This window comes from Narcine bancroftii, chromosome 1 (genome assembly GCF_036971445.1).
Source record: "Narcine bancroftii isolate sNarBan1 chromosome 1, sNarBan1.hap1, whole genome shotgun sequence".
NCBI lineage: Eukaryota > Metazoa > Chordata > Chondrichthyes > Torpediniformes > Narcinidae > Narcine > Narcine bancroftii.
Window position 1 is genome coordinate 281,989,301 of NC_091469.1, and position 70,796 is coordinate 282,060,096.

General features: G+C 43.1%; 3 protein-coding genes across 3 annotated transcripts; all 3 read left to right on the plus strand.

The window, feature by feature from the left end:
• Positions 1–17,224: 17,224 nt before the first annotated feature.
• On the plus strand, positions 17,225–21,077 carry LOC138745015 (zinc finger protein 235-like). Its single transcript, XM_069902036.1, has one exon. It carries the CDS (start codon positions 17,638–17,640, stop codon positions 19,054–19,056), a length of 1,419 nt encoding a protein of 472 aa, XP_069758137.1. The 5' UTR covers positions 17,225–17,637; the 3' UTR covers positions 19,057–21,077.
• An 8,311-nt stretch (positions 21,078–29,388) lies between these two features.
• On the plus strand, positions 29,389–31,340 carry LOC138745021 (zinc finger protein 235-like). The gene has a single exon (XM_069902049.1). The coding sequence runs from the start codon at positions 29,712–29,714 to the stop codon at positions 31,056–31,058; it is 1,347 nt and encodes a 448-aa protein (XP_069758150.1). The 5' UTR covers positions 29,389–29,711; the 3' UTR covers positions 31,059–31,340.
• Positions 31,341–53,343: 22,003 nt separating this feature from the next.
• Positions 53,344–54,198, plus strand: LOC138756070 (zinc finger protein 132-like). The gene has a single exon (XM_069922756.1). The coding sequence runs from the start codon at positions 53,344–53,346 to the stop codon at positions 54,196–54,198; it is 855 nt and encodes a 284-aa protein (XP_069778857.1).
• Positions 54,199–70,796: the final 16,598 nt, after the last annotated feature.

The following is a 70,796-nucleotide window of genomic DNA, read 5'->3' on the forward strand; positions in this document are numbered from 1 at the left end:
AGTTTTTGCTCTCAGAGTTGGACAGAGTGAGAGAGAGACACACAGTCATCGGTTCCAGAGGGACAAGCTGGCAAGGTTTGGAAGATGGCCTGGTTAAAGGAGAGGGCTAGCTCTATATCCTTGGAATAGGAGAAACAGAAAGGAAGTCTGTGGTGACCTGAAAGAAAGAGGTTATCATCTGGAGAACCCTAAAGGGGGAAAGTTTCATCAGGAAGACACCAGAGTGGCTGATTAAATAGGAATCAGTTGTGGATGTCCTGGAACAAGAAAAACTCTCTCTGAAAACTAACAAGAATCCTTCTGAGTGGTAACTAAATACCTGTTAAGCACCAAAGTCTGGTAAACTTTATTAATGTTAACTTCTGTGCACAGTACAAGAATTGCCTGCAACCCATGAGATTGGACTGTGAACCAAAGAACTTTGCTGAACTTACACACACATTACACACACGTGTGCATAGAATTAGAAGAGGGTTAAGTAGGCTAAGTGATTCAATAGTGATAAGTTAAAATCTGATTCTGTTTTCATGTTCAAAGATAATTAAAAGCAACTTTTGTTTAAGTTACCCTCTGTTGTGGTGCATATCTATTACTGCTGGGTTTTGGGGTCCTCTGGACTTGTAACATTTGATAGGGGCTCGTCCTTTCAGATTGAAATTTGGAGTTTTGTGACAGTTAATTGTTTTTTTCAAGCTAATTTAAAGCTTGTGTGTAGAAAAAACAGCAACAATGGAAGTTGATACATTCTTGACACAACCATCACCTGCAGAGCAGCAGAGCAAAAGAAAAGAGGAACTGATGGTTACTTCTAAGGCATTAAAACTGACTGAAGTCAAGCATTGGATGAGGAAAATACAAATACAGAGGATTATCATGAAATATATAAGTGAAGGGAAATTTGTGGAGAAAGACTTAGAATTTTTTTCCAGAGAATAGAGCTTTTGAATTGCATTTGGAATTGGAGAAATTGAGGGTGGAAGAAGAAAAAGAGAAACGGAAGGTGTTTGACACTGAGAAACAGAGGATATATAAGGCAGAGGAAGCTGAAAAATGGAAGAACTATGAGTTTGAGGTAGTTGAAAGACAGAACGAGGAAATTGAAAAGGACAGACAGTTTCAAATAGAGAAGTTAAAAATGAAGATGGAGAGAAGTAAGCAGATTGAGGCTATAACTCCTGGGGAGAGGTTTGTGACTAGTAGAGAGGTAAATCTAGTTCCTCCTTTTGATGAAGGAGATATAGGTACATATTTTCAGCTTTTTAAAAAGGTTTCTGAGAGCTCAAGATGGCCAAAGTGTATTGAAAGGAAAACCACAATTTGCATACTGTAGCTTGACTGAAGAGCAAGTGGCAAATTATGATACTGTTAAACAAGCAATATTGAAAGCTTATGAGTTGGTTCCAGAAGCATATAGACAAAAATTTAGTGAGTTTGGTGAAAAAAACATGGAATCAATCTTATATGGATTTTGCTCTGGGAAAATCTGTTTTGACCATTGGTGTGGCTCAAAAGGAATAATGATTCTGACAGATTGAGAGAATTGATATTAATTGAAAAAATTAAAAGATGTGTTCCAAATGAGATTAAATTATACCTGGATGAGAGAGACATGGGGATATGGTGGAAAACGGCTATATTAACGGATGAATTTGCTCTAATTCTCAAAAATACATTTCAGAATATTAAGCATTTTCAGAGAGTTGAACAGAAGGTTAATGTGGAGCAGACAAGTAAGCCTGAAATTAGGTCTGGAGAGAATGTTAAGAGAAAAGATGAAGGTAAGGTGGGAAAGGACAGAACTTCAGGATTTGTATGTCATTTTTGTAAAAAAAAACTTGTCATGGTATTGTGAATTGTCTAGTAGTGAAGGAGGTTTTACCAGAACCATGTATTCAGACAGTTGAATTTAAGGAGAGCAGAAAGATGTTCCAAACCTGATAAGAGTGTCATGGATATTTTCAAACCCTTTGTGTCAGAGGGCTTGGTTTCAGTAAAGGAGAGAGAATCACAGGTTCCAATTAAAATTCTTAGAGTTACTGGGGCTGCTCAGTCACTGTTGTTGAAAAGTGTTTTATCTCTTGATCAGAATACTGAAACAGGGGAGACAACTTTGATTGAAGATGAGGTGTTGGAGGTGAGGCAGAGTCAATATCTCTTCACAACATAGTGCTGAATTCAGAATTAGTTAAAGGTCCAGTTGTAGTAGGAATAATTTCAAAGTTACCCATGCAGGGCATCTCGTTTTTATTAGGGAATGATTTAGCAGAGGATAAAGTTGGGTAAGTTTTGAGATTAACAAATCAGTCTATGAGAAAGGAAAGGGTTAACAGCTAGTGATAGTGTAGCTAGGTTTTGCCACATTCTAGTAAGGCGGGCATGGCAATCAAAAGGACCAATTAGCATGATGACTAAATGTAACCTCACAAAGATAAGCGTATACAGAGCCGTTGTCATACCCACACTCCTGTTCGGCTCCGAATCATGGGTCCTCTACCGGCATCACCTACGGCTCCTAGAACGCTTCCACCAGCGTTGTCTCCGCTCCATCCTCAACATCCATTGGAGCGCTTTCATCCCTAACGTCGAAGTACTCGAGATGGCAGAGGTCGACAGCATCGAGTCCACGCTGCTGAAGATCCAGCTGCGCTGGGTGGGTCACGTCTCCAGAATGGAGGACCATCGCCTTCCCAAGATCGTGTTATATGGCGAGCTCTCCACTGGCCACCGTGACAGAGGTGCACCAAAGAAAAGGTACAAGGACTGCCTAAAGAAATCTCTTGGTGCCTGCCACATTGACCACTGCCAGTGGGCTGATATCGCCTCAAACCGTGCATCTTGGCACCTCACAGTTTGGCGGGCAGCAACCTCCTTTGAAGAAGACCGCAGAGCCCACCTCACTGACAAAAGGCAAAGGAGGAAAAACCCAACACCCAACCCCAACCAACCAATTTTCCCCTGCAGCCTCTGCAACCGTGTATGCCTGTCCCGCATCGGACTTGTCAGCCACAAACGAGCCTGCAGCTGACGTGGACTTTTTACCCCCTCCATAAATCTTCGTCCACGAAGCCAAGCCAAAGAAAGAAATGTAGGAATTTACTCTGAACCAATCAAACGAACAGGTCTGATAAGAGGCTGTCAATCATCTGTAGCAATGGAATTTGTACTTAGCAGGAATTGCATTGGGTAAGAATACATTGTGTGAACTTTCGATTGGGCCAAATGTAACTCCGCCCATGTTTGAACCAGACAAAGGGACAGCTTTGAAACACATGTTCAGTTTTCTCTGCCAGCTTTCACAGAGAGAGCATCTCTGTGAAGCTCTATGCAGATAACTCACAATTCTTCAGAATAAAGGAAGTCTGGCCAAGACATAAGTTTCGGTAACGGCATTTTGTAGAATCCACCAATAGAACTGGAATCCACATTTGGTGTGAGAAGTGGGGTTCCAAAGGCTCTGCAGATTCTTGACAGATGGAACGAAGTGGAGTGAGTTTGTACACACTAGCGATTTGGCCAGAGGAGCAGGTACATCTTTTATCTTCTCCGTTTTTCCTGCTCTGAAAGAACCATTTCTGTGTGATTCTGTGGCCAGGGACTGAGAGATTGGACTGAATTTAATGGTGGACAGCGCAAGCTCAGATGAGTTAAATGTTCAAGGAAGTCGGTGGTCCAGGACTGTGGTTGAAAAGGAGCTCTGGGAGCTCAGATAAGGTCAGGGACCTTATAGGTAATGATATGGATACAGTGAGTGAAGTGGGTTTTCCAATACAGACAATCTGTGAGAAATATCCAGAAGATGATAAAATTATATGTAAAGTTTCAGGGGATTTGAATCAGAGATTAGGTAAAATTGGGATAACAACAGTTGATTTGGAAGTGAATATTAAATGTGAAATCTAGGAATGTAATAGGGAAATGGTGCCTACTGCCACAAGAAAGAGAGAGAGATAAACTTGCAAGTTGGTAGACTAATGCCGTAAAATTGGGGATCCCATTGGCAGAAGTGGGGGACATTAAAACCTGTGGAAGTCCTCCAGAAAGAATGTGCACACAGAAAAGAACAGGAGATTCGAAGAATTGATCAGGAAAACTGCGGGTTGTGTTAGTAGTAATAAGGGGTGTGATTCCAATCAATTTTCCCCTGCAGCCGCTGCAACTGTGTCTGCCTGTCCCGCATCAGACTTGTCAGCCACAAACGAGCCTGCAGCTGACGTGGACTTTTACCCCCTCCATAAATCTTTGTCCGCGAAGCCAAGCCAAAGAAAAAAGAAAAGAATAATTATGTAATCTTTTAGTTCAATTTGTTTTCTTGAGTGTATAAAAGTTGATGCATCCATTTGTCTGGAGACTGCTTTCAAGGCTGAAAGCAGTAAGGGTTCTCTCAGGTTAACTTGGTGTCTAATAAATAGTTAACTGGACCAGTTCAATGTGCTGTGTTATTTGCATTGGGAAGTGGATGTTTCAATACATTTGGCAAACCAGCCAGGAGTCCAAGATTGAGGAATGCTTACTGATGGTGTCAGTGACTAGCATCTAAAGATTAAAGAATGAGCCCACAGGACAGTTTCCCTGTTTCACTCTTAAAGTGTTAGATCAATTCCTCCCTATAGCATAACTCTGACAAACTCCAGATGAACTATGTGTGTCACATCCCGAGCACACAGATGATAAGAGCTTGAGGATTTGCTTGGTGAAAAGATAAAAGTACTGTCCAACATAACATGTTGTCCTAGTTATGATGCCCTGCCTTGGACTGGTTGTTAAGAGGGGAAATCCCCACACAAAGGTCAGGAAAGGAAGTGGCACAGAAGAACAAAAGGACAACATGGGACAAGTGTGTGATAAACCAGGAGTAAACACTCCTATGGGTAAAATGCTGGAAATGAGTGACCCCGGGCCAGCCAATGTATTATTTATATCTGAAGAATGGTAAAAATTTAAATTGGACAGTGAGTTGCACAACTCAGAAAAAGGTAGGCATTAGCAGGAGGCCAGAGAAGGACTGGCCAGGTAAATTTATGGTAGAGTTAAAAAGATATATCAGAAAAGGGAACAGTCCCATTCATGTTCCAATTACATGGAGCAGGAAGAGAATTTATAATGGTAGTAATACAGGAGAGGCAAAGCAACTAATGTGGAGAAAAGTATAAGAGCTGGAGAGATAATGGGAGCCAAAGGGGAGGAATCGTTGGGGATCTCAATTACATATCTGGAATATTGCTTGTAATCAAAGTAAAGTTGATCATGATTGGCAGCTCCCGCCCTGTCTGTGCAGAATATTTATTTAAGGCTGAAATTAAACTTTTCTCCACGCAAGATGTGTGTGGAGGAAATTTTATGATTTGAAACTTCACAATTTGCTTTTATTACTTAGTCTCTTACAGCATTATAACTGACACACAAGAGTAGGGGTGTGCCAGAATCAAATTATGAACCATCCCTGCTGGACAATTTCTGTACCAAATGCAATTTATTTTACTTGAACTACTTAATTATATATATATATACAACAATGTAGATTGGCTAAGGATGAGTGGCACAGGAGGTGATCTAAGAAAGTAGGACATTCCAAAGGAAGGAATTATTATCTGCCTACAGCATGATCCTGGTAAAGAAATGGAATGCCTACCATTTTAGTGTATTTGGATTGATTTTATAGAATTAAGTTTTGATTTGCCTGGGTCCTTAAAGAACAAATTGACTAAGTTTTCAGCAGAACCTGGGTTGAATTGAATGAAGGAATTGGGGATTACAATGGTTCCACTACTCCCATTAACTCCAGCCAGCAGGAATAGTGGAATGTGCAAATGAAAAAAAATCTACTCTGGCCAAAATGACTGAGGAAACAGGGTAAAATTGGCTAAAAACTGCTACCCTTAGCATTGTTTTAAATGCAGATGACACCTCAGGCTAAGTCAGGGCTATCTGCTGTAGAGATGGTCCACGAACAGCCAATAAGGACATCTTGGGGAGCAAAGCCCACACCGCCAGTAGGGATGGATTTATTATCATTAGGTGAGGACTTAAGCAAATATTTGAGAATTCTAACTAAACTTTTTTAACAGATGCATTCACAGGTAAAACAAGCACACCTAAAGGAGGCTGATCAACAGATCAAAGTGGTGAACATCCTGATGTCAAACCTGAGAATTACGTTCTGGTAAAGAATTGGATTGGAAGAAATTGGGAACTTGCTGGAAAAGGCTGTTCCAGTTCCCGGTAATAACGCTGGCAGCACAAAAGCTTGAAGGACAGCCTCACTAGATAATCCAAACTGACTTCAGGAAAAAGGCCCAGCTCAGACATTAAACTTTTGTTATAATAGACTGAAAAAAAGAGACCCACATACAACATGAGAACTTTATTGTTATGCCTCTTGTAGCCCAGATATTTGAACTGAAGACTGGAGTCAAGACTGAAAATAGGAATTTTTGGTAACAGCATAATACCCTTTTAAATATGTCTTACTTATATGTTGATAAGATGAATGTTTATAGCGCCAATCAGAAGTTAGGGCTATTGATTAATGAATCAGCTAAGTGGTTCCAAGCAGTTAAAGGAAGGTGTATAGAAAGCCAGCCACACTTATTGATCAGATAAACAGTATGACAAGAGGAGGTTGCCAGGGTACTGGCTTTACAAAGCAATCACTTCTGAATTAACCCAGCCAGCATATTTCTTAAATAACAGTTACCCCCATGTGTTTTGATAGTCTGAGATGGGAATGTGGGATGGTAAAATTGACAGATGATTTGCCTTGTATAGAAGAACACTGCTGGGAACACGATTATGAGATTAAGGAAGGATACTTCTCATGCACTTGTTTAAGGAAGGAATGTTTGAATTTAATTCAAGGAACTCAAGTAGTTTGTGGGGATGCTGCTGGGAAAAAACAGTGGGAAAAAGAAAGTGAGGTTAGGAAAAATCACCCTCAAATTTGCTTAGAGAGTGAGAGATCCCAGACATTGATATAACAAATGTACCGAGACCCCACCACATGTTATCAGTTAAAGAAAGCCTATGTGTTACAGGAAACAGTCTCCCTGTCTTGTTTGCCATTGGGATGTTAGGACCTCTTGTCGTCCAATGCCCAGAAAATGTGAGAGTCAGAAGATGGATCATCGCCGAGGAGTGTCAAAGAACCATAACAATCCTGATACCCGAGGATCTGACATTGGATGGCGAGTCCTCAACTCCATATCCTTTGGAAGATCAGCTGGGGTGGTGGCTGCCAAGAATCGTAAGCATCTTATCTGCGGCTTAACAGCTTTGGGCAATGAGAAAGTGGCAGGATTGGAGGCTATTAATTGAGAATTGGTAGAATAGAGGCTTTTCTCACAATAAACCAGAAACGCAGTGGATTATCCGTTTGCTACGCAGGGTGGTAAGTATATTACAAAGGTTGCAGATGAATCTTTAGAGGTGACGCAAGATTAATTAGACAGTTTTAGACAGGGGCCGAGGGGTAGAGTGGATGGTTTGCTTGGTTAACCTGAACATTTGGAGGGCCATGAGGGGGCCATACATCTTGCATGCAATTGTGATGTTAGCTAATTAAAAATTATAAACCAAAAAACAAAAGTAAGAAAAGGAATGTAGTTTTAAAGTGAATTAAAATACAAAATGGAAGCCTGATGTCTAGATTGAGAAGAGGCTCCATGAATGATAAGGGCTGGTATCAACAGATGGCTTTGGAATGTAGGCAGTGCAGATAAGAAATAAATTACAAGTTCTTTGTTTAGATTCCCTGGGAGACCGTGGTTCAATTTAAAAGGGGGGTGATAAGGGAGAAGAAGAGAAGACAGAAAAAATGTACTGAAAGGATATTAATTAGTTTATATGTTGCAGGATTTGTTCTTTAACAGGATGGGAAGTCTTACTACCAATAATTGGAATTGCGAAGAATGCAGAATGGATTAATTATATTTATTATAACCAACAGAGATTTATCAGTTATTCCAATGATGTATTGAGTGTCCTGGGAGAACAGGTTGATGCAACCAGCAAAATGACGTGGCAGAATCAACAGGCTTTGAACTGTTAATGACTAAAGAAGGAGGTGTCTTAATTATGTTTGGCAAGCAACGTTGTATCTTTATTCCAAACAACACATCTCCAGGTGGTTCCTTTACTCAGGCTATGAATAAACTTAAGAATCTGCTGCAAGAATTAAAGGAGAATGCTATTTCTTTAATTAGTTACATGCGAACTTTGGGGGTTCATGGGTTACTGAGTTGTAATGATTGTAGTAGTTGTATTAGTAATTCTCCTCTTGACCGGATATTGCTTGTTGCCATTGATTATGAAATTTTTTTTGACTTGGGTAAGCCCATCCACCCCTATAATGCTGCAAAGGATGGAATCGATATGGGTTGAGACTGAGCAGTGGGAGGAGAAGGAGATACATGCTCAGATAGAATTGGAGCATTGGGAAGCTGAGTGTTGGAGACTGGGGAATATAGATGAGTTTAGGAAATAGACAGTGAAGAATTGGCCGATGGTGGGATAGGGACAAGTATGCAACATCCCCTTTGTTGGGATATGCTGCTTATAAACCACCATGACCGCTTAGGAAGTTGTGATAAAATCACAAAAGGGGAGAATAAAAAAGGAAAGTGTTAACAGCTAATGATAGTGTAGCTAGGTTTTGCAGCATTCTAGTAAGGCGGGCATGGCAATTCAAAAGGACCAATTAGCATGACGACCAACTGTAGAAATTTACTCTGAACCAATCAAATGAGCAGGTCTGGTAAGAGGCTGCCAATCATCTGTAGCAATGGAATTTGTACTTAGTAGGAATTGCATTGGGCAAGAATGTATTGTGTGAACTTTTGATTGGGCCAAATGTGACACCATGCATGTTTGAACCAGACAAAGGGAAAGCTTTGAAACACATGTTCAGTTTTCTCTGCCAGCTTTCACAGAGAGGGCATCTCTGTGAGGTTCTGTGCAGATAACTCAAAATTCTGTAGAGTCCACCAAAAGAACCGGAATCCACACTTAGGAGGGATGAGGTTGAAGAGGATTGTGAGATATATCCTGCATGTGCTGTTACAAGGTTTTTGGCTAAGAAAATGATGAGAGCTGGAGAAGATCCAGTTGATAGAGACTTGCCCAGTGCTTCTGAAATAGTTTTGAAAGAGCAGGTTAATTGTGAGAGTAAGGATTTCTTTTTGTCAAGGAAAGAGTTAATTCAACAACATAAAACAGATACAGATCTTTTTGACTTAAGGGACAAAGCAGAAAATGAACAGGAGATTAAAGAAATGGGTTGTGGATATTACTTGAAGGGTGAATTGTTGATGAGAAAATGGAGACCTCTTGATAGTCCTGCTAATGATGAGTGGGGGATGATTCATCAGGTAGTTGTTCCAAGAAATTACTGGAATGAAATTTTAAATTTAATCCATGGTACATCTTTGGATGGTCATCTTGGTGTAAAAAAAACATGAATAAGGTTTTGAGACAATTTTTCTGGACTGGTTTGAGGAAGGATGTTGTAAATTGGTGCCGGACATGTCACTTTTGTCAGGTTGTGGGGTAACTTACCCAGAGTCCTCCAGTAGCTCCATTGCCCCTATTCCTGTTGTTGGGGAACCTTTCACTAGGGTTATTGTGGATTGTGTAGGTCCCCTGTCTAAAACTAAGTCTGGGAATCAGTACTTATTAACAATATGTGTACAACTTCTAGATTTCCAGAGGCTATACCATTAAGAAATATTATAGCCAAAATGGTGGTAAAGGCTCTGGAAAGATTTTCCACAGTTTTTGGATTATATAAAGAGATCCAGAGTGATCAAGGATCTATATGTCTGGGCTGTTTCAGCAGTTGATTTGAGTTGGGAATAAAACAGATCACTTCATCGGCATACCATCCTGAAACTCGGAGCTTTAGAAAGATTTCATTCTACTCTTACAAATATGACGAGGATTTATTGTCTGGAGAATGGAAAAGATTGGGATGAATGTATTCATTTATTGTTATTTGCAGCAAGGGAGGCTGTGTGGGAGTCATTAGGTTTCAGTCCTTTTGAAATTGAGTTGGGACATCAGGTTAGAAGACTTTTAATGTTGATTAAAGAACAGGGGATTAATGAGGATATCCAATTGGACTTGTTGGATTATGTTTCTAAATTTAAAGATAGGTTAAAAAAGTGTGGACTTAGACTCAAGAGAACTTAGAAAGAACTCAGGGTAAAATTAAGAGTTTATTTGACAGTGAGGAATTTTAAGAAGGAGTAAAGTTTTGTTTCCAACACATGATCTTCTGGGCCGTACGTAGTTAAATCAAAACTGAATGATGTTAACACTCCATATTGAAGGAATAAAACTCAGGTTTGTCACATAAATATGTTGAAACCTTATTATGAGGATAAGGGTAGTGGCGAACAATCCGTATCAGAGGTGTTCATTGTTGATAGGGTTGGGGCAGTTATGGATCATAATATTATGGAAACAGAATCTCATGAGGGTAATCTTAAAGAAACCATGGTTCCTGTGCACCTGTCTAACTCAGCAATTTTGGGAAATTTGGAGGTAAGGTTAGGCTGTCTTAAGTCACAAGAACAGATGCCGTTGAAATAACTAATTTTGAAATATACAAATTTGTTCCCTGATGTGCCCAAAATGGACATCAGTGATTTATCATGACACAGATGTGGGAGAAGCAAGTCCCATAAAAAAACATCCATATAGAATAAACAATTAGAAGAGTAAAATCATGGATCAGGAGGTGGAATATATGTAGAGAAATGATATTATTAGACCTTCATACTCAGATTGGAGTTTTCCTTGTATACTGGTACCAAAACCAGATGGAACTGTTAGGTTCTGTACAGATTACAGGGACGTTAATTCAGTAAGTAAAACAGATGCTTATCCTATTCCGAGAATAGATGACTGTATTGATAAAATTGGCAAATCTAAATTTCTTACTAAGTTGAATTTGTTGAAGGGTTACTGGTGTGTGCCTCTAACTGAGAGAGGAAGGAATATTTTGGATTTTGTAATTCCATCCAGTTTATATGAGCATAATGTGTTACCTTTTGGCATGAAAAATGCCCCTGCAACACTCCAAAGATTGATTAATTCGGTAATCCAAGGGTTAACACATACAGATACTTATATTGATAACTTAGTCACAAAAAGTGACAAATGGGAAGAACATCTAAGGGAATTGGACAAATTGTTTACAAGATCATCCAAAGTGAACAACTGTTAGTTTAGCAAAACGTCAATTTGCAATGCCACTATAACATACTTGGGTCATGTCGTTGGTCATGGCAAAGTTGCACTTATTCAAGCTAAGGTGAATGCAATTTCTGAGTTTCCTATTCCCAATGGCAAGAAAGCAGTGAGAAGGTTTTAGGAATGGCAGGATATGATAGGAAATTTTGCAGGAACTTTGCTGAGGCTGTTCTTCCTTTAAACAACATTTTGAAGAAAGGGGAGAAATTTGTGTGGACTAAAGGTTGTCAGACAGCTTTAGAAAATCTAAAGGAGATACTATGCCATTGCCCAGTATTAAAAGCTCCTGATTTTGACAGACCATTTCTTTAGCAGTAGATGCCAGTGAGGGAGCATCAAGTGCAGTTTTATTGCCAAAACATAATGAAATTGACCATCCAGCTGCCTACTTTTCAAAAAAAAATTCTATGTTCATCAAAGAAACTATTCTACTATTGTAAAAGAACTGTTGTCTATAATATTTGCTCTGCAGAATTTTGATGTTTATCTCAGTACCTTTAGTGAAGCAATTGTGATATTTACTGACCACAATCCTCTGGTGTTTTTGAACAAAATGAAGAATCAAAACAGAAGATTGTTAAATTGGGACTTAATACTACAAGAATATAATCTGCAAATTAATCATATCAGAGGTACAAATAATGTGATAGCAGATTGTCAAGATGTTAAAATTGATCATGTATAGAAAATACTCTCAACATTGGGTTACTTTATTATAACATATTATATATGGTGTATTGTTATCTCTTTAGTGCAATGATTCTCAGCCTTCCCTTCCTACTCACATACCACCTTAAGCAATCACTTACTAATCACAGAACACTTATGGCATAGGGAATGCTTAAAGTGGTATGTGAGTTGAAAGAAAAAGGTTGGGAACCATTCCTTTAGTGATTTTAAAGACAGTTTAGTTATAACTCAATTTTAACTCGAGTTAAAATTTCTTTAATGGGGGAAAGTGTGACTGAGTATATAGAAATGTTTTTGGGAAATAAATTGGGAAACGTTAGAGTAGGTTACATTCAAACACTTTAAAATAGATCTTATTTGAAATACTGGAGCTCTGCTAATGCTAGACATAGCTGCTTCACAGATTTTGCAAGAGCTTTGAAGAGTATTCAAGAGACCTATCTAATGGATTGCTGTTTACAAAAGGCAACAAATGAAAGATCTTGTCGGAGCTGCCTTCTATCACCAACTGTTCAATTGCTAAAACAAACAATGCAGGAGAGAAAGGGCAACCTTGCCTAGCTGATCGTGTCATTGGTAAAGAAGGAGAAAGTTGTCCATTAGTAACTATTTTAGCCATATAAAAAGCTTTAATATTGGCACAAATTGAAATTTTGTTAAACCTTAAATAAATAATTCCATTCTAACCTATCAAAAACCTTTACTGCATCTAATGATAAAACTAATGCCGGGTCCAATTGTCTTTGAGAACTATGTATTAAACTAATTAATTTAGCTACATTATCAGCAGGGTATCTTTTCTTAATAAATCCAGATTGATCTAAATGGACCAACTCAGGTAGATATTCATTTACTCTATTAGCCAAAACTTTAGCATCAATTTTATAATCAACATTTAATAACGATATAGGTCTATAAGACTCAGGTTTTAATAAATCTTTATCTTTCTTAGGAATTATTGTTATTACAGCATTCGAAGAAGATTCAGGCAAAGAACAAGTTACAATTGCTTGTTTTAACACTTCCATTAATAAAGGCATCAATAAATCTTTCAATCTTTTATAAAATTCAGGCATAAATCCATCTTCTCCAGGAGATTTCCCATTTTGCATAGAATTTAAAACTTTAATAACTTCTTTCAACGTAAATGGGGAATCTAAATCTTTCCAAGCTTGGCAATTCAATGATGGTAATTGAAGCTTTTGTAAAATATCATTAATCTCTTTTTCATTATTCAATGATTGAGATGAATATAATTTGGTATAATATTCTCTAAAAGAATCATTTATATCCTGTGGTTTATAAGTAATTTTTGAATACTTTTTAACACCATGAATAACCCTTGATGCTTGCTCCATTTTCAGTGACCAAGCCTACACCTTATGTGCCTGTTCTCCCAACTCAGTATTTTTGTTTAGATCTTTCAATCAATCTTTCCATCCTATAAGTCTGAATGGAATTATAATCCATTTTTAATCAATTCTAACCTTTTTACCCAGATGGATTTTTTGTAAATTTTTCTCCAAAATCATTATTTCTTTCTCTAATTTATCTACTTCCTTAAGATAATTTTTCTTAATCTTAGCCAAATAACTTATTATTTGACCTCTCAAATAAGCTTTTAATGCATTCCATAAAATAAATTATCAACTGAATTGACATTAGTTTCTAAATATATCTGTATTTGATTTCTTATAAAATCATAAAACTCTACATTCCTTAATAATGATGAATTAAATCTCTATCAGAATTTAAACATGATATCCATAATGGTGAAAGATCTGATACAATTCTAGGTTTACATTGTGCATATTCAATCCTCCTTTGTAAATGAGACAAACTCTTCCATTAATATCAATAATCTTTTAACCATTTTCATTTTAACTCAAGATTTTTTAGATTTATCTAGAATTGGATCTAAATAACAATTAAAATCTCCACCAATTATTATATTTCCATCTACTTGTACCAAATTAAAAAAGGCATCTTGAACAAAATTTTCATTATCCATATTAGTTTAAATCTTAATAAAAATCCAAGATTCTGAATCAATTAAACAATTTACTAATACAAATCTATCAAAAGGATTAATAGTTCTTGATTGCAATTTAAATGGCAAATTTTTGTTAATTAAAATGGTTACTCCTTGCACTTTAAATTAAAGGACGAAGCTATAACCTGTCCAACCAATTTCCTCTTCGACTTTTGATGTTCTTTCTCTGTCAAATGAGTTTCCTGTAAAAAAGCAACATCTACTTTAAAATTTTTAATATGAGCTAAAACACTCTTCCTTTTAATTTGATTATTGAGCACATTTACATTTAATGTTACATAATTCAAACTTTGTATTGCCCTGTTTTAATTTTAGAAAATATAAAACTCTCCTCTCCACTCCAGGTCATCCAGCTCCACAGCCAATTTTCAAAACATGCCATCTCCGAGACACAAAGTAAGAAACCCGAAAATAATAAAAAAGAAAAAAAAACCCAAAAGTGCTGATTAGATCAGCGCTAACTCCTTTAATAATGAGAAGTGGCCCTCGACACTAGTGGCACAAGGACTCAGAAAAGGGAAGCATAAGAAAAGAGAAACCGCCTCCACCAGACAGAATTAAACTTCATTCAGTCGAGTATAATGACCTTCTTCAAGGTCTCTATTAACTTAATCATCATCAATTTCAGCTTGAGCCTCAGTCGACTGTCCTCCAGATGGAATCCCTCCTTCTGATTTTCCTTGATCCCCTTCATGTTGAGATACAGAATTCCTTTCTGCTTAATATTGGGCAACGAATTGGCAAATTCCAAAGCTTCAGACTCATTGGCAAAAAATTAACCTTGATATTGTTCATAAAAAAAACTTTAAGGACTGCTAGATAACAAAAAGCAAATTTATATCCCTTATTCCACAAAACTGATTTTGCTGGATTAAATTCTTTTCTTCTTTTAACAATTTCATTACTCAAGTCCGCATAAAAGAATACTCTATTGTTCTGAATCACTAAAGGACTTTGTTGTTCTCTCACTTTTTGAACTGCCATCGTAGAATCATTTCCCTATCTTGATAACGATAACACTTAATCAAGATCAAGTGTGGAGATTGTCCCAGAAATGTTTTTTTCCTTAGAGCTCTATGTGCTCTACTGAGCTCCAAACTATTTGGAAAATTCTCTGGTCCCAGAATTTCAGGCAGCCAATGTTGAAAAAAATTCTCTGGTTTAATCTTCAGGCAAACCAACAATTTTTACCTTATTTCTTCTACTTTGATTTTACAACATATCGACTTTCTGCAATATATCCTTCTTCTGAACTTGCCATGCTGTAAAAGAATCTTCTATCTTATTAACTGTATCTTTACATTCTTCCACCTCCATGACATTCCTGAAAATCTTCCTCAAATTTTTGAACTTTAATTTTAATTTTGTCAACAGATTTATTACAATTTGTCATATCTGTTTTCAATAGTCATTTCTTCTTTAATAACTCCCAACTGATTGATAAAATCAGCTTTCACTTCAGCAAAATTTGCATCTATTGTCTGACTAATTAAGTTCATGTTTTCAAAAATTTTATCAAAAATCTGTGGGTCAAGAGGTTTTGCGATAACATCATATGTACCCATTTTACCTTGAATATATTGATCTCCTCCCTCTACGTGACTGTTGTGAAAAATCTTTCTTCTTCTCTAATATCATCTTCTTCCTCTGTTGATGTTGCTAAGGGCTGAAAATGAACAAGCTTTTTGTTTAGCCCTTGTCTGACCCACGACCATTGTCAAAGTTGGATCCACAGGCTCCGATTCTGTCACTTCCGTCATGCGCACACGCGAAGTTCCGCGCATGTGCGTTGTCTCCACAGCGATCTCCATAGTTTTTTTTTCCGTGCTCCAGCACCATCTTCCCCAGCTCCCTGAGAAGGTGGCGCTGGAGCCTGGATTCTCACTTACAGGCCTTCATGGGTCGGGGCTGAAGAGGAATTAAAATCGCAGGCTGAGTCTTCAAGGTAGGTTCTGGTTCTTCCAGCAAAGTAACTTCAGTTGCTGCCAATTTTTTTGTAGTTTAGGTTCTGAATTTCTTTGTAGCCATCTTCTGAGACCTCTAAGAAGTTTTTAAATTTAAAAAGAATTTTTTAAAAGTTGGGTACTAATTAATCCTGCCAGGAGAGGTGTTTTACACCTCCGCCCTTTGTCATCACGCCACACCCCCTCTATCTTATTGATATCCTTCCTATAATTCAGGGACCAAAGCTGCACACAATACTCCAAATTTAGTCTCACCAATGTCTTGTACTGTATCACCATAACATCAAAATTTCTATACTCCAGTTCAACCACAGTACTTGATGTTGAGATTTCATACTTTGGAAGGGAACTGGATGTTGTCATTTACTGCAAGATGATTTGACCAAAGAAACAGAGACTTCATACTCGAATTAAACTAAACCCATTGGAGACCACACCTGGACCATTGGTTGGAGGTTTCATAAAAAAGGTTGTACTTGGAATTAGGGAACATTCAAATTCACTCCTGGGCTGGAAATGTTGTTCCCCAAATAACGCAGATAACCTCTGTTGCTCACGAGAGTAATAAAAATGTGCAATATCGTTGTCAGAAGTACAAATTCTCACACCTGAGTCTCTTTAAAGTTGGTGACACGACAAGCTTTATTTACAAGTCTGCAGAGTTGGACTCATCTGGCTTCTCGCCAAGTCAAGCCCCGATACATACAGTGCATTGATTTTTATACCTTTTTTGCTTGTCCTTCCCCTCCTCTTTAACACTGTTTTAATTGGTTAGTTTGTGCAAAGTCATTCTAAGTACACTTGCATTTGTAATTATCATGTTAGTTACGTACACTACAAACTCTGCACACACTAAATTCTGTTTTTCACTCTTTTATCAATCTTTGGCTCCTACATGTCTCTTTGTGACCATGAAAGATCTCTGTTTGTTATAACATTGTCCAGCTGAACTTTTATGGTAAGCTCCCTGTCTATTCTGGCTTCCCCTTTTATGATTAATCATCACATTTTAACTTAAGCCCTTTTTAACCTAAATTCTCTATATATAACAATTCTCATGGGGTTTGTTAAGTGGACACAATGTACGTTTCTCTGTTAACTTTGGCAGAGGGTGAGGAATTTTCAGGATTGAACCAAGAGGGTTATGTCTCTAAATATAATCAGAGGCAGAGAGGTGACCCCGGCCTGCCGGGCGAGGTCCCCGATTTCCTGGGCGGGGCGATGCTGTGGCCCCCGGGTACAAACGGGGAGAACGCGCTCCATCGTACGCATGCGCGGGGGAATGACGATTGTCTTCGTGGTACGCATGTGCAAGAACAGCTTGCGCGAGGACACGACCGCGATCTGCTGCTTTTAATTCGGACTGGTCTGTTGTCCGGGACTGAAGGCGATTGAGCACCGGGAGCCGGGACTCCGGAAATAGCGTGTAGCACCAGGTGCAGGAACTCCAGGAGCAGAGCGCAGTACCGGGTTCGGGAACGGGGGCTCCCGTCGATCGACGGCCTGCAACGCTCGGAGGGAAGACGCTTTTCCCCGGGCCCCGACCCCAGTCTCAGCCTCAGTTATGATTTAACGTGCGACTCAGCTCTTCCGGACTCTCCATCGGGCTGAGCCCGCACTGTGGCCCCGGGGAAAGACTGCATTAATTTATCCTCCTGGTCACACCCTCTGGGCCTCACAACGATGAACCGGTTTCAGTGCTCTGACTGCGGGAAGAACTTTAAACGGTCGAGTGAGTTAACGAGACACCGGCGGGTCCACACTGGGGAGAGGCCCTTCACCTGCTCCACTTGTGGCAAGGGCTTCATTAACAGGTCCAACCTTGAGATACACCAGTGGGTCCACACTGCGGAGAGACCCTTCACCTGCTCCACCTGTGGTAAGGGCTTCACCAACAGGTCCAACCTTGAGATACACCAGTGGGTCCACACTGGGGCGAAGCCCTTCACCTGCCCTGTGTGCGGCAAGGGCTTCAACCAGACCTCCCACCTGCTGATACACCAGCGGGTCCACACTGGTGAGAAGCCCTTCACCTGCTCCACCTGCACCAAGGGCTTCACCAACACCTCTGACTTGCGGAGGCACCAGTGGGTCCACACCGGGGAGAAGCCGTTCACCTGCCCTGAGTGTGGCAAGGGCTTTACCAACAAGTCCAACCTTGAGATACACCAGCGGGTCCATTCTGGGGAGAGACCCTTCACCTGTCCTGAGTGTGGCAAGGGCTTCATCCAGCCTTCTATGCTGTGGAGGCACCAGTTGGTTCACACTGGGGAGTGGCCATTTACCTGCCCTGTGTGTGGCAAGGGCTTCACCAACACCTCAAACCTGTGGAGGCACCAGCGGGTCCACACTGGGGAGAAGCCATTCACCTGCTCTGAGTGCAGCAAGGGCTTCACTAACAGGTCCAACCTTGAGATACACCAGCGGGTCCACTCCGGGGAGAAGCCCTTTACCTGCCCCGAGTGTGGCAAGGGTTTCACTAACACCTCCAACCTGCTGACCCACCAGCGGGTCCACACCGGGGAGAAGCCTTTCATCTGCCCCGAGTGCGGCAAGGGCTTCACCAACACCTCCAACCTGCTGACCCACCAGCGGGTACACACCGGGGAGAAACCCTTCACCTGCCCCGAGTGTGGCAAGGGTTTCACCAACAGGTCCAACCTTGAGATACACCAGCGGGTCCATACTGGGGAGAGACCCTTCACCTGCCCTGAATGCAGCAAGGGCTTCACCAATAGGTCCAATCTTGAGATACACCAGCGGATCCACACCGGGGAGAAGCCCTTCATCTGCCTGGAGTGCGGCAAAGGCTTCACCCAGTCCTCCAACCTGTGTAGGCACCAGTTGGTCCACACTGGGGAGAGGCCATTCACCTGCTCTGAGTGTGGTAAAGGCTTCAACCAGATGTCCCACCTGCTGACACACCAGCGGGTCCATATCAGGTCCGGCTGCGTTAGGGATTATGGGAAACGAAGTTGGCCATTCATCCCGCATTGTGCTGCTGTCATGACGCGCCGAAACACAGGAGGGAGGGCAGGCAGGTGTCAAGTGGCCAGAGGGGGAGGGAGGAAGCGAGGGGCAGGCAGGGGTGAACACGCGTAATGGGTCATTGATTGGAGGTGGGACCCCCTAAAATTACTGAGGTGGGCTAATTCCTTGGATTTTGGACCGTGGTGTGAAAGGCATGGGAGGTCCTGAATTCCCTGGAATTTCACCAGGACAAAGTAGGGTCACCACTCCCCTGAGATGTGAAAACGACTCGTGAAGATTGTTACAAATAGGGTCAGTTAATATCCTTTACTCGATTGAGGGATAAATATAGAATATCTAGAAATACACTTTTTAGCTATTTTATAAAAAAAAAAAAAAATTTTTTTTAGAGGTAAACTAGGATCACAGAGATTATTTCTCCCTTGGAGTGAAGTGGAGATGAGGGACTGCATGGAAATTTACTTCTGCAATGTATCTTGTTGCAGAGAGCAACTTTGAAACCCAGGCTTTATAAAATGGCAACATAAATGGGAACAGGATTTGAATATTATGATAGAGGAACCACACATGGATGGACTTGTGAAGAGATTGTATGTCCAATGCAATCAGTGTGCAATCTAGATTAATACAGAATACCTTTATGCATCAATTATATATCAGGTCGAATAAGTTGCATAAAATAAAATTTGATTTATCCAAGTGTTTTAGGTGTGGTATAGAAGATGGAACCTTTCCACACTCCACATGGACACGTCCAAAAGTAGGGACACGTGGGTGAAAGTAGGGGAGCTATTAGAACAAATCACTGGTATTTCATATGGTTACAAGTCCAGAGGACCCCAAAACCCAGCAGCAATAGAAATTCACCAAGACAATGATTTCTTAAAAAGTTGCTTTTAATTTTCTTTAAACATAATAACAAGATCAATCTTTAACTTATTACTATTAACCTAAATTCTAAATTCCAATTCTAAGCGCACGTGTATGTGATTATGTATATTTTGAAGAAATTTCTTTGTTTCACAGTCCAATCATTCACTTCTCACTTCTCCAAGTTCACTGGTAACAGGCAATTTTTATACTGTGTGCAGAATTTAACATTTATGAATCTTCACCAGGCTCTGGTGCATAAAGTCAAATGGTTACCACTCAGGAAGGTTCTTGTTAGTTTCAGAGAGAAATTTCTTACTTGTTGGATGCACATAAACTGATTTCCTCTAATCAGTCATTTCAGTGTCTTGCCAAAGAAACTTACCCCATCATAGGTTTTCCAGACGTTAACCTCTTCCAGGTCACCACAGAGTTCCTCTTGTTTCCCTTATTTCACTCTAGCCAGCCATTTCCTCAAGGGTTTTGAACAGGCTGAACTTAGAACTCACAACCCATCTTCAAAACGGGTTTCCAACAAGCCTGCCTGCTTGCCATGTTGCAACCTCAACTGCTGCTGTAGAACTGACTTCTCTCTCCAAAAGAGAATCACTTATTTGTTTTTATACTCTCTCTGCTTGTAAAAACCAAATGACCTCTCTCCACATGGACGTGTCTGAAATTGAGATCTTTCTGGGTGAAAATAGGGGAACTATTAGAACAAATCACTGCAATTTCATACTGTTTAATGCCCAGAGAACTCCAAATCCCAGCCCCTAATTTCTCTCTGAAACCACCAAGAACCTTCCTGAGTGGTAACCATTTACCTTTAAGCACCAGAGCTTGGTGAAAATTCATAGATGTTAAATTCTGTGCACAGTACAAGAATTGCTTGATGCTGGTGAACTTGGAGTAGTGAAAAGTGAATGATGACTGTGAAATGAAGAACTTTCCTGAACGTATACACATTACATACATATGCACTTAGAATTAGAAGGGGTTAAGTTGATAGTAATAAGTTAAAGTTTGATCCTGTTTTAATCTTTAAAGAAATTTTAAAGCAACTTTTGTTGAAGTAACCATTTGTCCAGTTGAATTTCATTTGCTGCTAGGTTTTAGGGTCCTCTGGTCCCGTAACACTATATAATCTGAAAATATGTAAGCACTGTTCGATGATATTGTTTTGGAGGGTTGGGGTTTGGGAGAGTTTGTTAAGGGGAGGGGACCTAATTTTTTATAGTCAGGATTAATCTGTACAATATGATGTATACAAATGTATGAAAACTTTAAATAAAAGTATTTTAAAAAAAAAAGGCCTATGGGATGCTGGGCTTCATTAATAGGTAGATTGAGTTCAGGAGCCAAAAGGTCATGTTGCAACTCGACAAATCTCTGGTGAGACCACACTTGAAAGTCCTGTTTTGTGCCTGTGTTGAGGGAGATAGGTCCATGGAGCTGAGAGAAAAGTGGAGGGTTATGCAGGAGAAAAATCCTAGGCAGTTGTTGGAGTTGGTTATTAGGTTGGCACAGAACTGTTGGCCAAGGGGCAACAGTTGTGTAGATTTCTGTATTCTTTGATCTAAGGGTTGGGGGGAACGGGCAAGTCAATAGTGCTGACTTCACAGCTGCAGCAGCCAAGATCTAGTGAATGGCCGAACAAGCCAATTCTTGCTCCGAGTCCTTGTGTGTTCTCAAAGAGAGGCAGAGATGAGGATTCCATCAGCTGATTAACTCAGTCAGGTGACGATACAGAGATGAGGCTTGGCAGTGCAGTGATGTAGATTTTAAAAAAAACTCTGCTTGTCCCAGGGAATGGAAATAGAGGCTGTACTGCATTAAAATACAGTGGCAGCATCTTCCCCAGATTTACGGATGGAAAATTTCTGCTCATCCATATGTTGGCTGAACACTGTGAGTGGCCTGACAGAGTGAAGTGATCCAGAGATGGTGGAACGGTCGAGGGGAAAGCAATCAATGGGCATGTGAAACCTGGCAATGTGTCTGCAAATGGGATCAATAAGGGTCAGCGTTTAGATCAGAAATGGAGAGGGGACCAAGAAAGGGGAGGGTCGGGTACAGGTGGGGTTTGAGAAAGTCTGGGTCAGAACTTGGCCTTTGAGATGTCCCATCCTCAGTTAATGACAGAAAATCAAACAGTATTTCCACTTTGGTGAATTCACTGCTTTACATTGTTAATGTTAAGTTGTAAGTTTTGAATTTCTGTGCTAGTCTGAAACTTGGACACAACAATCTAACCTGAAACAAAACTTATTTTTTATTTCTAATTTTAGATAACCAGCCTGGTAACAGTCCCTTCTGGCCCACCAGCCCGTACTGCCCAAATACACCAATTAACTGACAAATTCCATGAATTTTTCTTGTGCAGGTTTGGAGGTACTAATCCAGGTCATAGGGAGAATGTATAAGCTCCTTACAGACAGCGCCGGATTCGAACCCAGCTGCCTGGCACTGTAATAGGGCTGCACTAGTCACTCCGCTCTGCTGGAGGAACTCAGCAGGTCGAGCACCATCAGTGGAAGAAGAAAAGAATCCCCAACGTTGTGGGCCAGAGCCTCCCAAAGTCCTCTCTCCTCATGTTGATACAAAATATTGCCTGATATGTTCTGAGGAGGCACTGGGAAATAATCCTGGAATATTTATTTCTCAATCAGCATAAAAACAATGTTGTTGTCATCGTTGACGGGATCTTTCTGTGCATTTGCAGCATGGCAGATTGATTTGGGAGACACAGGCCCAAGAAAAGGTTTGTCTAAAGACGCACTCAACGCCTTTCATGGTTATGACCATTACCTAGAAATCTCTTTAGCCAAGAAAGTGCCCCATCAATGTGTGAAAGGGAAGATACAGGTTTGTGGGACGTGTCATCACGTGCACGTGTGCAGCACCAAAGCTCCTGATGCTTGTCGGGGATGCAGGGGCTCCAGGATCATAGTGCAGCACCAGGTGCAGGGACTCTGGGATCAGGGTGCAGGGCCTTTGGGATCAGAGCACAGCACTGGGTGCTGGGACTCCTGGATCGCAGTATGGGACTCCTGGATCAGAGTGCAGTATCAGGTGTAGGGACTACAGGAGCAGAGTGCAAAACTGGGTGCTGGGAGTCCTGGATCAGAGTGCAGCACTGGGTGCTGGGACTCCTGGATCGCAGTATGGGACTCCTGGATCAGAGTGCAGTATCAGGTGTAGGGACTACAGGAGCAGAGCGCAAAACTGGGTGCTGGGAGTCCTGGATCAGAGTGCAGCACCAGGTGCAGGGACTCAGGGAGTAGAGCGCAGAACTGGGTGCAGGTATTCCAGGAACAGAGCGCCACACCAGGTGCTGAGACTGGATTTAGAGCACAGCACCAGGTGCAGGTACTCTAGCATCAGAGCAAAGCACAGGGGGCAGGGACTCCAGGAGCTGAGCGCAGAATCAGGTGTTGGAGCTCCAGGAGCAGAGTGCAACACTAGGTGCCGGTACTCTGGAATCAGAGCGCAGCATCGGGACCTGCAACGGGGGTGCCTCCCGTGGTTCCAGATCTTCCAATGCCCAGCTAGAGGACGCTTCACCTCAGGTCCTGGCCCTAATCTCAGCCTCAGTGTTGATTTAACCTGTGGCCCAGCTCTCCTGGAGTCTCCATCTGGCTGTGCACCCTGAGACAGGACTGTATTGATTTATCCCCTTGTTAGACCCTCTTGCTCCCACTGGAGGAAGAACTTTAAATGGGTCGAGTCAGTTAATGAAACACTGGTGGGTCCACACCAGGGAAAGACCCATCACCTGGCCCGAGTGCAGCAAGGGCTTCAGCAAAAGATCAATTTGACTACCCAATAGAAGATTCACAGCAGAGACAGGCCGTTTGTCTCTCCCAAGTGTCAGAAGGAATTCACCGAGCTGACTGACCTGCTGAGATACCAGAGGGGCCACTCTGAGGGGAGAGGTAATTCATCTGACTCAAGTGCAGGAAGGGCTTCACCGAGTTCTCCCACCTTCTGTCCTACCAGTGAGTCCACACCGAGGAAAAGCCATTCATCTGACTCGAGTGCAGGAAGGGCTTCACCCAGTTCTCTCACCTGCTGTCCCACCAGTGGGTCCACACGGAGGAGAGACTATTCGTCTGGCCTGAGTGCAGAAAGGGGTTCATCCAATCCTCCACCCTGATGACCCATCAGCTGGTCCACACCGGGCAGAGGCCTTTCACTTACATTGAATGCGAAAAGGAATTCACCAATTTCTCCCACCTACTGACCCAACAGCAGGTCCACATCAGGGAGAGGCTGTTCACCTGCTCCGTGTAGGAAGCAGTTCACCCAGTCGAACAGCCTGATGAAACACCAGCGAGTTCAAACACAAAGTTTGCAGAGTGTGGAATATTTGAACCACTCAAACACCAGGATGGACTGGAGTCTTTTAGTTATTGAGGAAACAAATCAAAAATGGTCTTGGTATTGTCAATTTGCAATTTGTTTTCAAGTTCAATTTTATTGTCACGTACAAAGGTACAGGGAGAAAGTTTGTTTTGGAGCAGTCTAGCGAGACATCCCGTACACAAATCACAGTCCAGAAGTGCAGAGTTACAGGGACAGATCAGTTGGTACAAGGTAAAAGCATTGTTATTCTACAAGTACAATGATCATTCAAGAGTCTGACAACGGGGGAGAGGAACTGTCCGTGAATCTGGCGGGGTGTGAGCTCACACCGGTGAATCTCAGAGGGGGTAAAGGGAGTGTGCCTGGCAGGAGCATCCCTTGAGTTGGTGTCACCCAGTGCAGTAACTCATGGTGTCAACATCCACCCCCACCCCCACCATGAAACTCCTACCGTACCAGACCATACAGAATATTTAGTAATGATTTCTGTACTAATGTTACTCATAAATCGTAATTCCCGTTGATCTCTGAATGTAGTGACAATCTTTGGCTTGGCTTCGCGGACGAAGATTTATGGAGGGGTAATGTCCATGTCAGCTGCAGGCTCATTGGTGGCTGACAAGTCCGATGCGGGACAGGCAGACACGGTTGCAGCGGTTGCAGGGGAAAATTGGTGGGTTGGGGTTGGGTGTTGGTTTATTCCTCCTTTGTCTTTTGTCAGTGAGGTGGGCTCTGCGGTCTTCTTCAAAGGAGGTTGCTGCCCGCCGAACTGTGAGGCGCCAAGATGCACAGTTTGAGGCGATATCAGCCCACTGGCGGTGGTCAATGTGGCAGGCACCAAGAGATTTCTTTAGGCAGTCCTTGTACCTCTTCTTTGGTGCACCTCTGTCACGGTGGCCAGTGGAGAGCTCGCCATATAACACGATTTTGGGAAGGCGATGGTCCTCCATTCTGGAGACATGTCCTACCCAGCGCAGTTTGATCTTCAGCAGCGTGGATTCGATGCTGTCGGCCTCTGCCATCTCGAGTGCTTCGATGTTGGAATAGTAGTGAGATAACTGGCAAAATTAAAATTACACCTTTAAATTACAATATCATACGTCCAGCAACAATGAAAACAACAGTGCGTGCTTGTGGCACAAGCAGACGAAGCTTGGTGATTCAGAGTTGTCATTGGGGAATAACGACAGCTCTGACCAGAATACATGATAAGGTTCAAAGAGTAAATGAGCATTGAGTTTTAGCCTTGTAGGTTCATTGATACCTGTACGCTGTGTGTACGGAAAATCTTTTTGTTGTTATAACTAACCACAGGGAGAGATTTTTATAAAATACATTAAAATTCTACTGAAACACTGCACAAACATTTTATAGACACTCATTTTGTTGTCACCCCCTCTGATGGTGTCACCCGATGTGGTCCAAACCCTCCACACCCCTCTAGTGATGCCAGTGACCTCACCCTTTCCTCTCCCCTCCCCTCTGCCTCCTTCCCTCCATCCCCACACCCTCCCTCTCCCCTCCCCTCTGCCTCCATCCCCAACCCCTTCCTCTCCCCTCTGCTTCCTTCCCTCATCCCCAAACCCTTCCTCTCCCATCCCCTCTACCTCTATCTGCACCCTTCCCTCTCCTGAGAGTTGGCACCTCCATATCAGGCAGTGAGGCAATCAGCCAGAATACTCTCCAAGCTGTACCTGTGGAAGTTTACTAGAGTCTTTGGTGACAAACCAAATCTCCTCAAACACCTCACAAAGCGTAGCCACTGGCGAGTCTTCTTCGCGATTGCATCAAAATGGAGGATCCAGTACTGATTCTCAGAGATGTTGACTCACAGGAATTTGTAGTTCTTGACCCTCTCCACCACTGAGCCTCAATGAGGACTGGGTCATGTTCCCCTGAGGAAGACCTGCTCGACTAGGACTTCGGCCTTGTGTCTCTGTATGTGCTTACGCAGGAGCACTAGTCCTGGGGATGTGAGCCATGCTGGGAGGGACATTCCAGTCGCTAACTTCCTGGGGAATGAGAACAGACGTTCGTGAGGGGTCTCGTTGTTAGATGTGCACAGCAGCGACCGAATAGCATGGAGTGCCTTGGGCAGGGCGTCCTGCCAGTACTCAACGGCCCACCCTTTTGACCTGAGAGTGAGGAGGACTGCCTTCCAGACCATCCCATTTTCGCGTTCCACTTGCCCATTGCCTCTCGGGTTATAGCTCGTCATGCGACTGGTCAGGATGCCCTTCGCCGTCAGGTACTGGCGCAGCTCGTCACTCATGAAACTAGACTCCTGGTCACTGTAGATGAAGGTGGGGTAGTCAAACAAGGTGAAGATCTGCCCCAGGGCCCTGATGACAGTGGTCGTGGAGGTGTCCGAGCAAGGGATAATGAAAGGGAAGCATGAGTACTCGTCCACTATCGTGAGGAAGTAGATGTTTCAGTTCGTGGAATGCAGGGACCCTTTGAAGTCCATGCCAAGATGCTTGAAAGGCCGAGTAGCCTTTACAACATAGGCCTGGGGCGGGTGGAAGAAAAAAGGTTTACACTGCGCACAGATCCGACAGTCCTCGGTCATGTCCCTGATGTCCCTCTTGGTGTACGGCAGGTTCTGGGACTTAATGAAGTTATACAACCTGGTGACACCTGGACTCATGCAATGCCTGCAGCCTGTCGTCGTGCACTGATGTGCAGGTGCGAGAGAGGGCATCGGGGGAGTCGTTAAACTTCCTGGGGCAGTACTGGATGTCGTAGCTGTAGGTTGCCAGCTCAACTCTCCAGCGCAGGATCTTGTTCTTGATCTTGCTCTTGTGGGTAGAGTTAAACATGAATGCCACGGCCCGCTGGTCCATGAGGAGGGTGAATCTCCTGCTGGCCAGGTAGTGGCGCCATTGGGACCGCTTCCACAATCGCCTGGTCCTCCTTTTCAATGGCAGAATGCCCTAGCTCGGAGCCATGGAGGGTCCTGGAGAAGAAAGCTACGAGGCACCCCTCTTGTTTGAGGGTAGCAGCGAGGGCTACTTTGGAGGCATTGCTCTCCACCTGGAAGGGGGAGTCCTCATCCACAGCCTGCATCGTGGTGTCCACGATGTCTTGCCTGATGCAGATGAAGGCTGCCTGCGCCTCGGGTGGGAGGGGAAAACTTGTAGCTGGGGCCAGTGGGTGGACTTTATCTGAGAAGCGAGGGACCCACTGCGAGTAATAAAAGGTCAAGGCACCTGCAGAAGGCCTTTAGCGTGGGGGGGAGAGGTAACTCCATTAATGGGCGCATCCTTTCTGGATCTGGGCCGACGACTCCATGGGCCACAATGTACCCCATGATGGTGAGGCAGTAGGTGCTAAATACACACTTCTCCTTGTTGTAAGTGAGGTCCAGCTCCCTGGCCGTCTGGAGGAATTTCTCCGGGTTAGCATTGTGGTCCTGTTGGTCATGGCCGCAGATAGTGATGTTATCCAGATACGGGAACGTTGCCTTCAGCTTGTGCCAGTCTACCATGCGATCCATCTCCTGCTGGAAAACGGTGACCCCAAAGGGAACTCGGCGGAACTGGTACAGGCGCCTGTCCGCCTTAAAGGTGGTGTAGGGTTTGTCTTTCAGGTGGATGGGGATTTGGTGATATGCCGACCTCAGGTCAATCGTGGAGAAAACCTGGTAGCAGGCTATCTTGTTGACCATGTTGGCGATCCTCAGCAGGGGGGAGGCCTCAGTAGCCCTCAGATGAAGGCATTACGGATCAGCCTCTTAACCTCCTCTGCACCTACCCCTGGTTCAGCCAGACACCGTCGGGCCAACTCATGCAGTTGTCCCAGGTAAGACTCAGTCGTCTCCCCGGGTTGCTGGGCTTGGGTGTTGAGGAAGTACCTTGCACAGAACTCATTCATGGAGGGCTTGTACAAGTTCTTGAGAGTGTCCATTGTGCTCTTGTACATGGAGCAGCCTTTGGTTGCCTGGAAGGCATGGGGACCCGGGTTTGACTGGAGTAGGACTAACCTCTTCTGATCTGAGTCCAGGATGCTGCCTTTGTGTGCCTCAATGATTGCCTCAACCGTGTGCTGCCAGATCTCGAAGCGTGTCTGGGCTTCCGGGTGGTGTGGGTCGACCTCGAGGTTCCCCGCGCTTAGGAGTTTTTCCATGGCAGCCGTTGGAAAATTTTGTGGTACGCTGTTAGCCAGAATCAGACACACAAGGTAAAGACTGTCTTCTTCTCTTCTCTACAACAGGCTTTATTCCACAAAGAATTCCACAGAGCCAGACTGGCTGTAGCTGCAGTAACTCTGAGTGAGCTTCGGGAGGCCGGCGCAGGCTTATATCCCAGAGGGTGATTGACACCCAACTGGGTGGGGCTTGATCCCTTCAGGCCAACTGATTGACAGCCAGCCAGGTGTTGTCCTGTCCCCTTGCACTCCTGCAGTAGGCCGGTGGTGTACCACCACAGGGCAGTACACTTGTCCAATTTCTCCTGGTTGTGAATGGGCCAATGATTGAAGTAGTCTTTGCTCTGGGAATCCCACCCACTATCTTCACCACACTATTCAGCTGTATGTCACGGTGCCTTCTCCACCATACTGAGGCTGGAAATATTTTCCTGGAGATAAGATACCTTGAAGTTTAGAGGCTGAGAGAAAAATCTGAGATTGAACAACTGTCTAAATTTAAATTTTAAAAAAGTGATTCTTGGTTGAAGAGGCTGCACTGGCAGCTCGATAGAATGGTGGGGGGGGGGGGAAGGAGTGGTGTTGCTCATAAGGAAAAATATCACAACTGAGATTAGGCAGGGCAGACTAGAAGGCTCATCTACTGGGATTGTATTATAGACCGCCCAATAGTCAATTAGAATTGGAAGAGCAAATGTGTAGAGGTAGCAGACAGCTGCAGGAAACACAAGATTGTGATAGCCGGGTATTTTAATTTTCCACATATTGACCCAGACCCCATCCCTGTCCCCCTGGGCAGGGCAAGGCTCCAGTCCCACCAGGCCAGGCAGGGCGAGGCCCCAGTCCCCCTGCTGGGCAAAGAGAGGTCCCAGAGAGAACCCCAGTCCCGCCGGGCGGGGCTAGGCTGTGGCCCCGGATACAGACGGGGAGAACGAGCTAGAAATCCTCCAGCACCTCGCCGGTTCCCGCAATCTCCTCCTCCTCGCTCCATGATACGCATGCGCGGGGACAGCGCCTGCACTTGTGGTACGCATGCGCGAGAACGGAGCACGTATCCATGGTACGCATGCGCGAGAACGGAGCACGAATCCATGGTACGCATGCGCGAGGAGATGACCGGGCTCCGTTGCGTTCACTTCGGGTCGGTATGTTCTTGGGGACCGAAGGCGATTGAGCGCCGGTAGACCGGGAGCAGAGCGCAGATCCGGGGAGTGCATTCCCCGGCGGGAGGACGCTTCTCCCCGGGCCCCAGTCTCAATCTCCGTTATGATTTAACGTGCGGCCCAGCTCCCCCGGACTCTCCATCGGGCTGAGCCCGCACTGTTGCCCCGGGGCAAGACTGCATTGATTTATCCTCCTGGTCACACCCTCTGGGCCTCACAACGATGAACCGGTTTCAGTGTTCTGACTGCGGGAAGAACTTTAAACGGTCGAGTGAGTTAACGATACACCGGCGGGTCCACACTGGGGAGAGGCCCTTCACCTGCTCCACCTGCAGCAAGGGCTTCACCAACAAGTCCAACCTTGAGATACATCAATGGGTCCACACTGCGGAGAGACCCTTCACCTGCTCCACCTGTGGTAAGGGCTTCACCAACAGGTCCAACCTTGAGATACACCAGTGGGTCCACACCAGGGAGAAGCCCTTCTCCTGCCCTGTGTGCGGCAGGGGCTTCAACCAGACATCCCACCTGCTGATACACCAGCGGGTCCACACCGGAGAGAAGCCCTTCACCTGCTCCACCTGCAGCAAAGGCTTCACCAACACCTCTGACCTGCGGAGGCACCAGTGGGTCCACACCGGGGAGAGGCCGTTCACCTGCTCGGAGTGCGGCAAGGGCTTTACCAACAAGTCCAACCTTGAGATACACCAGCGGGACCACACTGGGGAGAGACCCTTCATCTGTCCTGAGTGTGGCAAGGGCTTCATCCAGCCTTCTATGCTGTGGAGGCACCAATTGGTCCACACTGGGGAGTGGCCATTCACCTGTCCTGTGTGTGGCAAGGGTTTCACCAACACTTCCAACCTGTGGAGGCACCAGCGGGTCCACACTGGGGAGAGGCCATTCACCTGCTCTGAGTGCGGCAAGGGCTTCCCCAACAGGTCCAACCTTGAGATACACCAGCGAGTCCACTCCGGGGAGAAGCCCTTTGCCTGCCCCGAGTGCGGCAAGGGCTTCACCAACACCTCCAACCTGCGGAGGCACCAGTGGGTCCACACCGGGGAGAGGCCATTCACTTGCCCCGAGTGCGGCAAGGGTTTCACCCAGTCCTCCAACCTGCTTACCCACCAGCGGGTCCACACTGGGGAGAGACCCTTCACCTGCCCTGAATGCAGCAAGGGCTTCACCAACAGATCCAACCTTGAGATACACCAGCGGATCCATACTGGGGAGAAGCCCTTCATCTGCCCGGAGTGCGGCAAGGGCTTCACCAACACCTCCAACCTGCGCAGGCACCAGTGGGTACACACTGGGGAGAAGCCATTCACTTGTTCTGAGTGCGGCAAAGGCTTCAACCAGACCTCTGACCTGCTGACGCACCAGCGTATCCACACCAGGTCTGGCTGCGTGAGGGATTATAGGAAACAAAGTCATTCATTCATCCCGCATAGTGCTGCCAACATGACGCGCCGAAACAAGGGCAGGGGTGCGGGAGCGAGGACGTGTGGTCAATGGGTGGCCAAAGGGGGAGGGAGGGAGCAAGGGACAGGCAGGGGTGAACATGTGTAATGGGTTATTGGATGGAGGTACGCCCCTCCTAAATTGCCAGGATGGGCAAATTCTCGGGAATTTGAACCGCGGTGTGAAAGGTCTGGAAGGTCCTGATTTCCCAGGAATTTAACTGGGACAAAATAGGGTCACCACTTCCCTGCGGTGTGAAAATGGCTCGTGAAGATTGTTATGAACAGAGTCAGTTAATATCCTTTACTCAATTAAGGGATAAATATGGAAATATCTACAAATGTACTTTTTTGCTTTTTTCAAATAAAAATATTTTTCGGAGATAAACAAGGATCAGAGAGATTATTTTCCCCTTGGAGTGAAGTGGAGACTCTCAGGAGATGAGGGACTGAACGGAAATTTACCCCTGCAATGTATCTTGTTGCAAAAAGCAACTTTGAAATCTGGGCTTTATAAATGGCAAGAAAAATGGGAACAGGATATGAATATTATGATAGAGGAACTTCACATGGACAGACTTGTGTAGAGATTGTATGTCCAATGCAATCAACATGCGATCTAGATTAATAAGAGTAAAACTTTATACATGAATTATATATCACGTCGTCTAAGTTGCATAAAATAAAATCGGATTTATCAAAGTGTTTTAGATGTGGTATAGAAGGTGGTACCTTTCTGCAGTCCATATGGAAAGTGAAACCTCTCTGGGTGAAAGTAGGGGAATTATTAGAACAAATCACTGGTATTTCATACTGTTACAAGTCCAGAGAACCTCAAAACCCAGCAGCAATAGAAATTCACAAAGTCAATGGTGACTTAAAGAAAAGAGCAGTAACCATTTACCTTTAAGTAAAAGAACCTGGTAAAAATTCATAAATGTTAAATTCTATCCACAGTATAAGTATTGCTTGATTCCAGTGAACTTGGGGAAGTGAAAAGTGGAAAATAAATGACTGGACTGTGAAATGAAGAACTTTCCTGAACACGTACAGATTACATACATGTGCACTGAGAATTAGAAGGGGGTTAAGTTAATAGTAATAACTTAAAGTTTGATCCTGTTTTTATGTTTAAAGAAAATTAAATCCAAATTTTGTTCAAATAACTATTTGTCTTGATGAATATCTTTTGCTGCTAGTTTTTAGGGTCCTCTGGCCCCGTAACGCTATATAATCTGAAAATATGTAAGCACTGTTTGTTGATTTTGTTTTGAAGGGTTGAGATTAGGGAAAGTTTGTTAAGGGGAGTGGATCTAATTCTTTTTTGTAGTCAGGATCAATTTGTACAATATGGTGTATACAAATGGTTATATACATGTATGAAAACTTTAAATAAAGTATTCAAAAAAAAAAAAGAAGGCCTATGGGATGTTGGGCTTCATTAATAGGGGGATTGAGTTCAGGAGCCAAGAGGTCACGTTGCAACTCTACAAATCTCTGGGGAGACCACACTTGAAAGTCCTGTTTGGTGGTTGTGGTGGGGGAGCTAGGTCCATGGAGCTGAGAAAAGTGGAGGGTTACGCAAGAGGGAAATTCTTGGCAGTTGTTGGAGTCAGTTATTAGGTTAGCACAGAACTGTGGGCTGAAGGGTCTGCACAGCACTGTGGGCTGAAGGGTCTGCACAGCACTGTGGGCTGAAGGGTCTGCACAGCACTGTGGGCTGAAGGGTCTGCACAGCACTGTGGGCTGAAGGGCCTGCACAGCACTGTGGGCTGAAGGGTCTGCACAGCACTGTGGGCTGAAGGGTCTGCACAGCACTGTGGGCTGAAGGGTCTGCACAGCACTGTGGGCTGAAGGGTCTGCACAGCACTGTGGGCTGAAGGGTCTGCACAGCACTGTGGGCTGAAGGGTCTGCACAGCACTGTGGGCTGAAGGGTCTGCACAGCACTGTGGGCTGAAGGGTCTGCACAGCACTGTGGGCTGAAGGGTCTGCACAGCACTGTGGGCTGAAGGGTCTGCAGGCAGCTGCTCCAGAAAGATCTGTTCTTCGAGCAGGCAAGGCTTGTGGCCCTTGGTTACAGTGAACATCTCGCTTGTTAGGGTGGACATGGCCCTGTCCCCCAATCCATCCATATGCAGCAATCTGGCAGCTCGCACCAGCAGGAGACCCCAAACATGAGGGTTAACAGCTCTTTGAGGGCTGCATATTTGCCTTGCTCTGGAGGCAGCCGTAGGAAATCTATGACCCTTGCCACTGTCTTGATGGAGGGCACTTGCAACATAGAAGTCGCGGGTGTTGGCGCTGGTGATGTGTCGAAGCTGGAGCTGAGCATCGGCCTGCTTGAACCACATGTGTGGCGGCAACACTCAAAATGTTAGGAGCCCGAGTGAGACTGTGTGGATGGTTGGTGGCTCTACCTAGTCCGTCATCTTCAGGTCCAACTGTCGGGGTCAAACATGAGTGTGGAGAAGAATAACACTCACACCAAAGCATTTGAAAATGAGATTGGTTTATCACACTGGCCAACATGATTGTAAGGGCCACAGGTGCTGATGTCAGGGCCCCACATCATCAGAGCACAGGTCTGGGATTGACTGGCATTCTTGCCAGAGTTCCCCATCTGCCCACCATGCAGGAGGTCATCTGGGACAATGACCAGTGTCACCGCCAGGTCCACACAGTCTCCGTGTTCATCGGCCATTTTGTTGGCCTGTCTGCTTCTCTGTACGTGGGGCACAACAGTAGCATAATTTTTTTCCAAAATAATTTTTTAATCAGAAACTCTTCCATATTTTTCCAATGTGGTCTGTGGTTTGGCGAAAGACTCGTCAGGGTCTGATAAATACAACAGCGCATCATCAATTTAAAGGGTAGATCCTGCCTGGCCAACCTATTAGAGTTTTTTGAAGAAATCGCAAGTAAGATGGACAAAGGAGAGGCTGAGGATGTTGTCTATTTAGATATTCAAAAGGCTTTCAGTAAAGTGCCACATATTAGGCTGCTAAATAACATGAGGGCCAATGGAATTACAGAAAGTTATTAAACTGGATAGAGAAGTGGCTGGTAGGCAGGAAGCAGGGTTGAAATTAAAAGTTCCCATTCTGGATGGCTGCCTGGAACTAGTGGTGTTCCACAGGGGTCAATATTGGGGCCGCTGTAGTTTACAATTTATATTAAAGATTTGGATTGTGGTATAAATGGTTTTGTGGACAAATTTGCAATGACACCAAGATAGGTGGCGGAGTAGGAAGTATAGTAGAAATCGTAACATTGCAGAAGGATATAGACCAATTAGGAGACTGGGCAAAATTACGGAAGATGCGCTTTACATAGAGAAATGTACAATTGTACACTTTGGTATTGGAAACAAACAGGCAGAATACTATTTGGATGGGGTGAAAATTCATGCCTTGGATGTGCAAAGGGACTTGGGTGTTCTCATGCAAGGAAACCTAAAAGTAAATGACCAGGTGAAATTGGTAGTGAAGAAACCGAATGGTCTGTTGGCATTCATTTCAAGAGGAGTAGGGTACAAGGGGCCCCCGATCTTAAAAAGGATGTGATGTTGTTGGACAGGGTGCAGAGGAGATTTACTAGGATGATGCACGAATGCAAGGGCTAACATTCGAGGAGCTTTTGGCAGTTCTTGGGTTGTATTCATTGGAGTATAGGAGAATGAGAGGAGATCTCATAGAGGCTTGTTGTATTTTGAAAGGTTTAGACAGTGTGGATGTGGGTAAGGTGATTCCCTTGGTGAGTGAATCAAGGATAAGGGGTCATTGAAAATTAGAGGCTATCCAGATAAAACAGATTAGGAAGAATTTCTTTAGCCAGAGGGTCGTGGATCTGTGGAACTCGCTGCCGTATACAGCAGTGGAAGCCAGATCAATGGGACTATTTAAACAAGAAATAGACAAGTATCTCATTAGTGAGGGCATCAAGGGATATGGGAAAAAGGCCGGAAATTGGAACTAGTGTAGAGTAATTTAGTGTCGTTTTATGGAACAGACTCGATGGGCCTAGTGGACTGTTTCTGCTCCTTTGTCTTGTGATCTGCAACAGATTCATTCTATGCTCTTCCTGGTCAACTCTGAATCCCTTCATGTCCAGATCCTTCCTTATAACCTCTGTTAATGGTTCAATCACCAAAACAAAGAGACCTGTAGACAGGGGGTTCCCCACCTGCTGGATCTACTCAAAGGAAACATCGACCACATCTGATCATTAGTTGGAATTTTGGCCCATGGCTTATGATAAAGGGTTTAATCCAATTATTAAATATTTAGCTCATTCCAAACTTTTCTGATATTTTAAATAGAAACAGCCACTCAAACCAATCAAATGCCTATTCATCATCTAAAGATAGTTATACTCAGGTTAACTTTAGACTTAGACTATTATACTGAATAGTCTGCCCAAATTATCCACAGAGTGTCTTTTTTAAAATTAAGTCTACCTGATTCAAAATCTCATAATCCACGGTTAACAAGGAAATAGGTGGATAAGAGGATGGTTTAAACAGATCTCTTTTCTTTTTTCAGTAGCACTGCAATAATAGCTGTTGAGAAGGATTCTAGGAGGGTCTGAGTCTCCACCAACTAGTTTAGCACATCCATGATAAGAGGCATCAAAAGATCTTTAAATTGTCTGTAAAACACAGACAAAAAACCATCTTCTGGTGATTTATTTGCCTGTAATATATCCAAGGCTTTTTCAATCTTTTCTCCAGTAAAGGGGCATCTAATTTCACCTGGTCTTTATTGAGACAAATCCATCTATCACTCTAGAGTTCCCTAGCAATTCTGATTTATGCAGTTTTGTATAATATTGTTTAAAAGTGTCATTAATTTCTTTCTGATTAAATTTTATTTTATTAGGCTCTGTTTGGATTGCATTAATCATCCTTGATGTCTCCTCTGCTTTTAATAGCCATGTCAGAACTTTATGTGCTCTGTCTCCCAATTCATAATATTTCTGTTTTGATTTTAAGTTTTTCTTTCTATTTTATATGTATTTATCCTTTAAGCCTGTTTTCTGGTACTTTTATTCAAACTGTCATTTCTTTCTCTTGACCATTAACCTCTGCCATATTGTGACAGATTATAGATATGTTTTGGGAGGTAAATTGGGGCATTTATTTTAGTGTAGGTCACATACAAACACTTTAAAACAGATCTTATTTAAAATCCTGGAGCTCTGCTCATGCTAGACAGGCCAGCAACTAGAGTCTTTGCAAAAGCTTTGGAGAGTGCCCAAAAGACTTCACTAATGGATTGTTGTTCACAAAAAGGTAACAGATGAAAGAACTAGTCGGAGCCATAGACTGGAGAGGAACTTGCTGTTCTAAAAGGGCCATGTTGTTTTGCAAGCAGAGAGAGAAAAACAGGCTTTTTCTCAGAGAGCGAGAGAGATCAGTTCTGATCAGTCAGCAGCAACAGCTGGGACTGGAACAGGACAAGCTGGCAAGCTTGTGGAAAGCCATTTTATAAGATGGCCTGGTCAAAGCCCTTGTGGTTCATGAAGAGGAGAGGACGGGCTGCCTAATGTTTCACTTGAAATAAGAGAAACAAAAAGGAACTCTGTGGTGACCTGAAAGAAAGAGGTTATCATCTGGAGAACCCTGAGGGGCACGTTTCTTTGGTAAGACACTGAAGTGGCTGGTTAGAAGGAATCAGTTGTGGGTGTCCAGCGAACAATAAATTTCTCTCTGAAAATTGACAAGAACCTTCCTGAGCATATTTACCTTATAAGCACCAATGCCTGGTGAATCTATAAAATGTTAAATTATGTGCACAGTATAAGAATTGCATGCAACCAGTGAACTTGAGATTGGATTGTGAATCAAATAACTTTTCTGAACTTACACACACATTACAGACAGGTGCTCTTAGAATAAGAAGGGGTTAAGTTAGGTTCTTCTCTTCTTTGGCTTGGCTTCGCGGACGAAGATTTATGGAGGGGGTAAATGTCCACGTCAGCTGCAGGCTCGTTTGTGGCTGACAAGTCCAATGCGGTACAGGCAGACACGGTTGCAGCGGTTGCAGGGGAAAATTGGTTGGTTGGGGTTGGGTGTTGGGTTTTTCCTCTGCCTTTTGTCAGTAAGGTGGGCTCTGCGGTCTTCTTCAAAGGAGGTTGCTGCCCGCCGAACTGTGAGGCGCCATGATGCACGGTTTGAGGCGATATCAGCCCACTGGCAGTGGTCAATGTGGCAGGAACCAAGAGATTTCTTTAGGCAGTCCTTGTACCTCTTCTTTGGTGCACCTCTGTCACGGTGGCCAGTGGAGAGCTCGCCATATAACATGATCTTGAGAAGGCGATGGTCCTCCATTCTGGAGACATGACCCACCCAGTGCAGCTGGATCTTCAGCAGCGTGGACTCGATGCTGTCGACCTCTGCCATCTCGAGTACTTCGACGTTAGGGATGAAAGCGCTCCAATGAATGTTGAGGATGGAGCGGAGACAACGCTGGTGGAAGTGTTCTAGGAGCTGTAGGTGATGCCGGTAGAGGACCCATGATTCGGAGCCGAACAGGAGTGTGGGTATGACAACGGCTCTGTATATGCTTATCTTTGTGAGGTTTTTCAGTTGGTTGTTTTTCCAGACTCTTTTGTGTAGTCTTCTAAAGGCGCTATTTGCCTTGGCGAGTCTGTTGTCTATCTCGTTGTCGATCCTTGCATCTGATGAAATGGTGCAGCCGAGATAGGTAAACTGGTTGACCGTTTTGAGTTTTGTGTGCCCGATGGAGATGTGGGGGGGCTGGTAGTCATGGTGGGGAGCTGGCTGATGGAGGACCTCAGTTTTCTTCAGGCTGACTTCCAGGCCAAACATTTTGGCAGTTTCCGCAAAACAGGACGTCAAGCGCTGAAGAGCTGGCTCTGAATGGGCAACTAAAGCGGCATCGTCTGCAAAGAGTAGTTCGCGGACAAGTTTTTCTTGAGTCTTGGTGTGAGCTTGCAGGCGCCTCAGATTGAAGAGACTGCCATCCGTGCGGTACCGGATGTAAACAGCGTCTTCATTGTTGAGGTCTTTCATGGCTTGGTTCAGCATCATGCTGACCAACAAAGTCGGGTCAGATACAGCAATGAGCTCTCTGAACCCTTCTCCATTAACAATGGCGTGAAGCAAGGCTGTGTTCTTGCATCAACCCTTAAGTTAGGTTAGTTAAGTTAATAATGTTAAGTTAAAGTGTGATCCTGTTTTCACATTTAAAGATAATTAAAAACAACTTTTGTTTAAGTAACCATTTGTCTTGGTGAATATCTGTTGCTGCTGGGTTTAGCGGTCCTCTGGGCTCATAACATTTTGTTCTTTTTGTTTGGAATATGAAATTATCTGCCCCTTAGATAAGGTTCAAGAGTGTCCCATATTTAAACTATCTTTAGTAGAGGGGCAGTTCATTTCAAACAATTCTATTTGTCCCCTTAATAAATTTACAGAGATCTGTTGTTCTCAATGGCACAGAATTAATACACCATCTATAAACACTTGTAGTGTTCGTGCTATGCTGGCATGGAGAAGAACAATGTGCACACAAAAGCCTTGAAGTTGAGATTGATTTACTGCACTGCATTTATATGGGACCTCAGTGCTTTTGTCAGGGCATCTCATCATCAGAGTGGGATTGGCTGGCATTCCTGACACAGTTCACTGTCTTCCTACCATGCTGGAGCTCACCTGGGATGACAGCTAGTGTTACCCCCAGATCCGCGCAGTCACTGTGTTCGACGGCCATTTTGTGAGGTAGTCTGCTTCTCCATGCGCAGGCCACTACACTCTCTTGTTTTTTTGGCATCATTATTTTTCAAAACAGCAGTGCATGATCAAACAACAATGTTGTTATATACTCGTTGTTGTTCAATTGTGCAGACATTTAAAAAAAATCAATTCTTGTATAAGAGTCATGAACCTTTGAGTAGAATGAATAATCTCTCTCCCTGGGGAGTGACTGTCTCTACACATCTATCAGATTTAAATCCTTTATAAAAGATAAAGTGACTTTTTCAGCTCTTGCTTTTGTTACGATCTTCACTGATTTATCAAGGATGGAATCCAGACCAAAATTAAAGTCTCCCCAACCAAGACACTTTGACTTTCTTCCACTGTTTTTAAGAAGACATTCTGCATAAAGGATTTTGAAGCCGTCATTAAAGATGAAATAGTGAAACTTTTGGAACTTAAGGGTTCAATCAGGCATACGCAGCATGGTTTTAGAAAGGGAAGATCTTGTTTGACAAACTTGTTAGGATTCTTTGAGGATATAATGGGTGCGGTGGATAGAGTGGAACAGGTTGATGTTGTATATTTGGATTTCCAGAAAGCATTTGATAAGGTGCCGCACAAGAGACTTATCAGTAAGTTACAGGAAAGTGGAGTCCAGGGGAAGTATATTGGCCTGGATTGAAAATTGGTTGTCTGACAGGAGGCAGAGAGTCGGGATAAATGGGAGTTTTTCAGGTTGGCAGAGAGTGGTAAGTGCGGTGCCGCAGGGGTCAGTGTTAGGCCCACAACTATTCATCATTTACATTGATGACTTGGAGGAGGGGACAAAATGTGGTGTAGCCAAGTTTGCAGATGACACCAAATTGAGTGGAATAGCAAATTGTAATGAGGATGTGGAGAGTCTGCAGAGGGATATAGTTAAGCTGTATGAGTGGGCAAAGGTCTGGGAGATGGAGTACAATGTTAGTAAGTGTGAGGTTATCCACTTTGGCAAGAAAAATAAAAGAGCTGAATATTATTTAAAGGGTGAAAAACTACAGCATGCTGTTGTGCAGAGAGACTTGGGAGTGCTTGTGCATGAATCACAAAAAGTTAGATTGCAGATGCAGCAGGTTATTGAGAAGGCAAATGGAATGTTGGCCTTCATCGCTAGAGGAATTGAATTCAGGAGTAGGGAGGTAATGTTGCAACTGTATAAGGTACTGGTGAGACCGCACCTGGATTACTGTGTCCAGTTCTGGTCTCCATATTTGAGGAAGGATATATTGGCTTTGGAGACGGTCCAGAGGAGGTTTACTAGGTTGATCCCTGGGATGAAGGGGTTGACTTATGATGAAAGATTAAATCATCTAGGATTGTATTCACTCGAGTTCAGAAGAATGAGTGGAGATCTTAAAGAAACATATAGGATTATGAAGGGTATGGATAGGATAGATGTAGGAAGGTTTTTTGAGCTGGCCGGGGAAACTAAAATGAGAGGACACAGTCTCAAGATTTGGGGGAGTAGATTTAGGACAGAGATGAGGAAAAATAGTTTTTCCCAGAGAGTAGTGAATGTTTGGAATTCTCTAACCAGGGAAGTGGTTGAGGCTGCCTCATTAAACATATTTACATTTTGGTTAGATAAATTTTTACATGATAGAGGAATTAGGGGATATGGGGAGAAGGCAGGTAGGTGGAGTTAGGTCATAAATTAGATCAGCCATGATCGTACTGAATGGCGGAGCAGGCTCGATGGGCCATTTTTGGCCTACTCCTGTTCCTACTTCCTATGTTCCTATGATTCATCATCAAAATTCAGAGCATAAATATTCAGAAGTGTCCACGATCTTGCGTCCATCTGACAATGTGCAATTATAAACCTTTCCATTGAATTAATGGATGCACCTTCAACCAACAGTGGTATTAAATTCCCTCCCACCCTCGCAGCTTTGTAGTTGAAAGAAGAGGAAATGACTTGTCCCACCCAGTTCCTTTTTTATTTATTATGGTCTCATTTTTTAAGGTGTGTTTCCTTTAGGAACACTATGTCCACCTTTAATTTTTTTGTGTACCAAGACTCTTTTCCTCTTTATGTGTCCGTTTATACTGTTAACATTATAACTAATCAATTTTAATGTTTTACTCGTATTCATATTTAAACATATCCAGCTCTATCATATGACCATTCTGCTTATTCATAGAGTACAATGATTTTTCTCCTTTAAAAAACAAAATGTGATTCCCCTGCATTGATGGTGACATAAACAAGAAACCCCAGGAGCCTGCAAAAAAAGATCGCGGTACTTTCTGTGAAAACGCCCTTCCCACCGACTTCAGCACCACTTTGCAAATCCTCTCCTTCCCTGGCACCATTAACCCCCTTAAATCAGGGCACCTGCCCTGCTACTATTTGGCTAAGTATTCATCCTCTCTCAAGCTATCCTTATACATTTCAATAATACTTTAATTAACCAATAAAAGACAATTCAAACTATAACTCTCCTTTTACCTTTATCCAGAGCCTGCAGGAAGAAGCTATTTCTCAGCTAGACAGCCCTGATTTTGATGCTCTGATATCTTCTACCTGATGGAAGTGGATGGAGAAACTCAGTGGTTCAGGCATCATCTGTGGGCGATAAATAACTGTGAGCATTTCAGGCAAGAATCCGTCATCGAGGCTCGATAAAGTCGTTTGGGTCAAAGCATCAATCATTTAGGTGGTGTTTAGCTCCAGACTCCAGCATTCTCTGGTAGTTCGGCTTTTTTTCATGTCATCAAATTTGTTGTCTGATTGAACAAGGACAATCTGACGAAACAGTGTTCTCTGGTCCTCGGTGCAAAACATGCAGGCACACAACCAGACATAACACACACACACAGACAAACAATACATATGCAGGACAAGTATTCATACTGTTTGTGCAGATGAAAGTCTCAGGTGGTTAATGAGAGCAGATTTTTTTTGTCATTCAGCATTCTTACTCTCTGTGGGGGGAAAAGCTGAACCTCAGCCTGGTGGTGTTGGCTCCGATACTCCTGTATGTCTTACCCGAGCAGCTGAAAGATCCTGAGTGCTGGGTAGAAGGGGTCTTCAATTATTTTGTGCATTCTCTTCTCTTCAGGAGAACAATCCTGCTAGATCATGTCAATTAGGGAAGGGAGACTCTGTCACTCTTATCGCCCTGCAGATTGATCTCTGACCAATTTCTTCACAGCAACTGTACCACACTGTGATGCAGCCGGCCAGCATGCTCTACTACTTTGTATCATCAACCTTGCTGCAATGCACTGTATGCTTGTTTTCATGGTGCAGGCACTGGCAGAGCAGTTTCAGCTGTGTGGGGGATTATGGGTAATGAAGACGGCCATGGAACCACTGTGACCAACACTTTCTTTTCCTGTGGCTCAGCAGACAGAGTCCAGGAAGGCAGGTGGGCTAATTGTGGCCATTTGGATCTGGAGACCTTGCCGGGACCCAAACCCTGGTAGGTAACGGCTACAGTTGGAACTGACACAAAGTACAAATAAGGAGTATATAATAAAAGTAGAAAACACTGGGACCTTCAGGGAGTGGTTCCCAACCTTTCTCTCTCCACTCACTTACCACTTTCAGTCACCCCTTACATAGGATGCCTTGGTGCTCTGTGGTTAGTAAGGGATGACATGAAGATGTTTGTGAGTGGAAAAGAAAGTTTGAGAACCACTGCTGTAAGGGTTTGGACACCATATGTTGACAATTCTTTTCCCCCCACTAAAGCCCCTCAAGCCATTGACTTCCTCCAGCAGATTGGATTTTGCTTCAGATTCTGGAATTTGCCATCTCTTGAACCCGGACCCTAATGTCTCCAGCATTTCAGGTCCGGTTCTCTTTGATTAACGACAGAACTAAAATGTAAACTCTTTCCTGCTTTTGTTTTGATTCAATTTGCAACACCTGCAGGATTTTACTTTCCAAAAATAAGAAGTTGAATTTAAGCCTGAAAAAACACATCAGATTCTTTTGTTCAAGTATCTGAATTAACTGCAAACAAGCTTTTCTTCCACCTTTCTCTCTATTTAGATCGTTCATTGCAACTTCCTCTGTTCCAGAGCTACCCAGTATTTCCACAGTTAAACCAGGTAATGGAAGGCCCTCATCCCAGGGCCTTCTGGGGTAATTTCCCAATTCATCTTCAAATATCCAAAGACTTGGTTAAAGATTCCTGTGACAGACATCACCCCTATCAGCAACACGGTTAGCTCAGCGGCTCATGCAATGGTATTATAGTGTCGACAACACGGGTACCGATCCAGTGCTGTCTGTAAGGAGTTGGTACATTCTCCCCATGTCTGGGTGCTTTTCCTTTGGGTGCTGTGGTTCCTGCCTTTGGAGGTAAAATTTTTTTTTACACGTACAGCACGGTAACAGGCCCTTTCGGCTCTTGAACCAGTCCCGCCCGATTACAGCCAATTAACCTACAACACCCAGTACATTTCAAATAGTGGGAGGAAACAGGAGCCACCCCCACCCCCCCCCCCCCCCGGGGTAAACAATCTCCTTACAGACAGCATGAATTTGAACCCGGTCCTGAATGCTGGCACTGTAACAGCATTGCGCTAACCGCTATACTAACCATGTCATCCCAGTCTCTTCACCCACTCCAAAGCATCCACTTCCGTCCTGTAATGAGGCAACCAGAACTGAATGCAACACTCTCTCACGATGTCGCCCCTCCAGACTCTTCAGTATTGGCCGATCTGGAGCCCATATATGCAAAAGCTAGGGATAAATATGTAAAAGTGTACTTTTGGCCTGTTTAGTCCTGTATTGATCTTCTTCCCTAAAAGCCACATACTCATATTAATACTGGACGATCCCAGTGTGTGAGCCAATACTCTGTGAAATCCCAATTAACCCTATTCTTCTTTTGACCTTTTTTTTGTGTTTTCTTTTTTTGAAATTTATTTATAGTATCTCCATACATTAATTTCAAATTGACTTAGTATAATATTACATCATAGATACTAAATAATTTTCAAATTTTCACCCCCCCCCCACCTCCCCTAACCCCTTAGGAAACCACCTTGTGGTGGTTAATTCCCAAAAACCCAAATGGGTGTGGTATAAACCACAAGTGGCATATGACTTTCGGAAGCAGAAGTACCACTCCCTCCCCACCCCCCCCCCCCAGGCAGACAAAATACACGTATAAACCGAAAAATCATCATTTCTTATATCCATAAAACCCCGGTCCATCAATTTAACCAATCTTATTCATAAACTCTTTTTTTTGAAAATCCAAACTTGATATTAAATTTTGCACCCTTTCCACCCTCCCAACACTGAGTTAAACATTATTTACAATCAATAAAAGCTTTTTTTTTTAAAAATTTTTTCAAGTCTTCCTGAATTTCATCCACTGAATTAAAACACCTCTGAACATCCCAGTTCAACACCGAATCTTCCATTCTTCTCAGTCTCAAGTTGAATTTGTAGCTTACTTTCAAAAAAAGTTTTTTCAAATCTTTTAAAATTTTCTTGAACATAATTCCTTCGGTCTTGATCTTCTAAAGCATCAATGTTATTCATAAGTTCTTTCTTCTATGTTTCCCAATTTAATATCAAATTTTCCACTTTGTCAATCTTCTCAATGTTAAGTTGAAATTATTGTTTATTTTCAAGAAAAACTTATTCAAAATTTTTAACTCTTCTTGGACATTGCTCATTCAACTTTAATTTTATAAATCATCAATCTTGTTCATAGTTTCTTTCTACTGAGTTTCCAAATTTAATAAAGTTTCCGTTTTTTCCAATTTTCTCAATATTAATCTGATCTTGTTGTTTAGTTTAAAAAAAAACCTTTTCAAAACTATTAAAATCTGTTTGCAATGTATGCATACTCACAGATAATAAATTCACTCTTCCAATATTCCATCCAAAAAAAATCACTGATAAACCTTATTGCAGGTCAAGGAGTTCCATATATATGTTTATCTTCAGAAAATATTTCAAATATTTCAAATCAACATTCGTCGCCATCTTTCAAAAAGGAGTCCGAAATCAACTTTAATAAGTTCTGTTCTTGAGAAAATTCCAGCACCAACTCCGGCTCTGTCTGGGCAAATAGGTCAAATTTCTTCTAAAGTCAAAGAATGTAATTTTGTTCTGTATTTATAGATAATAAGTTCATCCTTCCGATATTCCATCCAAAAAAAATCACTAATAAACTTTAATGTTATCTGGATTTTTAAAACTCACGGGCAACCAATGCCAATTACTGCAATTTATCTTCATAAAACATTTCAAATCAATATTCATCACCATCTTTCAGAGGGGTGTCCAAGGCCAGCTTATCCGACAGTCCAATTAATGAGCTCCGTTCTTAAGAAGATTCCAGACTTGACTCCGTGGTTCTGTCTGGGCAAGTAGGCCGAGTTTCTTCCAAAGTCGGAGAGTGTAGTTTTGTTCTGTACTTGAACTCTATTTTCCTTAATCTTTGTTGCCATTTTAAACTAAAAACAATTGATAAACAAAACAAAGACTTTTAACAGAAAAGAAATATTCTTAAAACGGGTATTTATATAACTGCCTGGGGGAGACCGGGAAGGCACGTCCGCTCCCTACGCCATCTTGCCACGCCCCTTTTTTTGTGTTTTCTCAACTATCTATATTATATGTATATATTTATCTAGTGGGGGGGGCTGTAACTTGCATGTAATTCTATTTTCTGTTTCACTTAAGCACTGTTCACATAAATTGTATAATTACACTGGTTGAAAACTTTAAATAAAATATTCAAATAAAAAGTATTGGCCAATCTTAAGAAACTCCATGACCACTTCTCAAGCCTGAAACTTTGGTTATGTATTTTCTCATACTTTGATAAAGGGCTCAAGCCCGAAGATGCATTCTTTATCGTTGCTACATAAATGACAGTTTGTTTGACCTGCTGAGTTTCTCCAGCATTTTATGTTTTTAACTTTCCCATTGTTGTTCACGTTGGTGGATAAGAGGGGAAACTGGTGATCGAGAAACATACAGATCTTTCTATGAAGGGAGTTCTGTGAGATGCCCTCTAACTGTTCCCCCTCTGGAATCCTGCTCTAACAGCAGCTGCAGACTTTCTTGTTTAATTCCATTCAGCTGCTCCACTTGAGGAAAGCCCACCCTGAAGCGGGTTTCCTTTGCGGACTAAACAAAGATGGGAGGAGGGACAGGTAGTTGAAAATTCACCAAAATGCTGGAGGAATTCAGCTGGTCTTTTCAGTGTCTGTAGGGGACAAAGTATTTCAGGCCAGAGCCTTTCTTCAAGGAAGAGTTAGAATCAGCCAAAAGCAGGAAGTCTTGAAAATCTCCAAATTCAAACAAAGGGGAAGGAATCCAGACCAACAAACGGTTGGATATGATAAGGGACGAGGAGAGAATTTATCAAATTTGTGTAAAAGTAGACAGGAAATGTAGAGACAGAGATAAGGAAAGGGGCAAGGGGGTTTAACGAAAGCCAGAGGTCAATATTAATACCATCCAGTTGGGTGCCCAGTGGGAAGAAGAGATGTTGTTCCTCCAGTTTGCAGGTGATCTCAGTCTGGCAGTGAATGAGACCATGGACAGACATGTCAGCAAGGGAATGGAAGGTGAATTGAAATGTATGGCCACCAGGAAAACCACGCCACTGTGGCAGACAGAGCTGAGGTGCTGAACAAAGCAATTTACCAGTCTGCGTCCGTCTTCCCAATGTAGAGGAGGTCACATTGGGAGCACCAGATACAGTAGATTAAGCCCACAGATTCACAAGTGAAATGTTACTTCACATGGAATGTTGGAGAGGGAGGAGGTGTGTGTGTAAGGGGAGGATCTCCTACGGTCATAGGGGAATGTCTCAAGGGGACGATTGGTAGGGAGTGAGCAGTCCTGCGGAAGGCAGGGAGGAGAGGAGAAGGGAAAATGTGCCTAATGGTGGGATCATGAGGGGCAGATAGTGTTGAGGAAGTCTGCAGAAGGGCTTAGACAGGTCAGAAGATTGGGCAAGGAAATGGCAGATGGAGTTCAGTGTAGAGAAGTGTATGATCATGCACTGTGGTGGAAGGAATAGAGATGTGGACATTTACAAATAAGCGGCACAGAGGCACTTAGGGTTCTCGTACAAGACTCCCTAAAGACGAACTTGCACATAGAATCAGTGGCAAGGAAGGCTAATGGAATGCTGGCATTCATTTCTAGAGGAATAGAATATGAAAGCAATCGGGCTTTATGAAGCTCATAAGGCTTCCATGTGTCCCTGGAGGGGGATGCTTGGTGCTCACAAGTGGTTTGGGGGCAGGTGGTTGGCTGCCCGGGGGTTGATAGCAACAGCAGAGACAATCTTGTTTGTGACTTGTGTTTTATGTGAGTGGCTTGAATTGTGGACTAGTGTCATGCTTATAATGTTTGGATTAAAAATAATAAATGGGCAGAATTGATTTACTGTCAAAAAGGGGAAAAAATTGTGAAAATTAAGTCTTCAAACCGTTATCAAAATGATGAGACTTGGAGAGAAGTTGGTTCACCTTGTCATTTAGAAAGGAGCAGGGCTGTTCATTCTCTGTTTTCTTTCACACTGCAAATATTAAGAAACAATCCTTCACAATTATTTAGCATTATCGGGATTCACATAGAAAGGAAAAAAACAAATTATCCACTACCAAAAATAATATTGATGCAAAATCAACTAATCCCTTTCACAATAGATAACCTTTCCTTTAGAGAATGGGAGAGAAAAGGGATCAAAGGAATAGAAAATTGTTTTTCGGGAAATAAATTATTATCTTTTGAACAAATGAAGTACAAATATGGTATAACTCACGGTACAATGTTTGCATACCACCAACTGAAAACCTACTTGAAGGACAAATTGGGAAGCAGGCTGAGGTTACCAGAAGGAAGCAGTTTTGAATATGTGATTACAGACACAATGATAATTAAAAGATTTATAACAAACATGTACATCAAACTACAAGAGAAAGAGAACGATGAAATAAGCTATAAACCCAAACAAAAGTGGGAACAAGATCTAAACATAAAGATAAAGAATGAAACATGGGAAAAGCTATGCTCCGGAACTATGAGAAATACAATAAACACGAGGTTACTCATGATACAATGTAATTGGTTACACAGGCTATACACTATGCCCCAAAAGTTAAATAAATGGGACCCAACAGTATCAGATAGATGTTTTCGCTGTAAGAAGAAAATGAGAACAACAGTACATGCAATTTGGGCATGTGAGAAAATGGAAAAGTTTTGGGAAGATCTAAATCAGGTATTAAATAAAATCACAAAAAGTAACATACCAAAAAATCCAGAGATCTTTCTTCTAAGTAATATAAGAAGTAAAGAACTTAGCCTCGATTTGGATGAAGCACAAAAAAAGATTTATTATGATAGCCTTAGCTGTAGCAAAAAAATGTATAATGGCAACCTGGAAATCAGAAGATAGCCTGAGAATACAGCAATGGTACATGGAAATGAATAAATGTATTCCATTGGAAAAAATAACATATAATTTAAGAAATAACATCACAGTATTTGAACAAATTTGGGAACCGTACATGAAACACAACAGAGAAGTCCTACAGCGGACCTCCACCACCTAAAATGACAGAATGAGAAGAAGATGAAATGAAGTGACCCAGTGTGTAAAAGTAGATCACACAATTTTCTTGTTTATTTTCATTGAGCGATGACATTGTTTAATGGGTTTAATGTATCGTATATGTTTTTTTAATTTTTTTTCATTTTTCACACTATAAACCATATTGACCAAGATACATACAGACATTTTTTAATCTTGAATATATAGTGTCATTTTTTCCCCCTTTTTCCCCCTCCCTTCCCTCCCTCCCTCACCCCCTTTCCCATTTATTTGAAGTTCAATCTATAAGATACATTAAACCTGTTAAACAATGTTGTCACTTAATAAAAATAAACAAGAAATTTTACTGAGTCAGTTCTTTTTGTTGTCTTCTCCTTCTGTCATTTTAGGTGGTGGAAGTCCATGGTAGGATTTCTCTATTGTATTTCATGTATGGCTCCCATATTTGTTCAAATATTGTGATGTTATTTCTTAAATTATATGTTATTTTTTCTAATGGAATACATTTATTAATTTCTATGTACCATTGTTGTATTCTCAAGTTGTCTTCTAATTTCCAGGTTGACATAATACATTTTTTTACTACAGCTAGGGCTATCATAACAAATCTTTTTTTGTGCTCCATCCAAATCGAGTCCAAATTCTTTATTTCTTATATTACTTAGAAGGAAGATCTCTGGGTTTTTTGGTATATTGCTTTTTGTGATTTTATTTAATATCTGGGTTTAGATCTTCCCAAAATTTTTTCACTTTCTCACATGTCCAAATTGCATGAATTGTTGTTCCCGTTTCCTTTTTACAGCGAAAACATCTGTCTGATACTGTTGGGTCCCATTTATTTAATTTTTGAAGTGTGATGTATAGCCTGTGTATCCAGTTATATTGTATCATGCGTAACCTCGTGTTTATTGTATTTCTCATAGTTCCGGAGCATAGCTTTTCCCATGTTTCATTCTTTATCTTTATGTTTAGATCTTGTTCCCATTTTTGTTTAGGTTTACCGTTTGTTTCCTCCTTCTCCTTTTCTTGCAGTTTGATGTATATGTTTGTTATAAATTTTTTAATTATCATTGTGTCTGCAATCACATATCCAAAATTGCCTCCTTCTGGCAACTCCAGACCATCCCCCAACCTGTTCTTCAAGTAGGACCCCAGTTGGTGGTATGCAAACATTGTATCGTGAGTTATATTATATTTATCCTTCATTTGTTCAAAGGATAATAATTTATTTCCCAAAAAACAATTCTCTACTCTTTTGATCCCTTTTCTCTCCCACCCTCCGAAGGAAAGGCCATCCACTGCGAAAGGGATTAGTTGACTTTGCATCAATATTAGTTTTGGTAGTTGGCAACCTGCCTTACTTCCTTCCACGTGAATCCTCCTCCAAATGCCGAGCAGATGATGCAACACCGGTGAACTCCCATGTTGCACCAATCCTTCATCCCATTTATATAGCACATGCTCAGGCACCTTCTCCCCTATTCCATCCAGCTCCAATCCGGTCTAATCCGGTTCCCCCCCCCCGCCCGACAAAAATCCAATAGGTATCTTAACTGTGCAGCTCCATAATAATTCTTAAAGTTTGGTAGTTGTAAGCCTCCTTGTTGGTACCATTCTGTTAATTTATCTAGTGCTATCCTCGGTTTCCCCCCTTTCCATAAGAATTTCCTTATTATTTTCTTTAGCTCCTTGAAGAATTTCTCTGTTAGGTGAACTGGCAATGACCGAAATAGGTATTGTGTCCTTGGGAAAATGTTCACCCTAATACAGTTTATCCTTCCTATCAGTGTCAGCGGCAAGTCTCTCCAATGCTCCAAGTCGTCCCATAATTTCCTCATCAATGGATGACAATCCAGTCTATATAGATGGCCGAGATTTTTATTTAGTTGTATACCTCGGTATTGCATTGCCCGTGCTTGCCATCCAAACGGCGACCCTTTCCCAAACTTTGTGAAATCCGCACTATTCACTGGCATCGCCCCACCCCTATTTGCATTGATCCTGTACCCCGACACCTCTCCAGACTCCTTCAACCTCCCATGCAATTCTTTTATTGATACCTCCGGTTCTGTCAAGTATACTATAACGTCATCTGCAAATAGACCGATTCTACACTCCCTCTCCTTCATTTCCATCCCTCTTATTTTATTTTCTGTTCCCATCAGCTCCGCCAGCGGTTCCACAGCCAACGTGAACAGTGAGGGAGATGGTGGATATCCCTGCCTCGGCGATCTGCCTAAGTCAAATTGTTTCAATATATATCCATTTACTGTCACCCTTGCCAACGGCCCCCCCCCCCCACATAATGCTCCAACCCAACCAATACATCTCTCTGGTAGGCTGAATCTCTGCAGTACTTTGAATAAACAATTCCACTCTACTCTGTCAAAGGCCCTCTCTGCGTCCAAAGCAACCGCCACTGCCGGGGCCCTACTTCCCCCCACTGCATGAACCAAGTTAATAAATTCACAGACATTGTCCGTTGTTCGTCCCTTTTCAATAAATCCAGTTTGGTCTAGATCCACTATTTTTGGTACACAGTCAGCCAATCTGCCTGCCAATAGTCCAGCCACCATCTTATAATCTGTGTCAAGTAGAGAAAATGGTCCACATCATGATGCTGGTGCCAGTGGATCACACCCCCCCCCCCCCCCCATCCCTGGCAGCACTGTAATCATTGCTGTTCCGCACGAACCCGGCATGTTCCATGTTTTATCAATTTGGTTGATTACTTCCAGGAGGGGAAGAATTAATAAGTCTCCAAATGTTTTACAGAATTCCACTGAGAGTCCATCCTCTCCTGGCGTTCCACTGTTCAGTAGCTCTTCCAATGTCTCCTGTAATTCTTCTATTTCAAATGGTTTTATCAACCTATCTTGCTCCTCTGTTTGTAATTTTGGTAGTTCAACATTAGCTAGAAATTCATCCCCTGTATCATATATGTTGAACGTTTAGTAGGTGGGAAGAGGTGGGAAGGAGGGAGGGAAGGGAGGGGGAAAAAGGGGAGAAAATGACTGTGTATATTCAAGAGGGAAATGTTTATGTGTATTTTGGTCAATATGGTTCATAGTGTGAAAAAGTTTAAAAAAATTTTTAAAATGCGAAAATCGAGCCTGCCTCCACCACTTCATTCGGAAGCTTGTTCAGCAGATCCACCACTCTCTGAGTAAAGAAGTCCTCCTCATGTTTCCTCTAAACATTTGCCCCATAACTCTCAGCTTATGTCCCCTTGTTTGTATCTCCCCCTTTCTTAAAATAAAAAGCCTTATCTATACCCATAATAATTTTAAATATCTCAAATCCCCTCTCATCCTTCCACACTCCAAAGAGTAAAGGCCTAACTTATTTAACCTTTCCTATAACTTAGACCCTGTAACCCCAGCAACATTCTAGCAAATCTTCTCTGCTATTAGATAGATACATGGAGCTGAAAAAAATGGAGGGTTATGCAGGAGGGAGATTCTAAGCAGTTGTTGGAGTAGGAACTGTTGACCGAAGGGCCTGTACTGTTCTGTCAATTTCTGTGTTCTCTGATCTAAGGGTTGTGAGGAATAGGCGAGTCAATGGTTCTGACTTTATGGCCGCAGCAGCCAGGTCTAGTGAATGGATGAACAAGCCAATTCCTTCTCCTACTCCTTGTGTGTTCTCAAAGAGAGGCAGAGATGAGGTTTCCATCAGCTGATGAACTCAGCTAGGTGACGAGACAGAGTTGAGGCTTGGCAGTGCAGTGATGTAGATTAAAAAATACTCTGCTGTGTCCCAGGGAATGGAAGTAGAGGCTGTACTGGGTCGAAACACAGCGGCAGCATCTTCCCCAGATTCACATGTTAGCTGAACAGTGTGAGTGGTCTGACAAAGTGAAGTGGTCCAGAGATGGTGGAATGGTCGAGGGGAAAGCAATCAATGAGTATGTGAAACCTGGCAATGTGTCAGCAAATGTGATCAAAAAGGGGCAGCGTTTAGATCAGAAATGGAGAGGGGACCAAGAAAGGGGAGGGTCTGGTGCAGGTGGGGTTTTAGAATCCAAATAAAAAGGGGTTTGAGAAAGTCTGGGTCAGAACTTGGCCTTTGAGATGTCCCATCCTCAGTTAATGACAGAACTTCAAACAGTATTTCCACTTTGATTGATTAATTCAGTGCGTTACATTGTTAATGTTAAGTTGTAAGTTTTGAATTTTTGTGCTAGTCAGAGACTTGGACACAACGATCTAACCCAAAATAAAACTTAATTTTTATTTCTAATTTTAGAGATCCAGCCCAGTAACAGACCCTTCTGGCCCACCAGCCTATACCACCCAAATACACCAATTAACTGATAAACTCCGTGAATTTTGATTGTGCTGGTTGGGAGGAACCCACCCAGGTCATGGGGAGTACGTACAAACTCCTTACTGATGGCGCCAGATTCAAACCTGGCTACCTGGCACTGTAATAGGGCTGCACTAGTCACTCCGCTCTGTGGAGGAACTCAGTGGGTCAAGCACCATCGGTGGAAGAGGAAAAGAATCCCCAATGTTATGGGCCAGCACCTCCCGATGTCCCCACTCCACATGTTGATACAAAATATTGCCTGATATGTTCCGAGGAGGCACTGGGAAATAATCTTGGAATATTTAGTCCTCAATCGCATGAAAACAATTACTGTTGTTGTCATCGTTGATGCGATCTTTCTGTGCATTGATTGACGGCTGTGTTTCATCCATCATGGCAGTTGCACCATGGGAGATTAATTTGGGAGACAAAGGCCTGAGAAAAGGTTTGTTTAAATTCAATCGCTCCACACCTTTCATGGCGATGACCGTTACCCAAAAATCTCTTCAGCCACGAAAGTGCCCCATCAACGTGTGAAAGAAGGGCAGGCTCATGGACATGGGAAGTAATGTCACGTGGACGGGAGCAGTGCTAAAGTTCCCGGTGCTTGTGGGGGACCAAACGTGATTCAGCACCGGGTACTGGGACTGTGGGACCAGAGCGCAGCACTGGATCTAGAATGCAGGGCTCCCATGGTTCTGTGACTTGCAATGCCCGGCTAGAGGATGCTTCTCCTCGGGTCCCAGCTTCGGAGTTGATTTAACCCATGGCCCAGCTCTCTGGGCCCTCCATCAGGCTGAGCATCCACTGTGCGCCCCAGGGCAGGACTGAATTGATTTATTCCCTGATCAAAACTTCATCCCCATTTCGGTGCTCTGACTGTGAGAAGAACTTCAAAATGTTGAGTCAGTTAACAAAACACCGGCAGGTCCCCATCAGGGAGAGGCCCTTCACCTACACAGAGCGTGGCAATGGCTTCACCCAGACCTTCAACCTGTTCACCCATGACTGGGGCCACACCTGTCCCAAGTACGGCAAAGGCATCATCTGGACCTCCAACCTGCAGATGCACCAGCAGGTCCACACCAGGGAGAGGACCTTTACCTGCCTTGAATGCAGCAAGGGCTTCAGCAGGCAATTAAATTTGTTGACGCACCAGAAAATTCACAGCAGTGACAGGCCATTTGTCTTCCCCAAGTGCAAGAAGGGCTTCACTCAGTCCTCCCACCTATTGACCCACCAGCTGCTCCACACTGGGGGGAGGCCCTTCACCTGCCTCGAGTGTGGCAAGGGCTTCACTCAGTCCTCCCACCTGCTGAACCACCAGTGGGTCCACACTGGGGAGAGACCACTCATCTGCCTTGAATGCAGGAAGAGCTTCACCGAGTCATCCAGCCTGAGGACCCATTGGCAGCATCACACTGTGGGAAGGGCTTCACCGTCGACCAACCTCCTGATCTACCAATGGGTCCACACAGGGGAGAGGTCATTCATCTGCCTCATGTGTGGGAAGGGCTTCACCCAGTCCTCCCACCTGCTGACCCACCAGCAGATCCATACCAGGGATAGGCCATTTGCCCCCAGTGCAAAAAGGAGTTCGCCCATTTGTCCCAACTGTTGATCAACCAGTGGGTCCACTCCAAGGGGAGGCTGTTTATTACAAGCTCACATTTTATTTCATAACCACGCTTTAAGGGTTAACACAGCTCACAGACACCATTAAATATTGTCTATAAACAGAGTAATGCTCTGGAAGAAGATGAGAACAATGGTTGTTTATTCAGGAAAATACAGATGGTGAGAGAGACATGTGATTGAAGGTCATGTGATTTGGACACTTGAAGAAGCAAGATTGATTAATAAGCAACCAGACGTCGACTGATCATAGAGGTGAAGTGATCCTGTGTGAAATGGACAATTTTTGTTGATTTTCCTCACCAGGAGAATTCTTGAACCACTGTGACCATTGTAATGGTCGTTTTGATTGACCCATATCTGGGTAAAGGAAGCAGGAGGATTCCTGAATTTGGATCATGACCATTTTTATGGTCATTTTGTCTGGCCTGTGCCTGGGTTTTGGAAGCATCATGGAAGTCACATGTTTTGTTTCCCCTATGCAAGGGAAAGGGGAGTTGCGACACCATTCATATGATAAGACATTTCTCTGGCAGCTACTTGTGAGTTTTGACAGTCTGATTACACCATCTCACCTCCTTCATGATTATTTCTGTACATCAGTTTAATTATCTGAGTTTCAATACAAGATTTCTAAGGCTAACTTTGAAATGACTTTCCAGAATAGTGCCTAAGCTGTAATAGTTTGGGAATCACATACACACACATAAGTATATTTGCGCATAGTTGAGGTTAAGTTCATTATTAGTAGCTATTAATAAATATATTGTTTTAAAAATAACTGTCTAGGTGAATTTCTATTGCTACTGGTCTGTGATGTAACAAATTGTGGGCCTGTCTTGGATCTGACAAAAAATTGGAGCTTATTGATCAATTAATTTTTGATATGATTGGATAAATTCCTTTTAAAAGCTAATTAAAAGGCTTGAGTGTGTGGAAAAACTGAAGCAATGGATAGTGATAAGTTTTTGGGATTGCCAACCTCTGCAGATTTGCAGAGGGCAAAAAAGAATGAGTTGGAGCTTGCAGTGGTAAAACCGTTGATGAAAAAGACAGAGATCTGGAAAGTTAGAGTCGACTACTATATAGCAGAGGTGGGGGGGGGGGGGGGTGTTAAAACAATTTCCCAAGAGTAACTCCCTTGAGCAGCGGTCACCAGTGGAACAAATTGAATTAGAAAAACATAGATTTGAGGAAGCAGAGAAACAAAGGTAGTTTGAGAGAGAACAAAAGCAGGTTGAGGTAGAGTTCAAAAAACGGAGATTGGGGGAAGCAAAGCAGCATGAGAGAAGAGAGGAGGAGTTCAACCTTCTGATCCTAGTGAGAGGTTTATGACCAGTAAGGAGGTAAGGTTAGTTCCTCCATTTGATGAGGCTGAGATTGATAAATACTTCCAACATTTGGAGAAACCTGTTGAGGTTTTAAAGTGGCCAAAAAAATATTGGTCCCTCATGTTACAAAGCGTAATCAAAGGGAAAGCCCAGCAGGGTAACTTTGCCCTTACAACCCACAAGCTGCTGATTATGAGACTGTGAAACAAGCTGTGCCTAAGTCTTATGAATTGGTTCCTGAAGCTTGTAGACAAAAGGTTAAATTTGTACCAAATAGAACCTTCAAAAAGGGTAATATGGACTATCCAAGTAAGTTAGAAAATAAAACTAGAAGTGGTGCTAGGGGTAAAGAAGAAGGGAGGCAAGAATAGGAAAAACCTTTGGGTCCCTTTGCTACTATCGTTAGAAACCTGGTTAGGTGATAGCAAATTGTTCTGCACTGAGGAAAGAAGAAAGAATTAGTTGATGGATCTGTTATGATAGGGATCCAATCAAGTTTACCAGTGAAGGGGGTCTCGTTGTTATTAGGAAATTACCATTTAGAGGGTAAAGTTGTTCCTACAGTGCAGTTGACAGCTAAGCCAGTCATTCATGAGACAAAGACAGACTCTGATATATATCCATCATGTGGCTGAAAAGATTGCCAATGCAGATGGTTCTGTGCAGACTGATTTCACAGGGACCAGAATCTGTCATGGTACAAAACAACACTCAGGTTGTAATGACCTACCAAAAACTTTACATCTTTCTTTATTGGACCAGAGTTGTGATGTTAAACCTGGGTATAAGGATTTGTTGTTATCTCAAAAAGAGTTAATAGTGGGGCAGAACAGACATCCCGATCTTACTGAAGTGAGAGATAAAGCTCTCTAATGATGAAATTAAGAAAGTTCCAGTTGAATATTATTTCAAGGAAGGCGTGTTGATGGGGAAATAGAGATCACCTGACATCCCTGCCAATGAAGAATGGGCATTTGTTCACCAGGTTGTAGTTCCTAAAGTCTATAGGGATGAGATTTTAACCTTGGCCCAGAGCACGCCCCTGATGGTCATCTTGGTGTAAGGAAAACTATATATAAGATTGTGAAACAATTCTATTGGCCTAGTTTAAGAAAAGATGTGACCTTTTGCTGGACCTGTCTCATTGGTCAGATTGTGGGTAAACCCAATCAGGGTCACCTAATGACTCCTTTCCAGCCCATTCCTGCTTTTCATGAACCCTTTTCTAAAGTTATTATGTATTGTGTTGGCCCATCGCCTAAGACAAAAGCTGGGAATCAGTATTTATTAACTGTTGTGTGTGCAGTTTCCAGAAGCAATACCACTTAGAAATATTAAAGCAAAAACTGTGACAAGAGCTCTTATACAATTTTTCAATTTAGGTGGTTTGCCTAAAGAGAGCCTATAGGTTTGGGCAAGGAGTTGGAGGAGGCGGCGATTCAGTGCTCGGGCGATCGGTACAGAGGGGGAGGAGGAGCTATGAGAGGCCATGCTTGGGGTTAATTAGCAATAAAAGGTGGGCAAAACAATAGGAGTGGCCAGCGAGGAGCAGCCAGCAAGGAGCGGCCCAGTGAGTGAGCGACCCAGTGAAGGAGTGGCCCAGTGAAGGAGTGGGTCTTTGATGCTTTGGTTCGCAAGGCTTATGCGAGCTGAGGATGAGCATGCTGGACGAAAGGTAGGATGGTTATATTCAATTTAACATATATCTGGTTTTTTTTTTAACTTTTGTAAGGTGAGAGGAGGAGGCAGGATGAGTTTGAGGGAAGTTTTCTGCTCTCAGTGTCACATGTAGGAAGTCATGGAGTCTTCACGTCTCCCGGACATCCATGTGTGCACAAAGTGTACTGAGCTGCAGTGTCTAAAGGACCAAGTTAGGGAACTTGAGCTGCAGCTCGATGACCTCTCTCTGATTAGGGAGAATGAGGCTATCGTAGACAGGAGCTACAGGCAGGTGGTTGCACAGGGACCACGGGAGGAGGGGCAGTGGGTTACCGTTAGGGGGAGGAAAGGGAGGGGTCAGGTTCATGTGAAAGCACCTGAGTCTGAAATCCTCAGAAATCGGTCCTCCACCTTGAGTACTGAGGAGGGGGATAGCCAGACTATGGTGGGCAGAGGTGTGGTGTCAACCTCTGTGACTCAGAAAGGTAGGGATAAGAGGAAAGGGCGATAGTCATAGGGGATTCAATGATTAGGAGGACAGGCAGAGGTTTTTGTGGACACGTTAAGGACAATTGGATGGTGGTTTGCCTCCCTGGTGCCAGGGTCCAGGATATGACCTTGCGCGTTCAGAACATCCTAATAGGGGAAAGTAAAGAGCATGAGGTTGTGGTACATGTTGGTACCAATGACATTGGAAGGAAGGAGGGAGTGGTCCTGCAGAATGAGTATAGGGAGTTGGGTAGGGAGCTTAGAAGAAGGACCAGTCCTTCTTCTAGGTGTAATCTCTGGGTTGCTTCCTGTGCCACATGACAGTGAGGGCAGGAATAGAATCAGGTGGAGGTTAAATACGTGGCTTAAGGGGCGGAGTAACCAGGATTTCAAGTTCTTGGACCACTGGGACCTTTTTTGGGGGAGATGGGACCTATTCCATAATGATGGGTTACATCTAAATCCCAGAGGGACCAGTCTCCTGGCGGGGGCATTTGCTAGGGCTGTCAGGGAGCTTTAAACTAGTATGGTTGGGGACAGGGGTTGAAGTTAGGCAGGACAGCAGGGGGAGGGTTTGTAGGCTAAGGAAAGAGGCATCTTTAAATAATTTAAGGGAGAAACAGCAGGAAGTAATAAATAGATGCTATAATGACAATTGTGAGAATGGTAGAGAGGAGGATAGGCAGAAGGTAGGATGTAGGAGATCCCTGAGATATATTTATTTTGAAGCAAGAAGCGTAGTAAGGAAGTTGGATGAGCTAAAGGTGTGGACTGACACATTATGATGTTGTGACCATTAGCAAGATGTGGTTGAAGGAGGGTTGTGGCTGGCAGTTAAATATTCCAGGATTTTGCTGCTTTAGATATGACAGAGTTGGTGGAGTAAGAGGGGGAGGTGTGGCATTACTTGTCAGGGAGGATATTACAGCGGTGCTGAGGCAAGATAGACTGGAGGGCTCATCGAGGGAGGCAGTGTGGGGTAGAACTGAAAAATAAGAAGGGTGAGGTTACTGTTATGGGGGTATATTATACGCCTCCTCCAAATGGGGAAAAGGGAACTAGAAGAGATGAGCAGTAGAAATAGGGTGGTGTTGGTTGGGAATTTCAATTTTCCAAACATAGATTGGGAAATACAGTTAGTAAGAGGGCAGGATGGCTTAGTATTTATGCATTGTGTTCAGGATTGCTTTTTGCAGCAATATGTTGAGACACTAACTAGAGGGGGAGCAGTGTTAGATCTGTTGTTTGGGAATGAAATAGGGCAGGTGACGGAGGTGAGTGTTGGGGAGAACTTTGGATCTAGTGATCATGGGACCATGAGCTTTAGTTTAATTATGGAAAGGGATAGGTAGGATCCAAAGTCGAAGTTCTTCGAGTGGGGGGCCAGATTTGGAGAAATGAGAAGGGATTTGCCGAGAGTTGTGTGGGCTGAATTTTTTGTTGGAAAGGATGTAGGGGAAATTTGGAGGGCATTTAGGGGTGAGATTTTGAGAGTACAGGATCTTTATGTTCCAGTCTAGCCAAAAGGGAAGACCAAAGGTTCAAGCGAGCCGTGGTTTTCTGGAAAAATTAAGAAGTTTGTTCAGGCCTATGCTAAATATAAAAAAACAGGGGATTGAGGAGATGTATGATCATTACTTAGATTGTAGGAAGAACCTTAAGAGGGGAATTAGGTGCTGCATTTCAGTAAAGATAACCAGAAGGATATATGCAGTTAAGGGGAGGGCATTGAGGTATGTAGAGGAACAGAGAGACCTGGGATTATGGTACAGAGTTCATTGAAGGTGGATTCCCATGTAGTCAGGGTGGTTAAGAAGGCATATGGTATGCTGGCCTTCATAAATCATAGTATAGGAGCTGGGAAGTGATGCTGCGGCTGTTTAAGGCATTGGTGAGGCCAGGTTTGGAGTACTGTGCTCAGTTCTGGTCTCCAAATTAGAAAGGATATAGATAAGGTGGAGAGGGTGCAGAGAAGGTTTACAAGGATATTGGCTGGCTTACAGCATCTGGATTACAGGGACAGATTAAGGAGACTGGGACATTCATTAGAATGTAGACTGAGTGGGGACTTGATAGAGGTTTTTAAAATTATGAATGGATTAGATAGACTAGACATGAGTAGATTCTTTCCCCTGAGGGCAGGGGAGGTTGGAACAAGAGGGCATGAGTTAAGGGTAAGGGGGTAAAACTTTAGGAGAAATATTAGAGGATGCTTTTTCACTCAGCGAGTGGTGGCAGAATGGAATGATCTTCCAAATGAGACAGTTGCGGCAGGGTCCCTTCTGTCATTTAAGAGACAGTTGGATGTGTACATGGATGTATGGGGGTTGGAGGGTTATGGGCGGAGAGTGGGAGGGGGGAGTTGGTGGAGTTTTTCAAGTGAACCAGTGCAGACTCGAAGGGCTGACATGCTGTTAATAGTTATATCGTTATATGATTTTTAAACTGAACAGCATCCGCAGGAACTCAAACAATCTGAACAGAGTTATGATGGTTGTCTTCGGGCTATCATCAGGATGTCATGATATCCCCACACGAGGTCCACTTTGGAAAAGACCTTTGCCCCATGCAGGTTAGCCGCAAAATCCTGGATGTGTAGCACGGGGTATCGATCCGGTGTTGTGGCATCGTTGAGCCAGCGGTCTCCAGCCCCCAGTGGCCTTAGGTGCCATTTGCAGGGGAGAAGCCCACGGGCTGTCTGTCCGCCATATGATGCCCAGCTCTTCCACTTTTTAAAACTCCTCCTTGGCCAGTTGGAGCTTCTCCGATGGAAGGTGTCTCACTCGAGCGTGGAGTGGCGGGCCCTGGGTGAGGATATGGTGCTTTTCCCCATGCCATGGCATTGCCATGGAGAATGGGGGTAAGCACTGGCCAGGACCTTGGCATAACCATCCGTAGATCACTGTACAGAGTCCAGGTGGAGGGCTGGAAGCTTGGTGTCTCAGAGGGGGGGTGGTCTGGAGGGTCTTGGCGTGGCCCAGTTGCTGGCCTTATAAGTCCACGAGGAGGCTGTGGGCATATAGGAAGTCTTCTCTGAGGAGTGATGGCTCCATTGCTGCCACCCAACTGCAGTTGGACCTTTCGGATGGTGCTGTTGTTGACTGCCCTCAACGTGAGGCCTGCTCGTCTGTTCCTGGAATCCTGTCCCGATGAGGGAAGGATGCTGACCTCTGCTCCTGTGTCCATGAGGTAACATCGTCCATACTGATTGTCCCATATATACAGGAGGCTATCAAGTTGGCTAGCCACCATTGCCACTAGCGACCTGCTGTGGTGGTCTCCAGAACCCCATCACTGGTGATAGAAGCACCACTGTCCGTTAGGGTCACTCCCTCTATGGGTGGGGTGGGGGGGCTGCTACTCTTTAGGTGGTTCCATCCTGGTCTGGTTCTGGGGTCTTGTGACGAGACCCACGGTCACTGAGCACTCTCTCTTTTGCTTCCACAGGATGTCCGCTCATGCTGCGTCCCCCTAGAGTCACTGAAGTCGGCATCTACTAGAAGCAGCTGGATGTCCTCAGGTAGTTGCTCTAGGAAAGCCTGCTCAAAATGCCTGGCCAGGAGGGCCAGCATCTCATTCATGAGTGCCAACAGGGGCCTGTCCAGATGGAGCAGATGTGCCCCTCTTTTGCGTCATGATAAGTAAGTCCTTGAAGGCGGTGCATGCTCAACCAGCGGGGTCTCTTGGATGAAGTTGACCACCCAGCTCATCGTGTCCTGGTCCAGGGTGCTCACCATGTGCTAGCACCGGGTGGACTCTGGCTTAATCTGCCAAATCTGAAACTGTGCCTCAGCCTGGTCGAACCATACACGTGGCTGATTTGTTCAGAAGGTCAGCTGCTTGAGGGAGACTGGGTGACTACTGCTGGCTTGCTCATCATTGGGTTTAGATGTCGTGTAAACCGTCGGGGACACCAGTTGTAGCCGCGCGTGCTACACGAAAGAACAACACTCACAAGTGTGGCCAGGTTAAGCTCTGGTTTATTCGGGCTCAAGCCCAACTTTTATACTTTTGAAGTTCCCGCTGTTCACTCCAATTACTGATGTCATGGTTCTGATTCTCACTATCAATGACTCCAAAGATTGAGTGAGGCTTTAATACATATTAGATTGGAGCTGGTCTGACTCTATGTGCTTGAATGAATGGAAGGGGGTAGGAAGGTCGACCTCTATAGTCAGATCACAAGGGGAGGAGTTACAGGGGATTGAGTCATTAGTGGGCCGGCCAGCCACTTATACACAGAACAGTATATACATATCACCACATTCACCCCCTCTTAAAAAAAACAAAACCCGCGGGTTGAAGTTCTAGATGTTCAGCCAGCCAGGTGGCTTCCTCTGCCTCTGTGACTGGTGCAGCTCCGCCGGGGGTGTACTGATCGGCTCCATTGCTGGTCGGATGTTTTGAGGTGGGGGGGCAAGGCTGTTGCCATAGGAGGCGGGGTTTGGTTGCCTGTAGGGGGGGTCGTGGTAGTCAACTCGGCTGGACGAGGGTCCTGAGCATGCGTTATGGATGCCTGGGGCATGTCGCTAACCTGCATCGAGTCCCTGTAGGAGCTGATATGCATGTATGTGGTAGCTGTGGCTGGGGAGTTGGTGGGTGTCTCCAGCACGTGCTAGGTCCTGGACAGGGACTGAGTCCTCATGGCCATCAGGGTACTGCATGTAGGTGTATTAAGGAATTGTGTGCAGGAGCTGCACCTCTTCCACCAATGAGTCAGTCTTACAGCCCCTCACGTGCTTCCTCAGTAGGATGGGTCCCGGAGATGAGAGCCAGGGCGGCAGAATGGTTCCGGTAACCAACCTGAGGAAGGAAAACATGCGTCCATGTGGAGTCATATTTGTAGCAGTGCATAGGAGAGATTGGATGGCATGGAGTGCCTCTATGGTGGTGTTTTCTCACTCCATCTGGCTGTTTTCCCCTGGGTTTGTAGCTCGTGGTTCTACTGGCAACAGGTATGGCTGCAGCTCGTCACTCATGAACGAGGACCCCCGATCACTATGATTATAGTCCGGGTACCCAAGCAGCATGAACACGCTGCGGAGGGCTCTGATAACTGTGGTAGAGGTCATGTCGGGACAGGGAATGGCAAATGGGAATCTGGAGAACTCGTCTATAACATTAAGGAAATTGACGTTCCAATCGACAGTCATTCGAAGGGGGACGAGGCTTTGATGAGGTGTGTCTTGTCAGGCCTGAAGAACTGTGGTTTACATTGCGCGCAGACCCGACAGTATCTGGACAGGGACCTGACGTCCTTGATGGAGTACGGGAGGTTCCGGGCTTTTATGAAGTGGTAGGGGGCATCGTGGAGGGACTGAAGGCGATCGAAATGCGCGCTGGGACACATCTCCCGGGATAGGGAATCTGGGGTGGGGGGGGGGGGGGGGGTGTTGAGTTTGCCTGGATATCATATCCATTCTCCACCTCAGAATTTTATCATTCTTGATTTTACCCCGCAGTTTGATGTTTAACATGAAGGCAACTGCCCGTTGGTCTGTCAGCAGGGTAAATCTTTTCCTGGGCAGGTCGTGATGCCAGTGGCGTACCACCTCAACGATCGCCTGTGCCTCCTTCTCGACTAAGGAGTGCCGTGTCTCGGGGCCGTGGACGGTGCGGGAATAAAATGCTACTGGCCTGCCTGCCTGGTTGAGAGTGGAGGCCAGCGCGAAGTCAGAGTCATCGCTCTCCACTTGGAATGGGATGGATTCGTCCACTGTGTGCATCGTGGCTTTAGCGATGTCTCCTTTGATTCGGTTGAATGCCACCTGGGCTTCTGCCGATAAGAGGAAGCTTGTGGACCTTACTAATGGGTATGCTTTATTGGCATAATTGGGCACCCACTGGGCATAGTAAGAAAAGCTAGGCACCGTTTCAGCGCCTTGAGGCTGTGTGGTATCGAGAGCTCCATAAGGGGATGCATGCGGTTGGGGTCCAGGGAAATGACACCATGCGCCACAACACATCCAAGGAGGGCCAGGCAAGTGGTGCTAAACGACATCTCGGACCAGCTCCTCCACACACCGGGCTACGGGCATGGGGGCTGCAGCAGTGCCCCAGTGTTGAAGAGAAAGAATCAATTACCAACACCAGGGTAATGCTTCAGAAGAGTTTTATTAGCAAGATATCTTGGAGAGCGCACCCAGCCTGAGCTTGCTCTGCTCACAGCCAGTTTTAACAGAGTTTATATACAATAAATGGCAGTGCATTCCTCCATGTGGACTTCCTGTTGCAGTCAACCTGACAATAGTTTATCATTGTCAACATTTGGCAATAATTTAATCATTGTTTCACAGAATTCCAAAGCTTATCATTTCTGCAGATAAATTGCAATGTTGAGGTTCCCTGCCTCCACTTCAGCAATATGCAAATGACTCTTGTATGTTCTTGCAAACAACTTATGGGTGAACCCTTAACCCTTAGTGTTCAGATTTTCCTCCACACCCAGCAGTCTCTCCCCAGGTAGTACAGCGCTCGGAGAAACTCATCCATGGACTCACTGGGTTGCTGTCTCGAGGCCAGCAGATATCGTGAGTACACTCCGTTCACCCGGGGTCGGGTAGAGGTTACGGCCATTCCTTCTGGGTATGCCACCTGGTACACTTGGTGGCCCACTCTTGCTTGCAGGACTTTGAGTTTCTTCTTATCCAAGTCCACCAGGCCCACTGTGACTTTGAGGAAGTTCATGAAGCAGCTCCGGACGTCTGTGAATCGATTTCAGTTCTATCTGGTCTCAGCAGCTTGTCCATCCCATGTGGAACATTAATTGATCAGCTCTATCAATGGAACGATTAGATTGTAGCTGGCCCAACTCCATGTACTCGAATGAATGAAGGTGGATAGGGAAGTCAACCTTTATGGCCAGGTCACATGGGCAGGATCATCAGCAGGTGGGCCAGCCACTCGTACACAGAACAGTATATACACATCACCATGTTTGCATAACAAAGGAATATTTCCCACGCGCGGGTTCACCCTTGTATAACAATACCTACTTCCCTGCGTGCTATCCCTGTCTGTTGGCTGGTCAGTGGGGCCAGCGCCATTTCAGTCACTGGCCCTCTCGGCTGCTTTAGCCATTCATCTGCTGGTTTGCTTGCCGGGGCTAATGCCGCTGCGCAGTCTGCTGGCTTTACGCTAATAGGGATGAACTCGGCTCCGCTTTAGTAAAGCGAGGCCAGGTTATAACAAGGGGAGCGAGAGCACATTCACACACGCGGGCACCCTCTTAAATTGGCAGCCACAGCCTCTGCCGACCGCCAATGTGGCCGAGGAAGCTCTACCCTGTGAGCGTGTGTCCCTCACGTCCGGTCCTGGCCTGGGCGAGTTAATCCGTCGCTGCTTCCATCCTGGACACGATACAAGCACCCACCCGTCTCCGAGACCACTGGGCTCCGTCTGCAAATCCTCCTCCACATTCTTTGGTTCCTTCCAGGACCCCGCCTCCAGCATAGATGATTTTCGGGTGTTAGCGAGGACATGGGAAGTGGTGCCAACACAACCCTTGGAGCGAACAGCGCTGGGACCCCACAGATGCCGGAGCGCTCCGGAACGAGACCAGCTGCTGAAGCCGGATCGGAGTTGGCGGGCAGCACAGCGTGAAGACCGAAGTTAGTTCGGCAGCGCGGACTGCTGGGTGGACCCTTCCTTTCCTGTGCTCCTCACCCCTGCTTTGTATCGTTATCGTCAGCCTGTTGGGACAGGCATGCATGTTTCCCTAGCAGTCAAAGCGGTTTCAGTTGCGTGGGGGATTATGGATAACGAAGACTGCCATTGATCCCGCTGTGACCATCGCTTGGCTACAGTTGGGACTGACTCAAAGCACACAAGAAATACATAATAAAAGCGCAAAACACTAGAACATTCAGGCAGCATCTGGGGCAGTGGTTTTCAATCTTTTCCCACTCACAATTATAGCAACTTCGCTTGAAGGCTAAGGTTAGTAACACGTTTTCAATGAGTTTCAATACAAGTCCAGATGTACTTTAATCTTTCAGTTAACATGCAAACTTGAAATGATCTTCTTTAACACTGACATGTAATATTCATAGGACATTGATGCTCGGTGAATACAGAGTAACATTAGTGCTGATCAGCCCTTTTCTATGTCGGAGCTATGTTTGATAATAACTGAACTCCCGATTAGCGGCCTGCTACCAGCATTTGCAACCCCCGAACATGCACATGGAGCTGTGCATGCTCTTAACAAAGACGGCCCCTGAAAGTGAAACGAACGCGGGTACACCCCCGATGACCACACAGGGGCCAACAGGACGTCAACCCAACAAGATAATTAAAATTTTTCCACACTTTTGGCCCTTACAATACCAGCCCCTAATTATTATAATTAGATGTAATGTCTTTAATAATTACACAATACAAATAATTTATAAACCATTTCACATTCAAACTTTATTCAGATCTTTTCTCATAAGACCAGAGATTACCCGCACATAGTCTAGAAAGAGTGATCTTTACCACCACTCTGAATCAAGAAATTCTGTAACCTGTGTAGTATGTAAACTGTTATAGATAGAGAATTTGGGTTAAAAAGGGTTTAAGTTAAAATGTGATGATTAGTCATAAAAGGGGGCTAACCACTAGAGTTTAGCTGGAAAATGTTACAACAGACTTGCAACAAATTTAACTACAGAGAGACATGCAGGAGCCAAAGATTGATAAAGAGTGAAAAACAGAATTTGGTGTGAGCAGAGGTCATGAATGATCGTGGTGTGCGTGACTAACAGTAATCAGGATGATTCTGCAAAAACTAACCAATTAAAGCAGTGTAGTGGAGATGCCGAAGGACAAGCAAATTGTATAAAAAACAATGCACTGTATGTATCAGGGCTTGACTTGGCAAGAAGCCGGTTGAGTCCAACTCTGCAGACTTGTGAATAAAGCTTGTCGTGTTACCGATCTTAAAGAGACTCATTTGTGAGAATTTGTGTTTCTGACATAAACAACAAAATAATGTCAGTTTGTACTTATAAATTTCTTTGTCTCCAGAATCTTTGAGTTGAAGCATCGACCAGTAAACCTCAGACCTTCATCAGACAAAATAGACACAGCTTTCCCTTTGAGTTTCCCATGAGGTACCTCTTCAGCATCCTGCTTCTCATAGGAAGAATTGGAACACCAAATTTTGAAATTGTATTTGTTTCTCTCTTTAACCTTCCTTGCAACAGATTTGCTCATCTTTTTCTTTCATTCCTGCGGTGGGTCATAAATAAGACAAGATTCAACACACATTATTTCTTCTTGTTTGCCACATTGCTGAAATGCAATTTCTTTCTATCGTTGTTGATAACTGATCCTTCAAATCATTCTTGTTTGTTTTCTGAAGTCAACTGTTTTGTGTTATTTACAAATAATTTGTTCTCTTTAAATGTTTTGATAATGCTGAATATCTTTCCTCAATAACTATTCATTTCTTCAGCGATTATTCTTGACCTTGCTAATTTTAATTTTCAATTAAATCTTTATTTCTAGACCTTTCCCTCAGTCACTTTCAAAACTGAAGGATCATTGGATTCATTCTCATCCTTTTGAAATCCAGTTTTGGTTTCAATTACAAAGTTGACATCTTTCCTGCCACTGTTTTCATGATCATTTAATATCTCTAAGCCCTTTATCAGCTTCTTGTTTACTGAACACAATTTTACCAAATTTTCAGTCACATGCTCCTTTATTCAGTCAGTGCAAGTTTCTGCATTTGCCAGCTTTACAACAGGTTATGAGATTTCTTTTTTATTTTTTAATTTTTTTATTTTTCACACCATACAACACATTAATCAAGATACATACATTTTCCTTTTCAAATATATACAGTGTCGTTTTCTCCCCCCCCTTCCCATCCCACCCTCCCTACCTCCCTTCCCATTCATTTAAAGTTCAGAATCTAAGATACATTAAACCCGTCAAACAATGTTGTCACTCAATAACAATAAACAAGAAGTTCCACTGAGTCAATTCTTTTCATTTCCTTCTCCTTCTATCATTTTAGGTGGTAGATGTCCCCGGTAGATTTTCTCTATTGTGTTTCATGTATGGCTCCCATATTTGTTCAAATATTGCAATATTATTTCTTAAACTATATGTTAATTTTTCTAATGGAATACATTTATTCATTTCTATATACCATTGTATTCTCAAGTTATCTTCTAATTTCCAGGCTGACATAATACATTTTTTTGCTATGGCTAGGGCTATCCTAACAAATCTTTTTTGTGCACCATCCAAATCGAGTCCAAATTCTTTGTTTTTTATGTTACTTAGGAGGAAGAACTCTGGGTTTTTTGGTATATTGCTTTCTGTAATTTTATTTAATATCCGGTTTAGATCTTCCCAAAAATTTTCCACTTTCTCACACGTCCAGATTGCATGAATTGTTGTTCCCATTTCTTTTTTACAATGAAAACATCTGTCAGATACTGTTGGGTCCCATTTATTTAACTTTTGAGGTGTAATGTATAGCCTGTGTATCCAGTTATATTGTATCATACGTAACCTCGTGTTTATTGTATTTCTCATAGTTCCAGAGCATAACTTCTCCCATGTTTCCTTCTTTATCTTTATGTTTAAATCTTGTTCCCATTTTTGTTTAGTTTTACCATTTGTTTCCTTATTCTCTTTTTCTTGTAGTTTAATATACATATTTGTTATAAATTTTTTGATTATCATTGTATTCAAAATTCTGTATATTCTGTATATGTATATCACATATTCAAAATTACTTCCCTCTGGTAACCTCAGACTGCTTCCCAATTTGTCCTTCAAGTAGGATTTCAGTTGGTAATATACCAACACTGTATCTTGATTTATATTATATTTATCCTTCGTTTGTTCAAATGATAGTAATTTATTTCCTGCAAAACAATTTTCTATTCTTTTGATCCCTTTTTTCTCCCATTCTCTAAAGGAAAGGTTATCTATTGTAAAAGGGATTAACTGGTTTTATGTCAGTAATAGTTTTGGTAATTGGTAATTTGTTTTATTCCTTTCTACATGAATCTTCTTCCAAATATTGAGCAGATGATGTAATACTGGAGAATTCTTACGTTGTACCAATTTTTCATCCCATTTATATAATATATGTTCAGGTATCTTCTCCCCTATTTTATCTAGTTCTAATCTAGTCCAATCTGGCTTTTCCCTTGTTTGATAAAAATCTGATAGGTATCTTAATTGTGCGGCTCTATAATAATTTTTAAAGTTTGGCAGTTGTAAGCCTCCTTGTTTATACCATTCTGTTAATTTATCTAGTGCTATCCTCGGTTTCCCCCCTTTCCATAAAAATTTCCTTATTATTTTCTTTAACTCCTTGAAGAATTTCTCTGCCAAGTGTATTGGCAATGCCTGAAATAGGTATTGTATCCTTGGGAAAATGTTCATTTTAATACAGTTTATCCTTCCTATTAGTGTTAGTGGTAAGTCTTTCCAATGCTCTAAGTCGTCCTGTAATTTTTTCATTAGTGGATAATAATTCAGTTTATATAGATGGCCGAGGTTTTTACTTATTTGTATACCTAGGTATCGTATTGCTTGCATTTGCCATCTGAATGGTGATTCTTTCTTGAATTTTGAGAAATCTGCATTATTCATTGGCATTGCTTCACTTTTATTTGCGTTAATCTTGTAACCCGACACTTCTCCATATTCCTTCAATTTCTTATGTAATTCTTTTATTGATAAATCTGGTTCTGTTAAGTATACTATAACGTCATCTGCAAATAAACTGATTTTATATTCCTTGTCTTTTATTTTTATCCCTTTTATTTTATTTTCTGTTCTTATCAATTCTGCTAGTGGCTCTACAGATAACGCGAACAATAAGGGTGATAGTGGGCATCCCTGCCTTGTTGATCTGCTTAAGTTAAATTGCTTTGATATATATCCATTTACTGTCACTTTCTCCAATGGCCCCTTATATAATGCTTTGATCCAATTAATATACTTCTCTGGTAAACTGAATTTTTGTAATACTTTGAATAAATAATTCCACTCTACTCTGTCAAAGGCCTTCTCTGCGTCTAAAGCAGCTGCTACTGTTGGAGCTTTATTCCCTTCTACTGCATGAATTAAGTTAATAAATTTACAAATATTGTCTGTTGTTCGTCTTTTTTTTAATAAATCCAGTTTGGTCTAGATTCACTATTTTTGGTACATAGTCGGCTAATCTGTTTGCTAATAGTTTAGCTATTATCTTATAATCAGTGTTAAGTAAAGATATTGGTCTATATGATGCTGGTACGAGCAGATCTTTCCCTGTCTTTGGTATTACTGTAATTATTGCTGTTTTGCATGAATCTGGTAAGCTTTGTGTTTTATCAATCTGGTTGATTACTTCCAGGAGGGGAGGAATTAATAAATCTTTAAATGTTTTATAGAATTCTATTGGGAATCCATCCTCTCCTAGTGTTTTGTTATTTGGTAGTTTTTTTTTTATTATCTCTTGTATTTCTACTATTTCAAATGGTTCTGTTAATTTATTTTGTTCCTCTATTTGTAATTTTGGTAGTTCAATTTTAGTTAAAAATTCATCTATTTTGTCTTCTTTCCCTTCGTTTTCAGTTTGGTATAATTGTTCGTAGAATTCTCTGAAGTTTTCATTAATCTCCGTTGGATTATACGTGATTTGTTTGTCATTTTTCCTTGATGCCAATACCATTTGTTCCATTTTAAGCTTCCATGCTAAAATTTTGTGCATTTTTTCTCCTAGTTCATAATATTCCTGTTTTGTCTTCATTATTTTCTTCTCCACCTTATATGTTTGTAATGTTTCATATTTTATTTTTTTATCTGCCAATTCTCTTCTTTTAGTTGTGTCTTCCTTCATTGCTAATTCTTTTTCTATATTTACTATTTCCCTTTCCAACTGTTCTGCTTCCTGAGTGTGGTCCTTCTTCATCTTGGTTACATAACTTATTATTTGCCCTCTAATGAATACTTTCATTGCGTCCCATAGTATAAACTTATCTTTCACTGATTCCGTATTTATTTCAAAGTACATTTTAATTTGTCTTTCAATTAATTCTCTTAAATCTTGCCTTTAAAGTAGCATGGAGTTTAATCTCCATCTATACATTCTTGGAGGGATGTCCTC

What these genes read in the sequence shown, in the direction of transcription:
- LOC138745015 (XM_069902036.1), top strand. Translation starts at nt 17,638, where the DNA reads ATGAACCGGTTTCAGTGCTCTGACTGCGGGAAGAACTTTAAACGGTCG.
- LOC138745021 (XM_069902049.1), top strand. Translation starts at nt 29,712, where the DNA reads ATGAACCGGTTTCAGTGTTCTGACTGCGGGAAGAACTTTAAACGGTCG.
- LOC138756070 (XM_069922756.1), top strand. Translation starts at nt 53,344, where the DNA reads ATGGCCCAGCTCTCTGGGCCCTCCATCAGGCTGAGCATCCACTGTGCG.